We start from the raw sequence: 72,089 nt of genomic DNA, 5'->3' as shown, positions 1-72,089 counted from the left end.
CTTCAAAATTCATTTCTCCACTTATACAACTCAAAATTCAATGATTCTCGAAGCATTGGATTCTCCCTTCCGCCCTCTATTGTCTCATGCCATAACATGTAGAAATGTGCTCCCATAAATGCCTAAAACAATTTTTGGTGCAAAACCCCATACTTGTGTTCCAAGCCCACAAGTGACCCTTGTGGCGCTTTGCCCTCCAAACCCTAAACCCCAGGGCTTGGAGTACCTCCCAAGATACACAAATCAACATATTGGATCTCATCCGCCCCGTTATGGATATCATTCCCTCCATTATGGATCTCACCCCTTCCTAAGTGGATCTCAACTTCCACTCTTTCCCTATAATACATTCAAAGAGAAATGGGTTGCCTCTTAAACTTTTCAAGGGTGCCATTTTAGACTTCTGAACTATACTTACATGTTTTCCAAATATCCATTCAAGTTATTTTGATTAAAAGGGTTTGGATTGAGGATCATTTCAAGGAGGCTTCCAACATCAAGGCCTAGTTGTAATTCTCCTTTTCTTCATTATTAATACAAATACATGTTTCTTTCCCTTATACATTTGTTATGATGTTTATTGTAAGATTCCTTTATCACTTACATAGTTTATGGTTGAACCATTGATGTGTTATATGATTTGATTACTTGTTTGTCTCTATCTTTGTAGGTCTCTTCTTTGTGCATCAAGAGAGAAAGGTTGAAAGCCACAAAGGACAACAACGAGGATCATCAATATGCATTTCAGAAAAAGGTGTGAGATTTGCATCCTACTTAAATCTGTGATTTAATGATAAATTAGGGAATGTTTTCATGTTTTTGTCTATTTGTTTCTAGACTTGGTTTATGAGTCTAGTGAGATATGTCATGTCCCAGGATAAGATTTGTCTACCAAACATCCCATAAATGGGAATTCGATGGAAGAGCAAGGGTCAATTAACCCTTCCATAATGTCCTCATTATGATTTTTTTTTAATGAATGGTTAATATTCAACCCTTCTATTGGATACCCATCAATAAGAATCCCATCATCAAATAATGGTTAGTTGACCCTTTGTCATGCTCTATGTCCCTAAGAATACTATGTTAGAGGAATTATTTATCAACCATTCCCTAGGATCACCCTTATGTGAAAACTTTTATTGAAGAAGGGTACACTAACCTTTCCAATGGTCGGATACATCTCAACTCCTTCAAGAAGGGTTAGTTAACCCTTCTCCATCTCCCCCTTAACTTAAATACCATGATGGAGGAAGGGTGGACCAAACCTTCCTTGAGACCCTCTAATTTGAAATTTTTTCTTAAGGAAGGGTCAAATGACCCTTCTCAATGATCTCCCTCCATGAGAATACTTTAAAAATGTCAACTGACCCTTCCCTAGGATCCTCCTTACACCAAAACTTGAATTAAGGAATGGTCGCCCAACCCTTCTACTAGACACCCAACGACTTGAATAACATCGTTGAGGAAGGGTCAAGTGACCTTTGTCTATGCTCCCCCTCCATAAAAATGCCATAGTTTATAAAGGATTGTTCATTTCTTATTTACTCTCTCTCTCAATGAGAATACTATAAAGGAGGAAGGGTCATTCAACCCTTCCTTAAGATCCACATTACATGAAAAATATGCTTTAAAAATGGTTGATTGAACATTCTCCATGCTTTCCCTCCATGAGAATACCATCCTTATGAAAGAGTTAGTCAACCTTTCTGAACGCTCTCCCTGCATGAGAATACTATCTTGGATGAAGGGTTGACTAACCTTTCCCCATGATACCACCTTACCTGAAACTATTCTTGAAGAAGGATCAAACAACCCTTCCATTGGATACATAGCCATGACACAAATACCATTGTTGAGGAAAGATTGGCCCTTACAATTCCCCCAAATTAAACTATGTGATATTTTCAACCTTGCACAAAAATGAAATTTGTTGAAAAATGAAAACCAACCTAGATTGAAAAGATGTGAATATAATTGGTCCTTACTATTTTTTTTAACTCCCCTAATGTTTGAATGGAAATAAAATAAGTTAATTGAAAATTCCTTAAGTTTATTTGTTAAAATTGAAGGATTTACACATTTGGGGCGCTTATGCTTGAAACAAGGAGAGATTTCCAAGCCTTTTATGATCCACTAAGATCAACTTATGGATGAAAAGTTAAGAGAATACTAGAGCTATAAATTTATCTCTTCTAATCCCATCTTTGTTTTGCCAAAAGAAATTGATCTATTGGATGGTGCACTCATTGCTTAAGCAAGAATGAGGATGTAGGTTGAAAATCATTTACAAAGTGCATTACGATTACAATGCCCTTAACTAAAGCTAATCAAGAGAAAAAAAAACTAAAAAGGTTGAGATGGATGAATTTGTGCAGGGGTAAAACACTGAGCCTACGTTGCTTGTGCATCTATTCTCTCAATAGGCACACAAATCAACCTGCAGACAAAACTAAGAATTCAGTGAGAAAATAGAGTTAGAAGGCACAATTGGACTGATTTGAGCACCTACACGATGAAAATGATTAGAAGAGAGGAACCTACAACCAATCAAAGGGAGAATTTGTTGAATTTGAATTTAATGGAGCCTCCAATATGTTGGGAGAATTGTTAAGCTAAGATGAACAAAATTCCCTTAAGTAATGGAAAGGTTGAACACTACTAACAACAAAACAATGAGAATAAATATGATTAGAGAGTTAGTATCTTGCGCGATAAATATAAAATAGAAAATTAATGAACAAACATGAAATAAATAAATAAAATAAGCAAGTATACCTTTCTTAAACAAATAAATGTATGGCAAGAGGCCTCGTGAGACACCACGAAGAATAAATATTTCTCCTTAACTTCAAGAGGGTCATTGATGATCTTTTATAAGCTCTCTCTCTCTCTCTGGCACTGATGAATAAAAAAAATGAAATAAATAACATAACAATGCCTACTAAACTCCATTGAACTCTCCTAAAATGCATTCCCATGGCTCCCTTTTATATCCAAATTGAGGAGGTTCATGCACCTTGGACCTACTAATTTTTGGTCACTGAAGGTGGAATGAAATCAAGCCCTCTTGAAATATGAGTTGAAGTGCTCTAAATGAATGGAATATGTTGTTTTTGTTTGATTTTCCTAAATTGCACGACAATCAAAGGACAATTCGTGCAAATTGCATGAGCTATATGAAAGATATCTGCACAAGTGGACCAAAAACTAATAATCCATAATTTTTGGCATGCCTTTGAGGGGCATATTAATGGCATGGTATACCTTTCTATTGATAATGGCTAAATTATTCAATTGCATTATGTTATGAGAAATTTTTAGGTTATTAACACTCCTATTTGGTATGGAAATAAAGATGTTCATGATAGTAACCAATAATAATTCATATTTTTAAAAGTTATTGTAGGAGGTTGTAAAAACTATAGTGCAACCCTTAAAAAGAGGAGAAATAAGGGTTTGTTTCATTTCAACATTTCATGTGAGAGAAGAGGAAGAGGAGGTGGCTTTACAAGAGATGAAATTCAAATAACTATTAACAAAATGAAAGACAAAGAATATTACAACAACCTAACTAGTTTTCTCCCCCCTTCATTATCTATTTTGTCTCCATCTTAATTTATTTACATTATTTTATTATTCTCACTATTGTTCCCAATTCATTTATTAGTTTTACTTTTTATTAGGAAGTTTGAGGGCTGTTCCTCTATTTTATAGGCTCGTGATGGATTTATTTTACGGTTTTACATCAAAATGTATGGCTAGAAAATGAGGGACAATTTCAACCAAGAAAGTGGTACATTTTTGTGATGTATGGGTGCATAGCCACTAGGGCTTTCATCCCCATTTATTTGCAATTTCAAAAGATATATCTATGTGGCACAATTTTTTTCCTCATGGTCTTAGAGATTGATGCCCCTCTTAGGTATGCAAGCAATGATGCTTCTCTTTGGCATGGAAGCATTGATGCTTTTCTTTGGTATGAAAGCACCAATGCTCCTCTTTGGTACACTAGAAGAACTAGTGACCTTTGGTATGGAAGCACCAATGCTCCCACCTCTTTTAATAAGTTGAATAAATACATCATTTTGTTTGATTTTTCAGTGTATTAAGAACCAATTTTCTTAATACATTGAAACATCAAACAAAATGATGTATTTTTTTAACTACTAAAATAGGTGGGAAAAACTATAGTGAGAAGCAAGGGCTTGTTTCATTTCTATTTCATATGAGAGAAAAGGAAGAGGAGGTACACAAAGATGAAATAGAAATACCCTCAAATGTAGAAAAAGGCAAAGAGTAATGTTCTCTCTCTTAATTATTTGTTTGTGCTTGTTACTGATTTTTTTTATATTACTTTCCACTTTTCTCTATTGATTTAGTAATTAGTTTGGTTAAATTTTAAAACTAGTTTGAAGGTTTTTCCTTTACTTTTCAAGATAATTGTGGATTTTTTTTTTTTTTTTTGGGTTTTATGTCAATGAATATGGATAGCAAGTGAAAGGAAAATTCAACCAAGAAAAGTAAACATTCTTTTTTTTTTTTTTGAGCATTTGTGCTCCAATTTTATATCGGAGCATTAGAGCTACTAGTGCTCTTCTTTGGGCCAAGAGAATAAACTCTCCACTTCGAGTTGGGCCAAGAGAATAAACTCTCCACTTCGAGCCTGTTACTTCCAGTGGATGAGTGGTTTTCGATAGTTTTCATTGGGCATTTTTCAGGTAATAATTAAGTTGTTTTGTACTTACACAATAATCGCTAATTAAGTGGATTTTGATTAAAAAGGATGAAAACTAATATTTGAATATTCAAATAAAATTTATGTCAGCACCACATTTTTTTTCCAACCAGAACGGTTGGATTTTATTTATAAAAAAAAGTTGTCCAGAGCCTAACATCACTATTACATAATGCATCAACCATTAATTTCAGGCGACTCAATCTCGACAGAGCCCGAATGGATCCATTGGCCATTCAATGAAGAACCAACTTAAATACTCTGGCATGGTTACAAAGATCCTTGGTCAATGCGCAGAAGCCCACAAAAGAAAAGGGAGACTGCATATCCAGATCCGATTCTCTCTGGTGGGATAAGGCGAGTCCTCTGTTCTTGAGAAATTTCTGAGCATCTTCATTATCTCGTTGATTAGATGAATGTGAGCATTGGGATAATATGCTTTAAGATCTGGTTTAGTTGCTAGAGCAGAGAAGTCTGAGTGCTACTTAAGATCTGGTTTAGTTGCTAGAGCAGAGAAGTCTGAGTGCTGCTTTTGTTGTTGGAGCAGAGAAGTCTGAGCGCTGCCATCATGAGAAACTGCAAGTTTTCTGAGCATCTTCAATTCTCATTGTTTAGATGAATGCGTGATGGAGTAGCACGAATTAAGGTTCTGTTTTTGAAGCTGGAGCAGAGTCATCACGCACAAATTAAGGTTTTGGTTTTGGAGCTGGAGTAGAGAAGTCTAAGCGCTGCCCTCATGAGTATATGCAAGAAACCACTTTACTGCATGCGATCTACAGGAAATGAGCTCTGTGTCTTAAGAGTTATGCCGCTGTGGTATGATCAAGCCAAACAGGCGATGCCATCTTGTACATTGAAATAAGCCTCTGATTATTAATTCAGTCCATAGCAGCGGTGCTCCGAGCCTCTACAAAAGAGTCAATGGGATAATGCGTTCTCTGCATTATATGTTCTGAGACACCAAAAACGAGATATATATTAAGAAGATGCCAATGTTATAGCATAGATGCCACAGAGTGTAAGCTACAGGAGTATAGAGTGAAGCTTGTGCCAGATTTTGGGCACTCGTGGTAACAGCAGAACCAGGAGTCATTGCCACCAGTGACTGTTCTTGCTCAGGGCGGAATTATATGTTAAGGTATTGGGTGCCATTTTGATGCTTCATTGTTCTTTGACAGGGTACCTTGGGCTAAGAGGCAACCCATGTTTGCCCTTATGTTAGCTTCCTTGTTTAGGCTTCAGAGGATGTGGTAGAATGAAGTGGTAGTGAAGCTCTGCAACACTTTCCTTAGTCTTTCAAGAGTTTTGTTGAGCACTGGGTTATTAAGATGGTCACCTGAGTTGAGGATTTTTATTAGGATTTCTGAATCCCCAAAGACTTGTAGGTTTATTCCTCTGCTCCCCTGGGCTAGCTGGCAAGCTTTGAGCAGTCCCAAAATCTCTGCTTGGTTATTAGTGCTCAGGCCTAAGCCCCAGCTGAAGTTGTCTTTTTTGTGCTTTAATTGATTTTATAAAATTAGAACTGAAACCAAAAGAAGAAAGAACTTGGAGGAGGAAAGAATGCCTTACTCAGTCAAAGGCATTCGCCATGTCCAGCTTAATGAGCATACCTTGCTCTTGACGTTGTTAGCTGGAATGAATGATTTCCTGCACCAGAATCACATTGTCTAGGATATGCGTGCCTTTAACAAACCCACCTTGATTGGGAGAGATGAGTTTTTCCAGTAGCGGCTTTATTCTATTTGCAAGTAACTTGGTGAGGATTTTGTAGGACACATTGCATAGTGATATTGGCTTGAAGTGGTCAAACGCCACCGGGTTCGCTTCTTTAGGGATTAGTGCTAGGAAAGTGGAGTTTGTGCTTCCTCCCACGTTGGCTTTTTGAAGGAAACCTTTAATTATTCGAAATAGATCGGCCTTGATGATGTCCCAACATATTCTATAAAAATGAATGGAGAACCCATCGGGTCCTGGAGTTTTGTCTAGTTCCATCTTCCAGATGACATTGTTGATTTCGTCTTGAGTGAAGAGCTTTAGGAGTCTTGAGTTATCCTCCTCGTTAACCAGTCTTGGGACATGAGAGAGGAAGTCTTGAGATTCCTCATCAATGTCCGCACCTTCTTCCTTGTACAACTGTTGGAAATGAGAGGTTGCAGCCTTTTTTAACAGAGTTGTGCCTTCAAGGACAACCCCATCCGATGAGGTGATTTCAGCAATGTGGTCGGATTTGCTTGTGGAAGAAGGCTGAGTTTTTGTCTCCAAACGTAGAGTGCTGATTTGGAGTTCTTTCTCATTCTAAATTTCTGAGCTGGTGATGTCCTACTGCTCCATGTCCATTTGCAAGTCATGCAGCGACTTGATGTTCTACTTTCTATGTGTAGTGGGGGATTTAGAGGGCTTTTTTATCCATTCTTTCAAGGATATTTTGGTGGCCTTTAACTTTTGTTCCCACACATAGCTAGGCGAACCAAGAATAGGTGTGGACCATTCCTTCTTGACTATGTCCATAAACCCTTCCCTGTCTGACCAGAGAGGGCTGAACCGGAAGGGGATGGGCCCCAATTTTTATTCTTCTTCAAACAACAAAAGAATAGGCTTATGATCTGAAGTCAACTTTGTCAGAATTTTGGTGGAGATGATCATCTCTTCGGAGAGGAAGGAGCTCTGGAGTAGAAATCTGTCCAACCGGGCTGATATGTGCTCCGCCCCAGTTCTGTTATTTGACCAAGTATATAGCCCTGTTTTTGGCTTAAAGTCCAATAAATCCCATTGTTGAATCATATCTTCCACTAAGGGAAGGAAATGGTCCCTGCTATTGGTACCTCCTCTTTTTTCCTTTGGATTGAGGATGAGATTGAAGTCTCCATCTAGGATTATATTCTTGGGGGAATAAGCGTCAAGGAAATCAAACAGGGTTTGCCAGCAGTGTTTCTTTTCTGCGTAGAGGACAGGGACATAAAGGTTGAAGAGGGCAAAGGTAATCTTGCTGGCAAGGTGCTGGAGTTCAGTGTAGATCCAGTGCTACATTTGGAAGGAGCTCTCAAGTTGGAATTTGTCTTCCTCCCAGAGGGTGGCAAGCCCACCGCATGTACCCCTTGCACTTACTGCTTTGCCGAATTTTGTTTTCCATTTTACTTTGTTGAGATCAAGAAGGGCATCCCCTTCTATTTTAGTCTCTTGGAGCATGAGGATCTCTAGAAATTCTGATTTCAGAAGGTTCTTCACTGCTTCAGCTTTTAAGGGATTCCCCAGACCTCTGTAGTTCCAAGAGACTAATCACATTATTTACTAGCAGAGGGGGGGGGGGGCGTCCCTCCCTTGGGAGGCCTGGTTCTAGTATTTCTGCCGATGGACATCTCAATCGTGGGCTGGCTGCCTTGCATTTTTTGTCTTTCCGCCTCTTCTTCTCTTGCCTCTATGTGGGATTTCCTCCCAACTCTTTTCGAAGGCCTCTTGGTTGTCTCATCTTCCAAAGATTCATAGATCTATCTTGTCTTCTTCCTTGTCATATCTGCATAGGATGGGGGCCTAGGGCCACCTATTGGGATTATGGTTTGGAGAGGGTCTGTTTCCTCCTGTCTTTTATCTTCTTCCATAGTGGTGGCCTATTGTTCGTCCTCTTCATCTGCTGGATCTGGGATTTTTTCTGGTGTACTGAGTATTTCAAAGGGATTGGTGGAAATGTCTGCTCTTGGAGGGACTAAGCTCCCCTCCCCTTGTGTTGAGGGTGGGGCACCACTCCCTATGGACACTCCTTTCCCTTTGGTTCTATTGTTTTGTTTAGCTGATGCTGGTTTCTGAACCTGTGTCCATTGTTCTCCTTTCAAGTTCTCTGCCTCCTCCTCTGATTTCTTTTTACAATGCCTGGCAAAGTGCCCATATCCATGGCAATGCTGACATTTAAATGGGAGTTGCTCGTAATCTAATACTTGAATATGAGACCAATCAGCCACCATGAGCTTTATAGCTTCAGGGAGGCCTTCCTCCAAGTCAACTTCTACATAGATTCTCGCACAGGAGTATTGATCCCTCCTTTCTGCTCGATCGATGTATTTGCCGAGTTTATTGCCTATGGTTTCTAGAGATTTGGGATTCCAACAGTGCAATGGTAAATGAGGCAAGCGCACCCAGACGGGAACAACCGAGGGCACATCCTGAGTCAGATCGAAGTCCGGTGTCCATTTATTCAGGTACAAACCCTGAGGGCCCATGAAATATGGGCCATTTTTGAATATGAGATTCCTGTCCTCTATCAATTCAAATACGAAGACAAATAAGCCTTTGCCAACGAAATTTCTTTTGATTCCTTCCTTGACAAGAGGTCGCCAATTCCTTTGCACCCAGACATATACACCTTTAGGTGAGGGCCATAGTCTGGTGAACTGCCCAATAAGCTCTTGTTCTGCTAAGTTCAAGGTCATTCTACAGGGTTCTTCAGTCGAAAGAGCTACTGTGGGGATGTTTCCATTCTTTTGACGAACTTCTGTTGGCTTTCATTTGTTGGCCATTTATTGCTTGCTGCTACTAGTTTCCGGAACATGGATAGATTAAGAGGAGGGGGAGGGACATGATCGGGGCCCCCTCCTAGGGCCATGGCGTTGTTGCTACACACTATGGATCCCTGAGTTGGAAGTTCCTCGCGCGCGCCCTAAAGTCATCCTCCTTCATGCATCTTTTTCTGCAAGAACCACTTGTGCAGTCATCGCCTGCAATAGATCTTTGCCCACATCTCTTGTTGCAACCATAACCCACTTGTCACTAGGGTTTCTTCGCACTTAGGCCATGTCAGCACCACATTATTTTTTTTTAACAGAAACGATTGAATTTTATTTATAAAAAAGAGGTTAGGCATGTCAAACACCTCAAATATAGACAAATGCGAGACTTCTGGCTCAATAGAGTCCTCCTAATATGACTTTTGTATCTGAGATTAGCTGTTGAATTTGACGCACTTGGTAGGCAGAGTGATGCTTGCTTTGTTGTTGTCGACTTAGTGTCCTGTCTTTCTTTCCTCTTTTCCTTGCTACTTTGGTACTTTCCTAGATTAGTTAAAACCCACAAAAACTATGTTCCATGGCCAAATTACAAACCTGCAAATATTAAAATGAATTTATTTAAAGCTTGACTTTTCCACCATACCCAACCCCACTTTAGGGTTAACCTCCATCGTGTTCAAAATGCGATAGCCGTCAGATATTCCCCCACCTAGATCCGACGCATATTGAGTCCAACGCTTTCCGATCCTTATCTCCTCAGGAGAGTGCAATATGGGTGGTTTTATATTGCCATACATCAGCCCTTAAGTGGCATCACGTTTGTTTCATAAAAAACTGCTAAGCAGCTGAGAGCGGTGCGATGAAACCCACTTACCACTCCTAGCGAAATAACTCCCCTCCATTTGCAATGCGCGGTGACCATCAAATCGACCCTGCCCAGATCCGACACTTATCGTGTCCCTCGCTGTCCGAACTTTAACCTGAACCATCTCTGTACCCGGCCCCACGACTGGGATAAGACCCCACCATGAAAAGCACGCGATGATCGTCAGATCTTCCCCCGCTCAAATCCAACGCTGATCGCATCCAATTGTTGTACGGCCTTTATTTCCACTGCCCAACAGCAGAAAGCGGTGCATAAAAACTGCTTACCACTCTCTGCATCTTTAACCCCCCACCTTTTAAGCCTATGCATCTCGTCCATCAAGGCCTTCTTCTATATGAAATCCAATCTGCACCTTGTTATTTCTCTTTCTCGACAGTGAAAGTCTGTTTGTGCCAGCCTTTGTACTGCGGTAATCTGTCCTTGAACGACTCTACTTGCTTGTTTAAGGGATTGGGTGCCTTTCAGCTTCATCCTCATTGTTCACCAGAATACCTTGAGCTAGAAGGCATCCTTTGTTAGCCATTATATCAACTTCCTTGTTTTGAACTCGCGGGACATGGTAGAATGAGAAGGATGTGAATTTTTGAGTCATCTTTCTTATTCTTTCTAGGGTCTTGTTTAGAGTAGAGTTATTGAGTTGGTTGCCCTTATTAAGGGTTTTGATCATGATTTCTGATTCCCCAAAGATTTTAAGGTTTTCCCCTATGTTCCTTTGAGCCATCTAACATGCTTTGAGCAGACCTAGGATCTCGGCCTGGTTGTTGGTGCTCTGTCCTAGACCCCAACTGTAGCTATCCTATTTTTGTCCATTTGTGGAGTAAATTATTCCTCCTACCCCTGAAATCCCCAGGTTTCCTTTGGAGGCTCTGTCAAAGAAGATTGTGACTTTTCCCTGTTTTTTCCACCATTTTTTAAAGTCCGCCTCAAAGATCCGGAGACGCCACTCTGGATTATGATTAGGCAAGTAGATATTCTTCTTCATGCTTGCCCATCTCAGGGAATCACCTAGCCAACTGAGCTCTTCAGGAAGTAGGGGGTTTTATGACTTATGAGGTCTATTTTCAAAAGTTTCCAGCAGCAAGGCTTTGGCCTTGGCAGTTACTGTGTTGGTGGATTGAAGTCTGTTGTTGAAGATGGCTTCATTCCTAGCCAACCAGATTCCCCAACAGATATATTTTGGGATTGCATTCCAAATTTTAGTCCAAGTTGAGTTGCTTTTCAAAGAGTGTGGATATCAATCTTTCCAGGATGCGAAAAGACTAACCACTGAAGACTGATGAGGGATTTGGGCATTGAGCCCCATGATTGCTTGCGACCAGACCTTTTGAGAAAAGGGGCAGTCAATGAACAGGTGATCGATCATTTCCTGATCCTTGTGGCATAAAAGGCATCTGTGAGGACCTACTATACCTCTTTTCTCTAAGTTTTCCCCGGTGAGGGTTCTTCTGTGCATGAGATTCCAACCGAAGAAGTTGATTTTTGGGAGTCCAAATGGGTCCCAAATATGCTGCCAAAGCTTTGCAGTATGGATCTGATGTTGTTGTTCTTGGAGAGCTACAAAACCCAGTCGAGCTGAGTAAGATCCGGTCTTCCCCCAGCCCCACTTGTCCCTCGAATGCAGGTGCACAGGAGCTAGACCAGTGAGTTTTTTTAATAATTGGTGGAGCTGAGGGAGCATCCAATCAGGGGGGCGATGTAGGTCCCAGTTATTCCAGTTCCCTGCTGAATCCCATGTGCAAATGTCAGCAAGTTTGTGGATACCTTTTTGGATGAGCTAGTTACGCAAGTCTGCTATTTCTGGTGCAAGGCTTAGGGGTTGGAGACCCATGATCTTGTCCTCCCACAGTCTAATTCTTTTCCCATTTCCTGGAATTCTGTAGAGTTGTTCTTTGAAGAAATTCCAGCCTTGGCTGCACAACTTCCACAGCGTGGTTCCTTTGTGTGAAGCTCCTTCTTCCATATTCTTTATTGAGAGTCTGTGCAGATATTTTTTAATTAGAACTTGACTTACAGGGTGTCTTTGGTTTGAGAAGATTTTCCAAAGGATCTTCCCTCCCATTGCTAGATTGGCCAACACAAGATCTCTTACCTGAAGTCCACCTTCAGGTATTGGCCTTTTCACTATGTCCCAGCTTACTATATGGAATTTTTTTTGGTTCCCCTTTCCTCCTTGCCATAGAAAATTTCGAATCAGCTTTTCTAACTGATCGGTGATCATTTTTGGTGCTAAAAGGAAAGAGCCCTGGTAGATAGGAAGGGATGAGAGGACTGACTTGACCAGAGTCTGTGGTAAGCCATTGTCCACCCCAAGCAGTCATTTTTGCCTTGATTTTTCTAATAATTTCCATCCAATGAGGGGCCTTAGTAGATCCCAAGGTTAAAGGCAGGCTAAGATACTTGATTTTTTTCCAAGATACATATCCTATGAAGCCTAGGGCTTGGGCAATCCTGAGAATAGATTGCTAGTCTACAACCCAGCTGTACACTGCACTTTTCCTATTATTGACCATAGCTCCAGAGACTCTGCAGAAGCTTTGGATTACTCCATTGAAGGCTCTTGCTATTTTAATAGAGGCTCCACCCAAAAGGATAGAGTCATCTGCGAACAAGGCATGGTTGATAGGGGTTGTTCCGGGTATCACCCTGATGCCAGGAAGAGTCCCTTTGAGCTTCTCATCAGAGAGCTTTCAGCTTAGAGAGTCTGCCATCAAAATGTATAGGAAGGGGGACAGAGGGTAGCCTTGCCTGATTCCCCTAGTAGCTTTGAAGTAGTTTGCAGGTCTACCATTTACTAGAGGGGCTATCCAGGGTTCTCCAATGCATGCTTTAATCAAATTTACAAATTCAGAACTGAAACCAAATGCAGAAAGAACTTGGAGAAGGAAGGAATGTCTTACTCTATCAAAGGCATTCGCCATATCCAGTTTGATGAGCATACCTTGCTCTTTGCGTTGGTGGCTGGAATGGATGATTTCCTGCACCAGTATCACATTGTCCAGGATATGCCTTCCTTTGACAAACCCTCCTTGATTGGGAGAGATGAGTTTGTCCAACATAGGTTTTATTCTATTAGCAAAAAGCTTGTTGAGAATTTTGTAGTACACGTTGCAAAGCGAGATTGGTCTGAATCTGTCAAAACTCTCCGGGTTGGATTCTTTGGGAATTAGGTCTAGGAAGGTGGAGTTTGTGCTTTCTCCCACTTTGGCTTTTCGAAGGAATCCTTTGATCATTCGGTACAAGTCAGCGTTGATGATATCCCAACATAGTCTATAAAAGTGTATTGAGAATCCATCAGGTCCTAGGACTTTGTCTGGTTCCATCTTCCATATGACATTGCTGATTTCTTCTTCAGTGAATGGCTTTAGGAGAGCTACATTATCCTCCTCGTTAACCATCCTTGGAATGTGATTGAGGAAGTCTTGAGCTTCCTCATTATCCTCCACTCCTTCTCTTTGAACAACAGCTGGAAATGAGAGGTTTCCGCCTCTTTTATTAGAGTTGTAACTTTAAGAACAATCCCATTTGGTGAGGTGATTTCAGAAATGTGGTTTCTAGATAGACGGGTACAAATTTGCTTATGGAAGAAGGTTGTATTCTTATCTCCAAATTCAAGCCAGAGATTGTCTAACTTGAGCCTCAAATATTCTTCCTCTTCTCTAAATGTCCAGAGGGTGCCGATTTGGTGTTCTTGCTCCATATGAATTTCTGCTCTAGTTATGTCTTGAGTCTTGAGGCCCATTTGGAGATCCAGCGACTGCTTTGTGCTCTGTTTTCTTTGGGTACTGGGAGAGACTGTGGGATTTTTTATCCATTGCTTTAGGGTTGTTTTGGTGGCTTTTATATTTTTCTCCCAAACATAGCTGGGTGATCCTTGAACATGAATGGACCATGCCTTATTCACTGTATCCAAAAACCCTTCCCTGTTTGCCCATAGTGGGCTGAACCAGAGGGCATTGGTCCCAGGTTTTCTTCTTCCATCAGAAGGAGGATAGGTTTATGGTCTGAGTTCCACTTTGGTAGAATTTTTTTGGAAATGATCATCTTCTCAGAGAGGAAGGAACTCTGAAGAAGGAATATGTCCAGCCTAGCTGAGATATGCTCCTCCCCTATTCTGTTATTTGTCCAAGTGTATAGCCCTTTTTTTGGCTTGAAATCCATTAAATCCCAATGTTGAATCAGGTTTTCCACTAAGGGGAGGAAGCGATTCCCGCTACTAGTTCCTCTTATTTTTTCCTTTGGGTCAAGGATTAGATTATAGTCTCTGGCGATGATTATATTATTGAGGGAGTAAGCTTCCAAAAATTTAGTCAGTGTTTGTCGGCATTGTTCCTTTTCTACATAGAGTACAGGAACATAGAGATTAAAGAGAGCAATGTTTATCTTACTTGGTAGGTGTCGAAGTTCGGTGTAAATCCAATGGTGCTTCTGAAAGGAGCTCTCGAGCTGGAATTTGTCAGCCTCCCAGAGGGTGGCTAACCCGCCGCATGTACCTCTAGCACTTACCACTTTTCCAATTTTTTTTTCCATTTTGCTTTGTTGAGTTCCAGAAGGGCTTCTCCTTCTATTTTAGTCTCTTGGAGCATGAGGATCTTAGGAAGTTCTGACTTTAATAGGTTCTTGACTACTTCAGCTTTTGATGGGTTCCCTAGTCCTCTTCAATTCCAAGAGACTAATCACATTATTTACTGGTAAGGGTTGGGGAAGTACCTCCCTTGGGAGGCCTGGTTCTAGTATTTTTTCCGATAAACATCTCTATAGTGGCTTGACTGCCTTGCATTTTTTGTCTCTCTGCTTCTTCTTCTCTAGCCTCTCTGTGAGATTTCCTCCCCACTATTTTCAAGGGCCTCTCAGATGTTTCATCTTCCGAGGATCCTGATATCTTAGGGGACTTCTTTCTTGTCATATCTTCATAGGTACGGGAGCTAGAGGCATCTTTTGGGGTTTGGACCGGTTCCTCTTGCCTATTGCTTTCTTCCATGTTGTTTGCATGTTGTTCAATCTCTTTATCTGCTGGATCTTGGAGTTATTCTAGTGTGCTGAGTATATCAAAGGGGTTGGTTGATTTGTCTGCTATTGGAGGGATTGAAGTTCCTTTTACTTGGTGTTCGGGAGGAGAAACCCTCCCAGTGGAGACAACTTTCCCTTTGTTCCTGTTGCTCTACTTAGTTGGTCCTGATTTCTGAACCTGAGTCCTTTGTTCTCCCTTCTCTTACTCAACTACATCCTCTGATTTATTTTTACAATGCTTGGCAAAGTTCCCGTAGCCATGGCAGTGTCTGCATTTAAATGGAAGTTGCTTGTAATCTAGCACTTATATGTGTGACCAATGAGCCACCATGAGTTTAATGGCTTTAGGGAGACCTTCCTCTAGGTCTACTTCTACACAAATTCTAGCACAGGAATATTAGTCTCTTCTTTCTGCTCGGTCGATGTATTTTCCTAGCTTGTTGTATATGGTTTCCAAGAATTTAGGGTTCCAACAGTCAAGAGGAAGGTGGAGCAATCTCACCCAGACCAGAACGGCCGAGGGCACATCCTGGGTTGGGTCGAAGTCTGGAGTCCATTGATTCAGATATAGTCCCTGAGGCCCCATGAAATATGGGTCGTTTCTGAATATTAGGTTTCTGTCTTCTGTTGCTTCAAATACAAAAACAAAGAAGCCTTTACCGACGAAATGGCTTTTTATTCCTTCTTTGACTAGTGAACGCCAGTTCCTTTGAACCCATGCTTCTACCGCTTTTGGCGAGGGCCATAAGCTTGTGAATTTACCGATAAGTCCTCTTTTTGCTAGGTTTAAAGCCGCTTTGTAGGGCTCTTCAATGGGCAAAGCAACTGTGGGGATAGTTGCCATTTTTTTATGAACTTATATTGGTTTTTAGATGTTGGCCTTTTATTGCAAGCTACAACCATACCTCGGAATGCAGATATCTCTGGTGGCAAGGGAGTTTCTTTTCTTGGCCCACTCCTGGGGCCATGGCTCTGAAGCTTCGATCAATCTTGAGGTTGGTTGTGTCTTTGCTCATTCCCCTGGCTTCCTTCTGTCGGTCAGGGGCAACACCAGGTTCCTGCTCACTGGTTCCTCTCTTGAAGGTTGCACCAAGCTCCCACTCCGCTCCTCTTCTTGACACTTAGTTACTTCAGAAAAGGTGAGCGGGCTTGGCCCAAGAAATGAGTAACACCCGCAACTAGTCAACGTCGTCGCTCAGGTTTGAGCACAAGACGTGACTGTCTTTATGAGTCCGACTTTTACCAACCAGCCACCTCCGCCAACTTTGAAAGGTGAGCGGGCTTGGCCCAGGAAACAAGTAACACCCACGACTAGTCAATGCCCTCGCTCAGGTTTGAGCACAAGACCTGACCGTCTTTACGAGTCTGACTTTACCAACCAGCCGCCTCCACCAACCTTCAAAAAGGTGAGTGGGCTTGGCCCAAGAAATGAGTAACACCCGCGACTAGTCAACACCCTCGCTCAGGTTTGAGCACAAGACCTGACTGTCTTTACGAGTCCGAATTTACCAACCAGCTGCCTCCATCGACCTTTTTTAGCACCACGTTTTAATAACCATGTATTTATTAAATTAAATTAATCAATATTATGTAGTCACACAAATTATTAAATAAAGACAAATTTGTAAAAATGACAAAAAATATTAATGAAAATAGTAAGCATAAATAGTTTTTTAATGATAAATCATTAAAAAATTAGTGCGTGATTCAAACATTACCTGTGCTCCTCTTTGTTCCCATAGCATTGATATCAATCCTTCACATTGGTATGGAAGCATCAATGCTCCTCTTTGATACATAAACACTAGTGCTCCACTTTGATCTTGGAGCTTTGATGCTCAAATGGCTTTAGAGCAATGATGCTCTTATGTCCTTGGAACGTTAGTACTCTCAAAATATATAATGTGCATTGATGTGAATGAAAAGGTTTAGCACCAGTGTTCCTTGTTGTTTTCAGTGTATTTGAAGAAGAAGAAAAAACCTTCATGAAAAATTATAATTGCACATAATTTTTATTTATAATAAACATTTGTTGAAGCCTTCATTATTAATGGAAAAGGTTGATTTTTTTTTAATTTTTTAATTTTTATTTTATTTTTTTTCGCAATATTACAATACTAAAAGCCTCCACTAATTGGTGGTTTCATTGTACTATGGAAAGAGTGTAATATAAGGTTATTGATGTAAATTTGGCCACACAGGATCCCATTCCTATGGCAATGGGTGACATGGGTGCCAAAAGAAAGGATGTACTAGGGAAACCCTTATGAGAAAGAGTGTTACCATCTAGTGAGTGTATGCATGCATGATGTAGTACTATTTGAATAAGGAAATTAGTATTTACATGATGTGGGACCACCAAAAATGCATGAAAAATGGCACCTTTGATGATATCCTATGAACATACCATAGGACCCATGGCATATGATTGCTCAATAAATGAAATGAAAAAATCAATTAATATAAATGGGTCCTTCATTGAATATGATGAAGGATCATGATATGATTTGAAAGGTATCCAATGATGGTGAGGTATATGGAGTCTCACCCATAAAAGACATGACATAAGTTGAGTGAGTAAGGTCATCGATGGAGAGGGGAGCATTACTTGAGTAGTGTGTAATAGTGGAATTTAGCTTAGTAGAGGTCCAAGAAATATCATAAGTTGATGGGACAAGAAATAGGGTCATAATTCAATGGGTTTATTATAATATAGTAGCATGGAAGGAATGAAGGGCCAACAGGATTAAGCAATTGAGAGTATAATGATGGAATACTCCAAAAATAACACAAGGGTGATTAATCCAAAGTAAGGTGGCATGAGGGTATGAATAATTAGGTGTTCCTACATCGATTGTGGTGGGGTGTATAAAAGGGGAGAGATTAGACAAAATAAGGTAAAAATAACGCATCTAGTGAAGCTTTGAGAACATGGAACAATGATGGGTGTAGTGGCCTAGTAGGTTACAAAGGGCACAAGGATGGGGAGTGCAAGTGTGTATGTATTATTGTTTTAAGAGTGGGGATAACCTATAATCATGAAAGAAGGTGTCACCAACATTATTATAATCTATATTCTATCCACAATTGTTTTGTTTGTGAGTCTTAGTATTCCATTTTGGTGTCTTAGGTGGATCCTAGTTACCAAATGATCAACCACAAAGGGGAAAAGACAAGTGATAAATCCAAGCTAATGGATTGTGTAATAAAAAGAGTTAGGAAATAGGAGAAGATACCAAACAAATATTTTGATGGTTAACCCATGATTGGAGAGGGTATCCATAATGGGGGGGCCAACTACTCTATTTGGTGGAAAAATAAAATGGAACTTATTGTAAAGGATTATAATAATAAATGGTTTCTAAAAAAGCGAGTCCACTTGTGGATTGTACTTCATCACTCAATGATAGTGACAATGATGCAAAAGGAATGAGGGTTCCTCAAGGGGATGAAGGATGACTTCTAAGTTAGGTGAAGGTGTCTCAAACGGAAGGGGTAATTCCATAATCCAGTGGGATGAGGTAGATGGGAGATGATGGGTTTCAAATGATGCACAAAACGTTTTTGAGAATTGGTGGTGGGGTGAATTCATAAGATGTAAGCTTGTCGAGGGTGTTAAATTTCATGCAGTGCAAGAATTGCATGGTTTAAAATATTTATGAGTTGATAACCTTCATGGGATACATGTAAATGCACTTGAGTAAAATGTTTTAGTTGAGGGGATGACCTACAAATTCGATGTTGATCAAGAAAATATTTCTAGTGAGTTCGATGGTTATATTTTGAAAGAGTTGTAGTGGTTGTGAAGGTATTTTTCATAGATATGGACGTTAATGGTGGAGGGTCTTAAATTTTGGGTCCATATCTTCTTTCAAACCAAGGAAGACATAATAAAGGTGGAGACACATTCATCAATAATGAAACAACGAATAATGATTTTTCTAGCAATGATTAGTATTTGGAATGCAAAAGAAGAGGACGCCTAGGCAATGCATTATCCAAATCAAACATTATCAACAAATGTTCCCAAGGATTGATGGGTACAAGGGTAGAAAAAAAGTCCTTTTGTTTGGAAGGGTAGGATAGAATTACCACTAATGATAATATGGTAGATTGAGATTGATCCAAAGAATCTATAGTACTCATAGTTGTGGGAAACCCTTGCATGTGGGTTATGTGTGGTTTGATATACAAGAAATTGGGCCTAGGGAATGTGGAATTGGCATTGGGTTGAGGAATCTACAAGGGGGTTCTAGAAGATTAATGTATGTCATCATTAGTAGTAAATTTGGGGTTCAGAATTCTACTCACATGAGTGTATGCTTGAAGGAACATGTCACTATTCATGTATTGGGAAGTAATGTATCTAGCTTGTGTCAAACTCAATGGAGAAGAACATGTAGGAGAATCTCAAAGGTGACTAGTTGTGGCTGACATATAGATTTTTGAAAGACTACTAGTGGTGGAGAGTTGGAATCACCTTATGGGCATTGAAAATTATAGGGTTGGGAAGTTTTAATTTTTTTACCCTATAAGGCTCACATAAGTTGAAGCTCAAGAAATTTAGGAAAGTGATGTGTGTAATGAGCATACATATCACACATATAATAGGTATGTTTTGTTCATATTTTATTGGTATGACCCTAACATTGTTGGTACTGATGGGATTAATTTGAATTTTGATTAATAGTTCCACTAGCATTATTGATGTTATATTGTTGGTTTCTCCCTTTCCCTTGGTGTTGATATTTTCCCTTCTTACCTCTCCCCTTATTTCATGGGCTTTGGTTGGTTTGTCCTAGTGTATTTTTTTCTCAAAATATGACCAGGGTGGGAAGGATGGTAAATTGAAATGATGTGGGAGATTGAAAAGGGTAGAGATGGGTAAAATTACTCTTGTGGAGTATCTAGCTGGAAAGGGAAACACATATCTAAGTTTGAGAGTCATTGTAAGAAGTCCTAGGCCCATGGGAAGTGGTGAAGCCAATACAAAAGTTATAGGCGCCACACACTAGACCACATCTACCATAAGAGATACTAACCCCACCATAACATGAGTGTATATGACCATAATGCCAAACTATAAAGGCTCACACCTAGGGACATGGACACTAACAAATTCTTATGATGGGCCTGAAGTAATGGACCCAGTGATACCATTAGTAGCATGGGATCCCATTGACATCAAAGGTAGTTCATGTAAAAGGCCTTGAGGGGTATCAAGAATGATGGTGTACAAGAACTGTGATTGCACATAAATAAGGATCAAATTTTGGGGGTTTTAAGATCACTATTTTTTTTAATTTTTGGGGCATGATGGTGGAAAATATTTGGAAATAGGTATTTTCAAAAACCAATTCATGAGGAGGGGTTTTAAAGTTCAATCTTACAATTGTTGCATTGTTGATGCCACTCATTGATATGGTCTATGATGTAGGTGGTGATGGTTTTCCAACACGTTGTAAGGATCATCTAAAATTCACTATTGTGCTTTATTGATAATTAAAAAAGGTCAAGTGATTGGTATGGATGCAAGTGTATCATGGGTAGTTGAATGAAATTCAATATACCATCTAATGTCAATCCTAATAAGGGTTAGATGAAAAAAACTAATTTGAAAGGAATATTCATAACCCTAATAGAGAAATATCATAAATGAAAGGTCTTCACATGGCTAGATGGATCCTATCTAGCTCAACCTTCAAACTTGGGGATACTTGAAGGAAACTTGGTGGGAATGATTGGCTATGTGTCATCATGGTGGATATGGTCATTAGTGAGATGTGACAATTTTGACAGTTAAAAATGGCCAGGAATGACATGGTTTTGGTTCCTACCATGGTTGCAGATATGAAACCAACATAACATGTTTATATAAATGGGTTTCCAAAGTGATGCCTACCAAGAGAAAAAGTGTGTAAGGTGGTGTTAAGTGTGGTTTATGTGTGTTTCCAATGAAGAAAAAATATGGTTTTGGTGGCAGGTTTTCTTGATGAAAGAAAGAAACAAATTCCTAAGATACTCTAAATAAACAGAAGCAATCCACAATTGTTGAAAGGGCCTTCTAAATGTCTCAACTGATAAAGTTGGAATCTACTAAGTATTAAGGCATGAAAATATGAATGAGTAAATATAAAAACACACTCCGGGTAGTGAAATTTAAGGGGATAATTATTGATGGTGTTAGGTGCCCATACAATCCCATGAGAACCACTTGGTTGTAAACCTATGCTTGTTCACTAGGACGCCTCTTCATAAGCTATGGGAAAGGGTTTTCCAACCTAAGTGGTCAAGCAACACATAGATTTGAACAATTTGGGAGATTCATGCAAATATGTTGGCTTGACCTCAACATTGACATTAAAAAGATGGTGCGTTCTTATACTATTAAAGCATAATAGCAAGGGAACACTTCAACATCCCTTGCACAATGTCTATGTTTCAGCGAGAAACAAACATGGAATGTTGCTTGGATGCCTAACTCCACAACCCTAACCTAGACTATATATCATTTTGGTTCCTCAAGTGAAATTTTATTCAATTATATTAGCTTGTTGTTTTTAAAAGTTCCGGCTTGGTTTCATGACCCAAGCTCATTTTCCTTTTCAGTGTTGGAGGTAAATTATATTAGCTGATTGATTTTAAAATCCCAAGCTTGGTGGCATGAACCATGCTCAATTTATTTTCAGTATTAAAGGAGGTAGGACACTCTCCAAACCATTTTTGAATCATGCTCTTCATCTTACGACCATAGTGATTGGTGAATATATGCATAATTAATGTGAACAACTTTATGTTTTGTGTCCCTCATATTGTGCATAATTAATGTGATAAACCGAGTTTAATGTGCAAATGTCATGAAATAATAATATCTTGAAATAGTTGAAAAAGAAATAACTAAAAGAAGAAAAAATAATTGAAATGAATTATTTTTTTCTTTGTTAATATGAATTCCTTAAGTTTGAGAAAATTAATGAAAACAACAATGATAAAGCAAGCAATAAATCATGGGAAAAAATAGCAAGCTAAGAATCCATTGTCATGTGATCAAGAGGCAAGAGGCATGAACATTATTCTCCTCAATGCTTTCTTTAGGCAAGCATCATGCAACTATGAAAAAATCAAGAAAATAACATTGAAATTTCTTAGGAATGAAGAAAATATTTTTTTTTTTTTAAAACAAGGTTGACCTCATAATTGTGTGTTGTTGTAAAGGTGGCATCCTCCCATAACCTATAACATAACGTAAAGTTAAAAACATCTCTATGAACAATTGAGAATTATATTTTCGGTTCATATTATCCAACATGATCACCATTTTGTTGGGTTGTTGTTGTTCTTGTTTTTTTTTACCAAACACTTTTCGATGGTTTTTTGAGGTAGATAAATCTAATTGAAAAATACAATCATGTTATCAATGCTAAAACCTTGTGCATGTCATAAAGAATCCATTCACGACGTGAATTTAAAAAATATTCACACAACATATTGAGTGGGACATAAAAAAATTCTTTATCAATGGATGTAAAGTTAATAAAATTAATTAATTCCACTTGGAGAGAAGTTTGAAGATGTGGTATCCATATTTTATATGGGGTTCTCCTTTGTATCCCTCAACAACAATTTTCCTTATACAATCAATGCTTTTGATAGGAATTTGACTAGCACGAGGCCAGGGCACAAGAAGGATGTGAGGGAAGTCTTATGAGATTCTCATTCAATGATAACATGACCTTATCTGAAAGAGCTCTCTCTAAATGCATGGAGGAGATAAAAAAAAATGGGCTTGAGGTTGAACCAATTAATGTGAATGCATGATCCAGATTTAAGTAGGAACACAAAAAATTATAGATATAACCATAAATACAAAGATGCAGTATAAATAACACTTCATTTCATTGATATCAAATACTGAAATATGCTTACAAATAGAATGGAAATAAGACTACCTCGGGTGATGGTAGCTTATCTCTGAGAAGAGATGTGGTAGCTACATGCCTCTGAATTGTGTTACAGTGAGGCTCAAAGGCCTATTTATTATTAAGAAACAATGGAAAACACTAAACATACAAAAACCAAACCCTACGAGATGAAGCGCCAAACTATGGGCCCTGTTTGGGTAAATTGGTACATCAAATTCCCGGGGTTGTAACTTTGGCATATTATCTTTGTTTGACGCACACAATACCTTGTTAGAAATATCTATCCAAGAAATACAATTTTTGAATAAACAACATTGAAAAATTTCCCATGTCGATCCTAGTTTTCCCAAAAAAACGTCGTTGAGGGCCTCAAAACGGCTCCGGAAGTTCAGGACGTGAAAAACTGCCAAAAATAGTAAATTGTGCTACAAATAAGGAAACTAAAAAACTGAAAGAAACAATGGTGGGGGTACACATGGAATAGGTGAGTGGCCACCTTGGATCATTTCTCTCCCCTTAGAAGCAATGGTCCCCATTGCGTTGAGTTCCTCCATGCGATGAGGAAACCTTTGCTGAACTTGGTCCCTGATGATCCACTTGCCCTGGTAGTTGGATTGCTTTGACAACTCGATATAGTTGGATCCTTTGTTGTCGGGTGTTCTTGATCTGCATGTCCATGATCCAATCAATTGTGGATTGTTCCATGCAATCCGAATTTAACTCTGCAGGTGTGAGTTGTTCTGCAATGTATGATGTGTCTAACAATTGTGGGAAGTATGGTCGAAGGCGGTCCACATTGAACACTGGGTGTAGGCTGAGGAATGGGGGAATGTTGAGTTCAAATGCATTGTCTCCCACAACCTTGGTAATGGTGTAAGGACCATATCGGAGTGGTATGAGTTTCCAATAGGCTTCAATAAGGCGTTCCTTCTGCAAATGCAACCAGACTTTGTCTCCCACATGAAACTTGTGTGGCACTCGATGTTGATCATGTTGCTGCTTGTACTTGGCATTTGATTTCTCCAGAATGTTGTGGACCTACTGGTAGATATGTTGGATGTGCTTAATGAATTTGTTTTCCTTATCCGCTTCGAACTAGACATGAGTCGAATCTGCCTGAGTAGCTGCAAATAGTATGGCCACATCAATGGGACATAGTGTTTAGAATCCAAAACCCACCTGAAAATGGCTATGGCAAGTTGAGCTGTGGGGAGCCCAAATATAGCTTAGCTAGAAATAGGGGAGGCTCTCATTCCATGTGCATGGATGCTTCGAGTTGTACATGAGAGAAATGTGTACGATCATCCTGTTGGTGACCTCTGTCTGGCCATCAGTTTGGGGATGGAAAGTTGTGGACTTAGTGAGTTTGGTGTCCAGCATCGACCAGAGACTGGACCAAAATGTATTGAGGAACCTGTTGTCCCAATCTGAGATGATATACTGTGAGATCCCAAAGTGTACCCACACTCGCTCAAAGAAGATTTTAGTTGTGGATTTTGCTGTGATATTCTTCTTGCAGGCCGCCATAATGGCCATCTTCGAGAATTTGTCGACGACCAAAAAAACACAGTTGTTTCCATTCTTAGTAGAAGGAAGGCCCGACATGTAATCCATGGAGATGGATTCCCAAGGTTGATTAGGGTTAAGCATCAAAGTATAGAGGTCTTGTTTCTTGATGGTCGGTTTGGCAATGGCACAGGCAGTGTAGGATCTGATGTACTTCCCGACATCTTGTCGAAGATTCGGCCAATAAAAATACTTCTACAATACTGCCACTGTTTTCTGGACCCCGAAATGCCCAGCGGCCTGACTGTAGTGCGCTTCCAAAATCATCTCAGCACACTTGCTTGAAGGAACACAAAGGTGTCCTAAGTGGCATAATAGGGCATCCTAGAGGTGAAAATATGGAACTTGATGACCCTCCAAGAGTTTTTGGTATGTCTTGCCAAATTCTGGGCCGCTTTTGTAGAGAAGTGGCCAATCAGAAGTCTCGTGCCCACAAGAGTTGAGCACGGTGGTTAACACCATGATAGGTGTTCGGCTCAGGGAGTCTGCAACATTGTTGGTGTTTCCCTTCTTATACTTGATATTCAAATGGAACAGTTGCAGGTATGTGGACCATTTCTAATGGAGATCATTCTGCAACTTCCCTTGCGTCTGTATAAACTGTAGGGGTTGATGGTCTGTGTGGATGACTGTTTCCTTCCCCAAAATGTAATGCTTCCATTCACTACAGGCCTGCACAATGGAATACATATATTTTTCATAAGTGGGATACTTTCGGAATATGTCTAAAAGTGTCTCACTATGATATGCCACTTGATGCCCTTATTGAGTAAGGACTGCCCCAATAGCATAGTCAAAGGCATTTGTCTTGATCTCAAATGGTTGTTGCAAGTCTGGAAATGTGAGCACTAGTGTAGAGTAGAGGCGATGTTTCAACTCTGTGAATGCCTTCTATTGAGATTCAGACCAAAATAATTTTTCTTTCTTTCCTCACTTGGTGACTTGACTCAAGGGCCAAACGATATGAAAGAATCCTAACACGAACTTGTTGTAGAAATTGGCAAGACCCAGAAAGCTGCAGAACTCTGTCAGAGTGGTTGGGGCTGGCCAATCCCGAAAGAATTGGATCTTGGTTGGATCCACATGCACCCCCCATTCATAAATAATGTATCCCAGGTACTGAACTTGGGTCATGCAAAAAGTGCATTTCTCCAAATTGGCACACAACTTGTGTTGCCACAATGTCTGGAGAACCTGTCGAATGTGGTGGAGGTGCTCTTCCCAACTCTGGCTGAAGATCAAAATTTCATCCAAGTATACCACTACAAATGAGTTGGTGAATGGCCGCAAGATGTCATCCATCAGCCTCATGAAGGTTGGAGGAGCATTCGTCAACTCAGAAGACATAACCAACCATTCAAAAAGGCCCTCCTTGGCTTCGAAGGCAGTCTTCCACACATCGGAGGGTTCGATTGGTACCTGGTGATATCCGAACTTCAAGTCGATCTTGCTGAAATATTTTCCCCCCTTGAGTTGGTCCAAAAGGTCATCAACTCGTGGGATCGGGTACCTATTCCCAACAGTGATCTTGTTCAACACCCGATAGTCAATACAAAGTCTCTAAGTCCCATCCTTCTTTTGTACAAACACGATCGAGCTCCCACACGACGATGAACTCAGCTCGATGTGACCTTTCTACAACAGCTCCTGAATCTGCCTCTTGATTTCATCGTTCTCCAGGATGGAGTGCCGAAAGATTGGTCCATTCCACAATGACGCACCTAGGGTCAGATCGATGGAGTGTTTGACCTGACAGTGTAGAGGCACCCCTGCAAGGGAGGTGAAGATGTCTTCGTACTCCTCCACGAACTTGTCCATTTGTTGTTGTCGTGCGGAGGGGACCTTTCTGGAGATCGTGGCCATCGTCTTCTTCTTTCCTAAGGGCATATCATCAGGAAAACAAATTTTTCAGTTTTGGAAATGAGCTTACTGCATTGTTTTGCAGTAACCAAAGAGATGGCGGTAGGCGGTGCTACCTCCGGTATCTTGTACAACTTATTTCCCAAAGTAACAATAAAAACACGAGGCCTTGACTCATATACAACATGTCGCTTCCACAAGTATGGTTGGCCTAATAATACATCACAAACATCAAGCGAAACAATGTCAAATAATACCTCAACCGTGAAGGACTTGATGCTGTGTGGAAGGCGACATTGTTGGCTCACGTGAAGATCCCATCCTCATTGAAGCCACTCAATGGTGTACGGTTGTGGGTGTCTTGTGTTCGGTAAGCCCATCCGCCTCACGATCTCTACCGAAATGAGGTTCTTTTGGCTCCCGCTGTCGACAATGAATTGTGGTGGGGAACCCTTTACCCACATCTAGGAGTGGAGGAGGCGCTCCTCCTCCTCTGGATCTTCATGGTGGAAACTGTGGCATTGGGCTCTGCATCGATAATCTGCTTCCCTTTGTCATTCCCCTTGTCGAGTTCTAACTCAAAGTCGAAACATGCATCTGATTCAAAGACTTCAGCTCGACCACCAGTTATTGCTTGGCCTGAAACTCACTTGTGTTGTGAGTGGAGCTCCTATGGAACTCGCACCACCTTATCGTTTCCTTCTTCGGCTTCGTGGTGTTTTTCTTTGCTTACAGCTTCGATAGGTTGTCCTAGGTTGCCTTGCCTTCTCTTTGTCCTTTGTTCTGCGGTTTGGGGGAACCTTTCCCTTACTTCGGATTCACAAATCCAAAGTCTCGCTTCTTCTTTTTAAACTTCTACTTGATCTTGACAGCATATCTGTACATTGTGTCGAGAGAGGAGATGTCCAGGAACTCCATCTCGTCCTGGATGTACCTATGTAGGCAGTCGCAATGCTTTAGTACCAAATGTTTCTGAGAATCCTTGATACCCAACTTCGTGCGAAGGGTATGAAAAACATTGGTAAACTTTGGCACATCTTGGTCCCTTCCCTGCCACAACGTTGTCCACTTTATGTATTTATCCTCATAGCTCCCAATAGGGTAGTACTGCTCCTTGATGGCATCCTGAAATGAATTCCAAGTGGGTGCGGCTGAAAACAGTGAGGTTGTACTTTCATCCTTCTGCTCACAGTAGGTTTCCCACCAGTCCTTGGCATGGGAGGTGACTTTGAGAAGAGAAAAAGTAATATTTTCTCGGCTGGAAAAATCATGAATAGAAAAGTATCCTTCTAGCAGATTTAACCATTTATCTATGACATCTGCATGTATTTGGCCCTAAAATATGGGAATGTCAAAGTTTACTTGTACCTTAAAAGGAGTGGAGCCTCCAGAGTGGCTGATGGATGTGGATGCGCCATCGATGGGCAACCATTGAAGGATCTGGGCAAAGTTATTCATCATCGTGTTCCTTTGTTTCTCTAGGGCCTCCTCGAGCAATATTTTGATATGATCTCCTACCCCTCGTATTTATTTTCTTACCCCATGGGCGGTCGTCAGGGTTTGAGAGGTTGATCTTGCAAAGGTTCAACTAGATCAAGCCCTAACACCTTCTATCCCAACCTCGTTGGGGACATGCAAAGAAAAATAGAGAAATAGCAGACCACTCTGATACCACTGATCCAAATTTAAGCAGGAACACAAGAAATTACATATATAACCATAAATATAAAGATGCAGTAGAAATAACACTTCATTTCATTAATATCAAATACTGAAATATGCTTACAAACATAATGGAAATAAGACTAGCTCAGGTGATGGTAACTTATCTCTGAGAAAAGATGTGGCGGCTAAATGCCTCTAAACTGTGTTACAATGAGGCTCAAAGGCCTATTTATTATTGAGAAACAATAGAAAACCCTAAACATCCAAAAACATAACCTTAGGAGATGAAGTGCCAAACTATGGGCCCCGTTTGGGTAAATTGGTACATCAACTTCCCGGGGTCGTAACTTTGGCATACAATCTCTGTTTGACACGCACAATACCTAGTTAGAAATATATATCCAAGGAGTACAACTTTTGAATGACCAACATTGGTCTATACCCATTGTTGGTCCCGGTTTTACCAAAGAAACGTTGTTTAGGGCCTCAAAACGGCTTCGGAAGTTCAGGACCCGAAAAACTGCCAAAAATAGTAAATTGTGCTACAAATAAGGAAACTGAAAAACCGAAAGAAACAATGGTGGGGGTCCACGTGGAATAGGTGGGCAGCCACCAATATCCACTTGGATCAATGCACAAAATTGCGTATGGCACCCATGTGACTAAATTAACCAAAGGAATGCTTTAAGTACCCTATTGATCTATTGAATGAGGGGGTTTAATGATATGGGCCCATATTCGTCAACCAAGTACTTGAGGTGACCTTGAGATTAATGGGTTATGAAATCACTCACATAATACCATGAGGAATTTTTCACATGGGTCAAATGAGTAGTAAAGGGTGCAAGACCCATTTGATGATCAAATTCATGGTATGTTGTTAGCGTATAATCAGTGTGGTCAATACTCATTTGAAATGTGCCATTTAGATGAAAATAATATGATAACAAAATAAAAATGGGAATGGATGAAAGTTATTTGTAGCAAATGAATTGAAAATTTTAATGCTAGTTTGAAAAGTGTCATGCAGGTGAAACTAATGGGATAGAAAAAGAAAAATTCAAAGAGATGAATATTGTGACTTATATCATATGAATTGAAAAGTTTAAAAAGAAGGCGAAAATAATAATTTACTCCCCAAGAATCCATTATTAATGTGCCATGTAGATGAAATTAGTGTGATAACAAAATAAATTTTGGAAGAGATGAAAGTTGTGACTTTCTAGCATATCAATTGAAAATTTCAAAACAAAGGAGGAGAAAACAATAGTAATGTAAAGAATACCTACAAATTTACTTAAGATTACATGTTTGAATAAAAAGTTAATGGCCAATACCTCGATGGGGGTGGGCGATCAAAGTTCAAGCCTTAGGGCCCGGGGTAGAGGTGACTCGATGACCTTGATGGGGGTGGGCGATCAAAGTACAAGATAGAGGGCCCAATGTAGATGTGACTCATATGGAGGACGCATGTAGCATATGCGACGAATGACTAGGACAATTAACGCCAGAGGCAATGAAGCCTTGAGAAGGCGAGAGTGAATTATAAACCTTAGCTGGGATCCATTCTTCTCCATTGTTGTTTCTTTGGTATGGGAAAGAGTAGGGGTGACATAATTGACAGTGAGTATGAACAAGATTCCAACTTTTGCATGCTCATTCCGCTAGTAAATGATACTTCCATCGTTGTAGGTGCGTGGTGAGTATTACTACGAGTGCTAGCTTTGAAAACTAGTTTCTCAATGTGGGATACTAGTAAAAGGGTAAGGAAGTCTGAGGAGTATATGTTTCGTGCCGATAGGGAGTAGGGCAATGCTAGTCGTGCCTGTGGATCCTGGCATCAACTTATTTCTAGAAAGCTTGGTGACACTTTGGTAGGTTGGTTATTGTGGTATTTGGTTTGGACAAATCTTTTCCTAGTTTCAATCCCTGTAGAGGGTTCCTTGTGTGGTTGTATTTTATGGTATTGGTGTGGCATCCATATGGGGAAAGAATTTAAGCCCAGACACTTTCGCTCTCAGTTTCATGGGTGTTGGGAGGTGGGTAGTTGGTGTCTGGAGTGCTATAGTGGTTTTATAGGGAATTCCATTACATGGTTTCTTGTTTCAGATTCACAATTGGGTGGGGCTTGAATTGGGTTTTAGAGTGTGGAGTTGTTTGGTTGAATTTGATAGGTGGGACAATTCTACTGCATGCGAGCCATAATTTTTGGGTTTGGTGGAGTGGGCATCTTGGTCGTACTATAGCTGAGCCTTGTGTCTGGTGTGTCGCTTCCAATCTAAAGATGTTGATGCAATGAGGTTGTGCCGGAAGAGGTGTGGGGCCTAGCAACCAACTAGCGAGAAGGGAAGGTCAGGAGGTAGTAGTTGAGGAGGAAGGAGTTGCGGGCGTTGAGTTGGGAGGAAGGGGAAACTGGCCCAAGGCCGGGTTTAATCGCTGGGTTGTGTGGAACAACCACCCTCCATGGAGTCTCTTGATATGCAAATGCGAAGGGAAATGGAAAATTTGGAGGAAATGAGGTAACAAAGACATGATGATAGGAATGAAGCCATTGCATTTATGAATGACTTGCAACAAAACTAGTGGGACATCCTAGATCGCTTGGCTTCTCTGCAATGAGGACAAAGACGCACCAATGGAAGACTTGATGATATGGAGGCATGCCTTGCTCATGTGGAATTTCATGCCCATCATGACCCAGGTCCTCCTATTCCTCTTGTTGCTTCAGGTGCTCATCATGCACCTGATTTTCTCCATTAATATGTGATGAATGTTGGTTGTTTGTTGATTCTCTGTGTTTTTTTGGGCTATCTGGTCTTTTTGCTTCTGGTTATTATGTTAAGCATGTTAATTCCTTCTTAGTTGTTATATCACTCTCCTAACCAACAAATTTGGTCAGAGTGAGGTAGGGGGAGAGCAATGGACCTCAGGAATATTAGATGCAATATTTTGATCAAATAATAAAAAGTTTTGGCTGACAAAAAAATAAGTTAATGTACAGTCGTTGCATATAACATATGATGATGTAGTCAATTAGGGTTATCTCAAATGGTTGGGTAAAATGGTTATTATCCAACCTAAGGTTCAAATCCCTGCTAGTGACATGATGAGCTATAATAACTAGATACTTATTGTTGTTATGGCTTTGTGCTTATGAATATAATTTTATAGGATTTAGAAATCTTAAGTGAGTATCTTCTCTATAGCCTTAGGGCTAAGACGGAGACTTGGTACCAACAACCACACTCTAACCCTAGAATATGATAATGTAAACAAACACCAAAAAAGGAAAATATCAAAATTGTGAATGTGTGAAATGAAATTTAAAATTTGAAAAATATTAGTAAAAAAAATAAATGAAAAATATAAAAATAGAAAATATAAGAGATAACAATTCTCACAAGAAAATGGCTTAAAAAATAAAGTTCCTTGGGAGCAATTTACAAAAAAATATAATTTATTATCTTTTATCTTTGCCAACATTGAAGTTGCCCAACAAAATATAAAAAATATTGGAATAGTTAACTCTTACTTATTTTATTGTTTAAAGTGATTCTTCAACATACTATAAAATTGTGATTATTAATATATTAATTATTATAATGCAAAGTTTTATCTTTATCTAAATTAAATTTTTTATTATAATATATGATTGAAATATTATTTTCAATTAATTAGCTAATTTGCATAATAATAATTTTTTTTAAGAAAAATAATTTACTATGATAATATACATAAAATAGATTTCAAAATTATAGTTATAAATTTTATTGAAGCGTGAAGTGGAAATTACAAAAACTCTCAAAAGAGATTAAAACACAAATACGCATCTTGAGATAGTTATTATTAAAAAGGAATTAAATAAAAGAGGTTAAACAAATATAAACGTCTTGACATACTTATTATTTAAAAAAGAATTACCAATGTTATCATTTGTTCTTTATCTTAAAATCGATAATGAAATTTGAAATTAAAAAGTAAGCTGTGAATTATTAAATCTTAAAATAAAAAATGAAAATGGATAATGAGATAGTTGTTATTAAAACAGAGTTAAATCAGGAATATTATTATTGAATTGTTAATTTTAAAATTCATAATGAAATTCGAAAATAAATAGTAATTTTTAAATTATTAAATTTTAAAATTAATCATTGAAGGGATGTTTCTTTTAGTTTTTGTATAATCTGTGGCAATTTAAGGATAAGCGGGCTTTGTAGATGTGATGTATAGGTTTATCTTGTTTCAGATATGGATGATTCGGACTATCTATATCATTTTCTGTATGTATAGGTTTATCTTGTTTCAGATATGGATGATTCGAACTATCTATATCATTTTCTGTAATCATCTGGGGCTTTTCTTCAGCTCAATCTATATCATTTTCTGTAATCATCTGGGGCTTTTCTTCAGCTCAATCTATATCATTTTCTGTAATCATCTGGGGCTTTTCTTCAGCTCAATCTACAGCCTTTTTTTTTTTTTTTTCAGAGTGAAAATCAGATATATTATATTGAGAAAATATAAGGAATACATAAAAACCAATATAGCAGGTGTGCTGTTGCGCCTCAATGACAGGCGATGTCCATCCAAAATCAGAAGATTCCAGAATACATGTACAGGCCGAGAAGAGAAAAGGCCGAATAAGATCAAATGGAGATCCATGTGACAATTCTGCGATATGGAAAAGACAGATAAATACAGAAAAAAGCATGGGGCATACAATAAGATGCAGAGCCCTGCGATCCTGTAGCGGAGAGACTAAGTCCGTTCGGACATAGCACAACGAGGAGGAACCTGTGAAATAACAGCGGCCGAGAACAAAACAGATCCTAAAAAACCCACGGCGATTATAGAGGAAAAACCTGTGCAGAGACATGTTAACATGAAGAAGGAACAGAGACATCAACATGATGAATTTAGCATCAGCTCAATCTACAGCCTTATGTATTGAAGACTTTTATATTTTCTTAATATAAATCTATGTTGGTTTTTTTCTCTGAAAAAAAGGGAAAATTTTCGATGTTGAAATAGTTATTAAATTATCAACAATATTATTAGATTGTTTTATTTTAAAATTGATAATAAAATTTGAAAATAAATAATAATAGTGTAATATGTAGAGTTGGTGTTTAGTTTTTTCTTTACCTATAAAAAATAATTAATAGCTAAATTAAAATAAAAATAATAAAAAAACTAAAATTATATATTAATAAATGGTTTCAACTATAAATATTAAAAATAGAGTTGCTTTATTTGTTGTTTGAATTGATAACATTTTAATTTATTATTATTATTTTTTATTATTTTTTAAAATTATATAATTTAGCTATTAAAATAAAAATAATAAAAAAACTATAATTATATATTAATAAATGATTTCAACCATAAATATTAAAAATAGAGTTGCTTTATTTGTTGTTTGAATTGATAACATTTTAATTTATTATTATTATTTTTAATTAATTTTTAAAATTATATAATTAAGTCTGTACTTACATATATTTTTACTCTTATTTATTAAGGAGTAAAATATAAATAACGGTCGCATTAACCACTCTTGGTAAGTACTATAATTTGTATATAAAGTAATTGATATATTGTTTAAATTAAGACATTTATTATATATTACTGGATGTATATATAAAAATAATATATTATAATTATTTGGATGTGTTTATTTTTATAAAATATATTTTGAAAGTTAATTGATATCAAGATATTGTTTCTATATAGTTGATAAACTCTATATTAGAGATTTATTTTTAAATTTTAATTAAAATAAATAAAATAATATAATGACATAATAATTTTTAACAAACTTCAATAATGATTGCTATTGCACTCTTTGCACATGTTGCCCACCATTTTTTATGCAAATATTTGTTTAAATTATGGTGAACAACTATCAACATTATACAAATCTTAAATTATGGTGAGCAACTATCCAGATTATGCAAATACTTACTTAAATTATGGTGTGCAACTATTTACATTATGTAAATAGTTACTTAAATTATGGTGTACAACTAATTACATGACAAAAGATCCAATAACAATCTTTATTATGACACTCAGCGAGATAATTTTTTTTTTAATATAATTTTTATATTTCATAATTCAATTTAAAACTACATTAAAAAACAATTTACATATTAAAAATAAAAAATAAAAAATATTTTTTAAATTTCCAACTATTTTATTTAATATATTTTTTTCAAAACTTTAATAAATTTCTTAAAATCAATTTAAAAAGGAGTTGTTTTTGGACTTATCAAAAAAATTGAGGTGAAATTTTGATTTGTGTTATTTAAATTGGTTTTTTCCCTCTATTTATGGATTTACTACCGTGCAAAATCCTAGGGCACTTCGATTGTGCAGAGATTACTCATCAAAATTGTGATTTCTATAAATTCCTGCGAGATTTTAGAGAAATTAAACCAGAAAAACTCACCAAAAAAACTTTAAAAAAATATCACTAAATATAACTCGATTTAAAATTTTCAAAACTAATTAAAAATAAAAAAATTTCAGCAAAACAAAAAATAACATACAAAAATAATTTTCGAACATCCACCCTGAACAAAGTTACTTGTAACCATTAGTCAACCTCCGTTCATGTTGATGAATGATGTTGTTATTCGCTGTTCACTGATATGGTTAAAAAAACACACTGGAAAATAAATTTGCTCATCATTGCCAATTTACATATTCGAGAGTTGTTGCTTGAAAAAAATATACTAATCTCACAGAAGCGAAACTATGTCATCATGACCAAATTAATAAACACAATGACAACGAGCGAAAAAGCAAGTAGTACAATAATACAAAAGTCAAAATAGATGAAATCCAATACACTAACGTTTACTTTTGCTTAAAAGATGTGAAAACCGCTATTCAATTTTAGGGGAAAGAAATTTTAGCGGAGAAATTTTGCAAATGGATTAGGCTATATTTTGAATTTTTTTGAAAAAATATTCGTTATTTTTTAAAATTTTGTTTATATAAGTTATCAATAAATTATATATATTTTTTATTAAATATTAATTTATATTTTTATATATATGAATTTTTTTATTAAATATTAATTTATATTTTTATATATATGAATTTTCAAATTAGAATAGTCGTTTATAGTATTAACTATAAGAAAAATAGTAAATTTTTAACAAATTTTATATGTATGAATTTTCAAACCAGAATAGCCACTTACAATATTAAATATAGTAAAAATAGTAAATCTTCAAAAAATAGCAGATCAATCTTAAATGCATGACTAGAACCAAACACTAGAGCCAAATAGCAAATTAGTGTTCTTTCTCGTCATCTTCACCATCGACGTCCCCAGAATCAACACCCACCTCTTCATAGTTCTTCTTCAGAGCAACCAAATCCTCCCACGCCTCAGAGAAACCATCCTCCTCCATGCCCCGTCCGACATACCAATGCACAAACGCTCTTTTAGCATACATGAGATCGATCACGATCGACCTTGTGATCGATTTTGGAGATCACTTCCAAGCCATGCAAACCGCTCTCTGCATCTTGGCAATATCCCCTCCTAGAACAACATGGGGGTTGATAATTTATCCCACACTTGAACTCCGTGGGACACCAATCAACAAACTTGATGGTTCTATTGGTCTTGATGGTGCCCACAACAACATTCACATCTTTGGGCACCACGTCCCCTTTGTACATGAGGCATCATGTCATGTATTTCTCAGCGGAGAAGAAGAAGAAGTTATTTTAACGTCCATGAGGCTAAAGATAGCCTATGGGACATATTGCTTCTCTATCTGGCTCTTGTATTCGGCCCTTTTCCTGTGAAGTTTCACAATAAAGGCTCTGAGCTTCTCAACAAACCCCTCACTAAATAGATCATCCCAAGAGCTAATTGCCAAAATATATGCATAACTTTCCCTGATGTCTTTGAAGGCCTCACATTCTAAAATGAAATGATTTTCTATTTCCACTTTTTCAAAAGAGAAAAAAATACATACTCTTCCTTCCCACACCTCTTTTTGCCTTTTCTAGCGCCCTATTTCACAATAGAGTTGATGAGAATTATTCCTTAATTGAGCAATAAGAATTTTGGTTCTCCAAGAAATATTGGCCCTTATGTATGGAGATCACAGGGAGTAGGAAGAAAGCATGAAGTGTATGCGCAGGTAGGGCACCAAGTTCGTGTGGAACTCTTTTATGTCCACGTTTAGGGCACTGTCGAACTGGAGGGAGGCGGTCAACAAAGAGATTACCTGGGAAACCAATCTATTGAGGTTGGTGTACGTGGGTCTCTCTATGTCCAGAGAACGCATGAAAATATCATAGATTGCCTCGTTGTCAAGCATCACCTCCACGTCAATGTGATCCAGGAGGGAGTGGGTGGACAACACACTATTGTATGGCTCCACCATGGATGTGGAAACCTGAGGTGAAGGGTACACTGTGAAACTTAGCTTTGATTTCTTTCCATAGTCTACTGAAAGCCTCTTGAGAAGAAGGGACCCTAGGCTGGATCCGGTTCCTCCACTGACTACGTTGAATACTAGGAAACCTTGCAGGCTAGTGTAGTTGTTGGCCAACTTTCAGATGCGGTCCAAACAAAGATCCACAATTTCTTTTCCAGCTACAAAATAAAATAAAATAAAAGTAAAAAATAAAAAAATATGTATCAATATAATCAAATTTATTGCAGAAGAGGATTCAAATTGTAAGATAAATTTTTGGAAATATATATCAATTCAATCATATTGGTTTTAGAAAAGGATTTGAATTATAAGATAAAATTTTGGAAAGAATTGGATTTGAGAATTTAGTTTTTACAAAAGAAACTATCCAAGATTACATTCAATGGATCTATGTCCAAATTCTTTGCACAAATAAGAGTAACCATGGAAGTGTTTTGTGTACTTGGTGTATGATTCTCTGTTTGCATGCTTGAGTGAGCTTTTTTGTTTGTTGCACATGTTGTTGATAGGTTTTAATTTTCCTTTTTCTTACATTCTGCTGCAACATGTCCACGTTGATGACATGAAAAACACTTGATACCTTTCAAGGGAGCAACAAATCGCCTTTGTGATCTTCCAAATTTGTTCAACGCATTTTCAAGAGAAAATGATATTCTTGCAGTGAACCCTTTCTTCATCTAATTCTTTGGATTTTGGTATTGCTACTTGTTTTTGTTTTCTTCTTTATTAATCACGGTGCTTGACCCTTCTCCTACAAGTATTTTTAGGAATGCTTCATTATCATCTTTAATGTCTTCCTTTTCTGAGTTATTCATGGAGGAAACCTCCTCTTAAATGTGCTTACATAATCTATTCTTTTCATTTAACTCACTTCTAGCGGAATCAATCTCAACTTCTAATCTTTCACACTGCAGGTCTCTCTCTTTGAATTTACTACTCATCACCTCTTTTATTCTCCTTGCTTCTCCAAGTTGTGTCTTCATACTCACAATTTCCTCTTCATACTTATGCTCTCTCTCATCACATATTTGCACCAGTTTCTCCATATCTTTGTTTTCATTCTTCAATCTTTCTATTTGAGTCAGGGCTATGTCAAGCTTGGCTTGTTCTTCAACTGCCTTTTCTTTTTGGCAATAAGGTCCATTCACACTACTAGAGACCTATTTAACTGAACCCTTTCTTTTTGACAGGAAATTTTCTTCTTCCCCTTTCTCTTATTTTTATGTACTACTCCTACTAGTCTCTCCTTCATGAATAAGCTGAAATCTATCCCACTATACCAAATTTATTTTGCAAGTGTTAAATCTATTATTGTATCAAGATCCTTATTATGAATATTGTTAAACATACCACATTTTTCCTTAGCATTCCACTACTTTTCTTGCACAGAGGGGGAGTTTTTATTGTATCCATCACATACTAGTTTTCATACACCAAGTCCGTAAGTTATTAGTTCAACTTTTACCTTATCTCTATATTCGTGAAAGTTTGTTGAACTCAACAAAGGTACACTTTGATAGTCCATGACTCAAGTAGACCTACCTTCAAGTTGTTAGGTTTATACAGAAGGAACTTGCTATGATACCAAATTGATGAAAACTTGACTAAATTGAGAGGGCGAGGGGCAGGGGGTGTATCAGTTTAGTACATTCATGGACATTAATTTATTTTCTTTAGAACTTATTAGTTGAAACATTAAATGAGAATCTTAACAAACAAGAAGTAATAAGTAAAGAAAAACATTACATAAGCACATAATAACAACACATATTGACACCAAATATAAGTGGAAACCCATAAAGGGAGAAAACCACAATTTTGTTATTGTTGTGATGTGGCAAGCTCCTACTCCCTTATTACATCCGATTTTATGTAGGCTCTAACCTACAAGAGGCTGCTAGTACCTCAATTTTTTGCAAGCTATAACATGCAAGGAAGCTCTGACTCCCATATGTTTTCTATAGGCTACAACCCATAGAAGGCTCTTACCTCAACAGGCTCCAACATGATGTTTATTAAGCCACTGCTTGAAAGGAGACTACAATCCAGGAGACTATAGTCCCCTGATGCAAACAAGAAACAACAATGTGTTGGTTTACTTGGTCATAAATTCTGCATATCTCCATCTTCATTTATGCCTCTTCCTCCCTTCAAATCTGCTTCATATGTGCTAGATAACTAATGCATAACACCTCAAACAAATCTTACACATTCTCCAACTCTCTAACCTCCAAGTGCCTTCCAAAGTCACATTTTTTATAAACATAGTTTGTTGGTTGTTTGTATTTCACATAAGAATATGAAGTGAATAGGCTTGACTCTTTTCCTTCCACTCATTCATTTCCAAACTCTTCATATTTTAAATATAAACACACAAATAAGTGCTCAAATATTATTTCCAACCATGCATAATGATTAAGTACACTAATATCAACATAATGCCAACATATGCAAGCAACACATTATAACATCATAACACATGCACATAATGCAAACACTCTCCAACGCAGGCAATATGCACACAACATATGAAAATAACACATCACTCTCCAAAGCCATATATTTGTTCTACAACATTCTGTATCTCTACTTCTTCATGTCAATGCCTCAACTGCCTTGCCTTGTCTGTCATGGAGTCTTACCTTTGCCTTTGCCTTGCATCAAAACAATGATCATGCTTTTGTCTTGTCTTGCATCTTTGCAGCAGCATCTTCTTCAAAGTTGATCTTTGCAACATTTCTACAAACATTCTCATAGAAGCATCAATATCATCTTGAAGCAACATAATCAAAAACATTTTCCATTTTACTTTGATGCTCCTTTTCCATCACCCTTGCTCTTGTTCATGCATATCAAACATGCCTTGTTGCAACTTCTTTGCTAGAAGACTTATTTTTCCTTTGTTGCTCCCGTTGCCCCTTTGTCTTGCTGCTCCTCCTTTGCCTTTGTTGTTGCTCCTTCGCCATCAATGACAACAATACCATCACTTTGAAATGTGCCATTTAAATGAAAATAGTGTGATAACAAAATAAAATGGGAATGGATGAAGGTCATGACTTTATAGCATATGAATATAAAATTTTATTGTTAATTTGAAAAGTGTAATGCAAATAAAACTAATGTGATAACAAAATAAATTTGGGAAGAGATGAAAGTTATGACTTTGTAGCATATGAATTGAAAAATTCAAAATGAAGAAGGGAACAATAATAATGTAAAGAATACTTACACAATTTAAGAGTGCATGTGATCCCAAAGAATCCATCTTCATTCAAGGTTTGAATTAAAAGTTAATGTACATTGGTTACATTAATGAAATAAGTAGCAAAACACACATCATTATTATTTATGGTATAAAGCAAAGTAGATTAATTAAAAACGAAAAAGAAAAAGATTGTGAATTTCTGAAATGAAATTTAAAATTCACAGATATATTAGTAAAAATAAATAATCGAAAAAACAAATAAACCATAAGAAATAAAAAAAAAAAATCTCACTAGAAAATAGCTTTTGAAAAATTAAATGGGGATTCTCCATATTTTCTTAATAGCAAGTTACAAAAAGATACAACTTACTGTCCATCATCTTTGTCCACATTGAAGTTGCCCAGAAAAATATTTAAAGGTGTTGGTTTCTTAAGATGTGATTCTTCGTCATACCATAAACTTGTTAGTACTAATATATTGATTATTGTAATGGATAGCTTATTTTTATTTAAACTATTTTCTTTTTTAAATGTGTAGTTAAGATATTTTCTTAGTTAATTGGCTAGTAATTTGTTATGATAATAAAAATAATAATTTGAAGTATTTATATATCACATAGTTGATTGAATAATAACATACTCATTTATTCAAGTGAGTGTAGGTTGTATGGTGGGGATGGTATGTTGTCTTCCTCCACACCAGAGTTTGATTCTCAAGCTATGACATGTTTGTGTGGTGGGGACAGTTTGTTGTCTTCCTCCCACTCGAGTTTGATTCTTAAGCTATCCTATGTTCATGTGGCAGGGGATGGTTTGTTTTCTTCCTCCCCCACCTAGGTTTGATTCTCAAGCTATGACATGTTATGTTCGTGTGGTGGGATGGTTTGTTGTCTTCCTCCCCACTCGGGTTTGATTCTCAAGCTATGACATGTTTGTGTGGCAAGGATGGTTTGTTGTCTTCCTCCCCCACTTGGGTTTGATTCTCAAGATAAGACATGTTATGTTTATGTGGTGGGGATAGTTTGTTATCTTCCTCCCCACTCAGGTCTGATTTTCAAGCTATGACATGTTCATGTGGTGGATATGGTCTGTTGTCTTTCTCCCCTACCTATGTATGTTATGTCCGTGTGTTGGGGATGACCTGTTGTCTTCCTCTCACAATTGACTTTGATTCTCAAACTATGATATAAGCTATGACATGTTTGTCTTATGTAACATGATTATCTACCTTGATTCCTTAAAATAGTATCTACCTTGATTCCTTAAAATAGTAGTAGCGTTCAATATTATGTGAAAATTCATGTTTACACCCTCATCTAAAAAAACAAAAAAAATAGAGTAAAACAAACCAACAAACCAATCATAACTGTGATTTTTGTTAAATATAAAAAAGATTAAAAATATTTAATATCTTAAAATAATTATGTTAAATATGCAAAAGATTAAAGACATTTAACATCTTGAAACAATTGAAATAATTATATTAAATATGGAAAAATTAAAAATTTATAACATCTTAAAATAATTATTATTAAAAGAACCAAAACCATTAATCTTATTATCAAATTGTTTTTATTTTAAAATTAAAATTAAAATTAATGAAAAAATTATACATTTAAATCTAAAAATCAATAATGAAAATTCTTATAAAAATGTTACAAGCCGCAAAATTTACTTGTGAACTTTCCTCATACCCATTAAACAGAAAGAAGATTTACAATCAACATAAATTCAGGTTGATGGTGCTGCTCACTGATATGGTTAAAGAAACACCGGAAAATGAATTCAGGTTGATGTTCACTGATATGGTTCAAGAAACACTAGAAAGAAATCATTGCCAATTTATATATTTGAAAGTTGTCGTTAAATATATATTAATTTTATAAAAAGTGAAAGTGGAAAGATATTAAGATTTATTTTAAATATGGATTTAACAATGAATTTAGAGGGATTCAATTTTTTTATTATTAAATGTTATTTAAATGTTTGTTTTGTATAGTTATTTAATTTTTAAATTCAAAAAAAAATATTTTGATCTACATAAAGTTTCAATTTTGATGACCGTTACAGGTCATAATGAGCTGTAGGATGAATCTCTAAACTCAATAATAACAAAAGTCAAAACCAGAAGTTCCTTTCTATTTTGTTGACTGACAAACAAGGTTACAAACAAGGTTACACATCATACTGAACTGTAAAATGAATCTCTAAACTCAATAATAACGAAAGTCAAAACCAGAAATTTCTTTCTAATTTGATCACTGACAAACAAGGTTACACATCATATTGTAAAATGAACCTCTAAACTCAATAATAACGAAAGTCAAAACCAGAAGTTCCTTTCTGCTTTAATGACTGACAAACAAAGTTACACATCATATTGAACTATAGAATGAATCTCTAAACTCAATAATAACAAAAGTCAAAACCAGAAATTCCTTTCCAGCTTTAAAAAAATATAAATGTCAAAATAGATGAAATCCAATACACTGAACTTTACAAAAGTCAAAATAGATGAAATCCAACGCACTAACCTTTACCTTTGCTTCAAAAGATTTGAAAACCGCAATTCAATTCTAATGGTATGGTCAGTCTTGAATGCATGACCAAACAGAAAATCAGTATTCATCCCCGTCATCTTCACCATCAGCGTCCGCAGAATCAGCACCCACCTCTTCATAATCCTTCTCCAGAGCAGCCAGATCCTCTCTCGCCTCAGAAAACTCACCCTCTTCCATGCCCTCGCCAACATACCAGTGCACAAACGCTCTTTTAGCATACATGAGATCGAACTTGTGATCGATTCTGGAGAACACTTCCGCCACGCTAGTCGAGTTCGAAATCATGCAAACTGCCCTCTGTACCTTGGCAAGATCCCCTCCTGGAACAACAGTGGGGGGCTGATAATTTATCCCACATTTGAACCCCGTGGGGCACCAGTCAACAAACTGGATTGTTCTCTTCGTCTTAATAGTGCCCACGGCAGCATTCACATCTTTGGGCACCACGTCACCTCTGTACATAAGACAGCACGCCATGTATTTCCCGTGGCGCGGATCGCACTTCGCCATCATGGACGCCGGCTCGAACGCGCTGTTCGTGATCTCTGAAACCGACAGCTGTTCATGGTAGGCTTTCTCGGCGGAGATGACCGGGGCATAGGAAGAAAGCATGAAGTGTATGCGCGGGTAGGGCACCAGATTCGTCTGGAATTCCGTTATGTCCACGTTCAGGGCACCGTCGAACCGGAGGGAGGCGGTCAACGAAGAGATGACCTGGGAAACCAGTCTGTTGAGGTTGGTGTACGTGGGTCTCTCTATGTCCAGAGAACGCCTGCAGATATCATAGATTGCCTCGTTGTCAAGCATCACTGCCACGTCAGTGTGCTCCAGGAGGGAGTGGGTGGATAGCACGCTGTTGTAGGGCTCCACCACGGACGTAGACACCTGAGGTGAAGGGTATACTGTGAAACCCAGCTTTGATTTCTTGCCATAATCTACTGAAAGCCTCTCGAGGAGAAGGGACCCCAGGCCGGATCCGGTTCCTCCACCCACTGCGTTGAATACCAGGAAACCTTGGAGGCCAGTGCAGTTGTCGGACAGCTTTCGGATGCGGTCCAGGCAGAGATCCACAATTTCTTTTCCAACTGCAGAAAAAAACAAATTTGTCATTCCAATCGAATTTAGTGCAGAAAAGGATTCTAACTGTAAGATAAAGTAATGGAAATATGTATCAATTCAATCAAATTTGCTTGGGATAAATTTTTTGGAAAGAACTGTGTTCCAGAATTTAGTTGGTCAAAAAAAACTATGTTGGCAAATTTAAATATGGAGAAAATTTGCATAAATTTTCAAATATTTTGTTGAATGGGATAAAATTGAAATTTACCAATTCCAATTAAAATTTGCTAATTCGATTCAAATATTATATTATTATTATCTAATTTTAAGGAGACACTAAATTGGTGTATCTGTTTATGGGACAGGAGAGTGTATTATTTGATAAAATTTGATTCAGTTTTCAGGATAAGCAATTAGTTGACTCAAAATCCATGGGTGGTGCAAAATGGATTGTTCATTCGAGGATGCTAATGACAGTACCTACACAAATAGATGTTGTTGGGATGGTGTCTATACACAAGGAAAGAAAATGGAAAATCATGGTGGAAGGAAAATTTATCAATTTGCAATTTTTCTTTCAGAGGCCTAAAATGCAAAGAAAATAGGAAAGGGAAGAATATGTGATAGTGTGCTAATTTGTGTTAATTTGTCAAGTTGTTTGAGTTCTTCAGAGATTACATCATGCTTGACATGTGACTTGAGAAAGCCCACAACCCAGGGGTTTCTAAGCAGTGAAAATCCACACCAACACTTAACATGTCCAGATTTTTTCCAACAGAGTTTTGAACCGGGGTGACCTGCTCAGATCACATAGTGACTTAACAATACAACCCATCACTGCCCACAAAGAAAAGTTTCAATTCACCCAATCACTTAATAAACCCCACAACCACACCAACACTTAACATGTCCAACTTCTCACATAGTGACTTAACAATACACCCCATCATCATGTCCAACTTCTCACTCCAATCAGGGGGATAGCACAAGATTTGAATCCAAGATAGCACAAGATTTGAATCCAAAAGGATAGCACAAGATTTGAACCCAAAACTTTTGGTTCAATGAGACCTTCATTTCTACGAGATTTGAACCCAAAACTTCCCCTTAGGGGGATAACACAAGATTTGAACCCAAAACTTCTGGTTCAATGAGACGACCTTCATTTCCACGAGATTTGAACTCAAAACTTCCCGTTAGGGAGATAATAGAATATTTGAACGGATTTAACCCAAATCTTCTGGTTCAATAAGACACCCAAATTTTCTGCGAATTGAGCTAGCCCAAGAAAACATATATGCACATATTTATTATGAAAATTTTTAAATAAATAAATTTTGAAATTATTTTAAATTTAAATTTCTAAAATATATATATATATATATTTTGGATTTAAATTTCAAAAACACAATAGTGAAAGAAAATGGTGAGTGTGTTTTTTTTTTTAATCTTACTTGTGAAGTTGTTGGAAGTCATTCAACTTTCACAAAATTTCACAATAAATTAAAAAATGAATAGAAAATATTGCTCTCTTCGAAAAGTTTTTTAGATAATTAAAATATTTTTAGTAACCATGCTCTACCTGATATTCTAAAAGTTCATTCTAATTTGAAAAATCATCCACCACCCTATATTTTCACAAAATATCCAAAAATTAGCCCATACCCCCAAAAAAAACAATTCCCTGTAAAAATAAGTACAAACAGCAAGCATAACCTTACCGGTATAATGGCCTCGGGCAAAGTTGTTGGCAGCGTCTTCTTTGCCACTGATAAGCTGCTCGGGATGGAAGAGTTGCCTGTAGATTCCAGTTCTGACTTCGTCGATCACAGTGGGCTCTAAATCCAGAAATATAGCACGAGGGACATGCTTTCCTGCGCCTGTCTCGCTGAAGAACGTGTTGAATGCATCGTCTCCCCCTCCCGCTGATTTGTCACTTGGCATTTGCCCATCAGGCTGCATATAAAAAAAAAATACAAATTAGTATATTTTTTAAAAGAAAAATCATAATTTTGCTATAAAAATAAAATCACATTCGGCAGATAAATGTCTTTTATGTAGATTTCATACATCTGTTTATAATTGGAAAAAAAAAATTATGGAAAAAAGAATATAATTTATTATATAAAACTACTGTAAAAACCCATAATGTCCAAGCTTTTATTAATAAAAAGTTTATCACAAATACAAATTATAATTTCTAATTTATGTGATTTTTTTCAATGAATAAAATATGGGTAGAATTCTTGCAAATCGATTTTAAATATCAAAATTCTAGAAGTCGGAATTAGTGATAGGAACATATTTTCTTATTGCTTGTATTTTCCTACACTAACATATGGGTGAGCTTACAGAAATTTGTTAATCTTGATCTTGTAATAATATGGTAGGAGATCAATTTCATATCACTATTTTTATAAACTTTAAATGAATTAGTATAAGATTAATTTGATATCGCTACCATTATAACCACTAAATGAATTACAGTTCTTCACAGTAAAGCAAAAAAAAAAAATTACAGATTTGAACATAGCACCTTATACTCACATTTTACATTTTCCTCCGCCATGGGCTAATTATAATCTCTAAAATTATATACCATGATGATTTCAAAAAGGATGGCTGAATAGGTGTATAAATGAATAAAATTGACCTGGATACCGTGCTCAAGGCAGTAAAGCTCCCAGCAGGCATTGCCAACCTGAATACCGGCCTGGCCGATGTGAACTGAAATGCATTCCCTCATTTTTTGTGTTTCAGGAACTAATTTTATGACTGAGAAGACGCGTGCAAAGAAGTCCCTGCCACAGAGAGTAGAGTTACTATTATGATAAACACAGGAGGAGGAGATTTAACCTGCGCTTCTTCTTTTATCAGAGTCGCAGATCGTTCGCCTTGATCACCTGAAATTGGGGCTGTTAGCCGTTATAACGGCCTTTCCAATATCATCTTAATTTTCATCAATGCTACTTGGAATAGAATGGATTGGAATGTGAAATGCGCCACGTTGACGAAAATGGGGGGCAATTAATTCGATCAACTTCCTTTCCCCCGGGATAGGGACTAAAAGCAGTCACCGGATCCGCAAATTAGGGTTGACGAGCCTAACCTTCATTGGTTTAAATATAATATGATTTTTTTATTTAATTGATATTCTCCTCAAATCCATCATCCAAAGTGATGCAGTCGGATTGACTTTGAGCAAAAAGATCACCTGAACATGATATTTAATAATTTGTTGAAGTTTCCTTATGAGAGATTATTTGGTTTGTGTGGGGTTTAGTCTTTTAAGGTCACATGTTCAAATCTCATAGGGAGGTATTTGGTTTGTGTGGGGTTTAGTCCTTTAAGGTCACATGTTCAAATCTTATAGGGAGGGGTTAAGGAATAGAAGCAATTTTGGGGAATTACACTTCTCAAAGGGCATGAAAGTAAGTCTCAAATAAAGGAGTCTCATATATGAACCACATTAGTTGGTTTGAAACGTAGACCAAATCCTAACAATGTGATTAATCCAAAAGACTTATATTTAAATGAAAAGTTAGCTTATTATTATTAATAACAAATAAATAGTCAAAGGCATAGAAGCAAGAGTGTAAGTACACTTACAAATTATAGTGACTAATTTTAGGTAGCATGGTTATGGTTTTCTATGAATAATAATGATTAGTCAACCCATATATCCAATGTAATGATAAGTGAGTTATGATACATTTTGCTACCTTTTATACATATATATGAATTATTTAAAACATAAAAACAATATGATAATGATGATAGTTTATATCCACTTAAATCATATTTGGTATCCTAAGAAATGTAAGGATTTTTTTGGTTTGTTTTAAAACTTTATCTATGTGCTCTAAGTAAAACATTTTTAAATCACCATATTTTTTTATGAGCTAAAAGGTTAGAAAGGTCAATTTTGTCATAAATATTTTGAAATTGTATTTTAACATGGATGTATGCTTGGTGTTCTAAGTGTAAAAAAATTTCATCCTTCACCCTCTTAGTGTTGTAAAGATGATAATTTTTTTTGACCCATGACTTTTTAGAAATTGTCCAACTCCTTACTTCACTCTGGAGCTCATGAAAGTTTGTTCTTATTTTGGCAATGTTAATTTTCTTCTTTACCCAAATCAAAATAGAGAGATACTTTTGATTTTCTACATTATAATTGATTACCTCCTTATCTTAATTTTCAAAATAGAGAGATATTTTCTATTTTCTAAACTATAATTGATTACCTCATCTTAATTTTCTTTTATTACGCTATCTTTTATCACATTGTGATTCCTCCTTAGATTTATATGTAATAATATTTTTAATACTATCTTTACTTTTGCAGAGTGACCTATTCCTTTATTCCCCAATGATTTTAGCGAAGATTTGGCATTTTATGCTAACATTGCTTGAGCCACAAGTGGTTTTAACTAGACTTTGAAGCAATATTAGAAGCCTTTTGGCTTCCTTGTGGTTTATCTTGTTCTTATAAATTAGGTACCTAGTTATACCTATGCTCTTAATGAGAGAATGACTTCAATGAGGAGGATAGGATAGGGTATATTGCATTTATTTTTGAGATTACAAGTTACAAAACACTTATGCATTTATTCTATTTTTCTCCATGGATATGTAGAGATGTTATAGCCCCAAACATCACAATCATATAGGATAACAAGAGTGAAGAGAATCTCAAAGAGGAGTTTATTCATACCCCATAGCCAAAGGTCCTCTCAATTACAATAGTTTACAGGTCAGTAATAAGCTTTCCACCCTCCATTTATCCTTCTCTCAATGTTGTGATTCTAGATAACCTTGTGATGAAGATTGAGCATAAGATTTTTCTATCGAGTCGCTTCCTCCAAGTTAACCTTGTGATGAAGATTAATCCTAAGATATTTCTATCAAGTCACTTCCTCAATTTATTGTTGTGTCTTAGAAATTAGCATAAGAAATCTTTTTGGATTTAATCATCACAACCTTCATTTTGTTAATGTTATCAATATTAGAGCAGACATCATTGAGAGTTTTTAGTTGTTTGTTGAAATCATAGGGATTCCTCACATAAGAACAATATTATCAATGTAAAAAATAATGATGATGACTATAGAGTTAGGCCAACACAACCTACTTTTTCTGAACAATTCACTAACTTATCAATGTATATGCCAAAAAGGGTAGGAGAGAGAGGACAAATATGCTTAACTCTTATATTACAATTAATTTCTTTTGACCAACCCTTAGTGTTCTTGAATTTGGTAATAACATACATACTTGTACAAACTTATTACAATATCTCTTAACTCGAAAAGAACATTTAGTTCTTCTAATATATTACAAATGTTAATCATATGTGCTACATCAAAACTTTTCTAAAGTTAATGAAACAACATAGGAGATTCATTTTATTATTGTGACACTCTTCCACAATGATCCTAAGGGAAATAAGGTGGCCCAAAATTGAATGGTAGCTCTTAAATCTAACTTGGCCTTTAGCTCATATTCTATGGATTTCTAACCATGCACTAATCTTCTTCTCTAAATATCCATATAATTTCACTAAAAAGGGGATAACCATAATGATCCTATAATTAAAGGGTTATTTTACCCTCTCTTTTAAAAGAGGTACAATGAGGATTTGAGCCTAGGGTTTAGTGAAGCTCTCCCCATAATTGCTTCATTTCACAATTGCTTCATCCTTGATTCAAGGATTGTTTTTTATTCTGGTATAATTCCATTCATTAACTAAGATCTTGTCACTCGTTAGAAACATGGAAGATTGGATGTACATGTGAAGATGGAGGAAAATTAAATCTATAATTCATATTTCCAACCCTTTTCAACACCTTATAGGGACCATAATAATTGGTGTCCTCTTTTTTTTGCTTGAGGGACAACTATGTGTATGATTGTAGCTTCAAAAATACCTAGTACCTTGCCTCAAATTCCCTTTCACTACGATGTTGATCAAATTGTTTTTTCATCCTATTTTGTGTTATGCCCAAGTTGTTCTTCAATAGTTTGAGAACCTATTATTGGCACTCTATGTGGTCCTCCACTGCTTGAACCTTTGCATTTCCTTTCAAGGGTGATGTAATGGATGGAGAATGATATTATAAAGTGCCATAAATGGGGACACTTTTTATGAAGTATGGAAGGATGTGTTCTACCTCCATTCTTCCAAGGGAGACCACTTAACCCATTGTGTTTGCTTATCATATGCAAAGTAATGAAGATATCAAAATTTTATAGATTTATTCAAAATCTCAATTCACTCATTAAATCGAGGATGGTAAGATGCGTTGTGAGAAATTAAGTACCCAAGCAAGAAAATAATTTAGTCCAAATGTCTTCAGTGAATATTAGATATATATCACTTACAGTGAACTCGGGGATTCCAAGCGACTTCTAAATTGTTTCCATGAATTCTTTGACTTTTATACTTACTTGAAAGGGATGGAAAAGAGTGAAAAGATAGGCATATTTTGTGAGTCCATCCACTAATACCACAATGACATTCTTTCCTTCAAATTTGGTTAGATCTATAATAAAATCCATTCAATCTTCTTCCCAACATTGACCGAATATCACTGAAAATTGTAAAGGAGACATGGGGTCTTGGTTTTCTCCTTTATTCTATTGGTAATCACACATTTAACCATAAACTTTTGAACATCAGTTTTAAGACATTCATAGAAAAAATAATTGTTAATCACATGGTAAGTTTTCAAGAACCATGAATGTAACATCCCCCATGTTGACCATTACTTTTATAAACATTTTACGTGACTCTGACTCCAACGTCGAAAAAATCATAGCTAATGTAAAATGTTGTTAAGAACTTGATAATTTTTAATTAAAGTTTAACCAAACATGTTGAATGAAGGAACAACCAATGGATTAGAGTCTGAGGGAATTTTCTTGTTTTCCTTACACACGTTGAAACCATACCCTGCCAAATTTAATGTTGGAGTTGACCATAACTAAGAAAATCCATTCCCTGACATATTTTTTAAAGTGATGCAATTGAATTTGAACCGGTTTAGCAACATCGCTAATAGTTCATTAATGAGAACATAAATTGGAATGGGTGGGGCCATCCTTGTAGATATAGGGCACAATCGCGGAGAAAAAGGCATAGATGATCCAAGGTAGTGCACTTTCTCTGTTGTGCAAATGGATGCGGTTGGACTTATACATATACACACATCAATAGTGAAATTTCGATTGGCCCACTGGAATTAGTTGGAGGGTGCATTTGGTTGTGCTAATTACTCTGATAATGTTTTGAAGCCACTTAAATCTTTGTGTGAGACTATGTTGCTAGTCTGTTTCTTGAAGGATTGAATTTTAGCCACAAATTTCTTCCCTCGGGCCATCGAACAACTTTTTGCTTGTAATTTTGGCTAATGAACCACTTTTTGATTGTAATTTTGGTTAACGAACCACTTAGTGTTTTCCTCTAGTTGAAAAACCACTAAGAGGTTGTCTAACAGTTAATTATGCCATAGGGTGCTTACAATTAGAATGAAGAATTACTTAGCTCTGCTAAGTGATTGCTAACTAGTTGATGAACTGCCATTATAATGGATTCAATCCTCAAAAGGTAAGCAACATCTGTGTACCTTGATTTAGGTGTTACCCCGAGATTAAATTGTGGAGAGTAAGTGAGTCACTAGTGTGCTTACTGCTAGATAGTAGTTAATGAACCACCTAGATTGTGGATTCCATCTCCTGATATTGTTATCAATCCATTGGTGTGAAATTATACCTATGCAAGCATCCCTCAGGCTTCGGATCTGGAAGGGGGGTGCTCAGTTGTAAAAAAAGACTACAGTGCAACTAACCTATTGTTGATTAGAGAGTGGAAGTCCCATTTGCAGTTGCTAGTTGAATTAACATACTCAGATAAGTATAATGGCTATGTATATTGATATATGAATTATGATTTATGCTTCATGTGATGATGAGCTAGTGCATGTTTCTATGTACTTCATGAATGAATTCTTAAATATCTATATATTCATAATGGGTAGTTTCTTATGATAATTTTGGTTATTTGGAATGTTATGTAATATAAACATTTCTATCAAACCATGTTTACCAATGAAGCATTGATATGGTGGACTATAAACATTTACAAGTATTATTGTAAGTTTTTAAGATTTTCCACTAATTCATGGTTAGGCCTAAAATCCTTCTCATACCCTTGTAAATATTGTGTCTATCCTGATAGTTTTGAGCTAAGAGACAAAACCAACAGCTAATGAGAATAAATCTATCTGTCAGGATCATTAAGCGACGAGACTAGTCGCTGACCACCATTGTTGTTGTTTGAAGTGCCTCCTCTATTGATCCGGATTTAAACAGGAACGCAATAGATTACAGAGATAACCATAAATACAGAGATGTGATAACCATAAATACAGATATGCAGCGGAAATAATACTTCATTTCATTAATGGAAAATACTGAAATATGCTTACAAACAAAAATGGAGAGAAACTAGCTAGGGCGATGGTAGCTATCTCTGAGAAGAGATGTGCGGCTACATGCCTCTGAACTGTTCCGAACTGTATTACAATGAGGCTCGAAGGCCTATTTATTGTTGAGAAACAATGGAAAACCCTTCACATCCCAAAACCTTACCCTAGAAGATGAAACGCCAAATTGTGGGCCCCGTTTGGGTAAATTGGTACATCAATTTCCCGGGGTCGTAACTTTGGCATACGATCTCCGTTTGACGCGCACGATAGCTCGTTAGAAAGATCTATCCGAGTACTACCACTTTGGGAGGCAACATTAGTCCATGGACTCATGTTGCCCCAGATTCCCAAAAAAACGTCGTTTAGGGCCTCAAAACGGCTCCGGAAGTTCAGGACCCGAAAAACTGCTAAAAATAGTAAACTGTGCTACAATTTAGGAAACTGAAAAGACTGAAAGAGACAGTTGTGAGGGTCCAAATGGGTTGGTGGGTGGCCACCAACATCCACCTGGATCATTCCTCCCCCCTTAGGAAGCAATGGTCCCCATTGCGTTGAGTTCCTCCATCTGCTGAACTTGTCCTGCAATCTCTGATGTGTCCAGTGATGGTGGGAAGCATGGTCGACGATGGTCCACATTGAACACTCGGTGCAAGCGAAGGAATGGAGGAATGTTGTGCTCCAAAGCATTGTTCCCCATAGCCTTGGTACTGCTGTAAGGACCATGTCGGAGTGATCTGAGCTTCTGATGGGTTCTGGTAAGGCGCTCTTTCTGTCGATGCAACCAGACTTTGTTGCCCACCTGAAACTTGTGTGGTACCCATGTGGGTGAGGAGAAGTTGTTCCTGTGTTTTGTCATGACCATATCCCTTTGCTGCTGCATGGAGGAACCCTTTGCAGGGGTCATGGATGTAGCAACGATCTTCCCCTTATTTTGGGAGTGAACCAGACAGATGAATTTCCTGGTCTGTGATATGAGCTTGCTGCCTTTCTTGGTAGTGAACAAAGATGTGGCGGTAGGTGGGGCTACCTCCGGTATCCTGTATAATGAATTATTCAAAGAAATAATGACAGCACGAGGCCTGGACTCATACACAGCATGTCGCCTCCACAAGTATGGCTGGCCTAATAATACATCACAAACATCCAGAGGTGTAACATCACACAATACCTCGTCTGTGAAGGGCTTGATGCTGTATGGAAGGCGGCACTGCTGGCGAACTTTCAGATCTCGTCCTTCATGAAGCCACCCGATACTGTACGGCTGCGGGTGCGGTGTAGTCGGTAGGCCCAACCGCTTCACGACCTCTGCTGAAACCAAGTTCTTTTGGCTACCACTGTCGACAATGAATCGTAGCGGTGAACCCTTCACCCACATCTGTGAGTGGAAAAGACGCTCCCCTTCCTCTGGATCTGCAAGTTCATTCTTCTGTATCTTGGCAGTGGCAACAGTGGCGCTGGGATCCGCATCAATGATCTGCTTCCCTTTGCCATTCCCCTTGTCGGGTTCTGGCTCAGGGTCGGAACATGCATCTGATTCGGAAGCCTTCAACTCAGCCACCAGCGACTGCTTGGTCCGACACTCACTGGTGTTATGAGTGGGACTCTTGTGGAACTCACACCACTTCCCTGTGTCCTTCTTCGGCTTCATGGTGTTGTTCTTTTCTTGCGGCTTCGACGGGTTGTCTTGGGTCACCCCGCCTTGGCTTTGTCCTTTGGGCTTCGGATTTGCAGATCCAAAGTCTCGCTTCTTCTGTTTGAACTTTTGCTCGATTTTGACAGCGTATCGGTATGCTGTGCCGAGTGAGGAGATGTTCAAGAACACCATCTCTTCCTGGATGTATTTGTGTAGGCAGCCACGGTATTTGAGTACCAGATGCAGCTCAGAATCTTTGATACCCAACTGTGTGCGAAGGGTGTGAAAAATGTTTGTGAACTCTGGCACATCTTGGTCTCGTCCCTGCCGCAGTGTGGTCCATTTGATGTATTTGTCCTCATAGGTTCCGACAGGGTAATACTGCTCCTTGATGGCATCCCGGAAGTCATTCCAAGTGGGTGCGGCTGAAAATAGAGAGCCTGTACTTTCATCCTTCTGCTCGCAGTAGGTTTCCCACCAGTCCTTGACATGGGGGGCTGCTTTGAGAAGAGCAAAAACAATCTTTTCCCGACTTGAAAATTCGTGAACAGAAAAATACCCATCTAGCAGATTTAACCATTTATCTACGGCATCTGCGTCTATTTGACCCTCGAAGATGGGGATTTCAAAATTAACTTGTACCTTAAACGGTGTGGCATTTCCAGAGTCGCTGTTGGAAGCCGATGCGTCGCCTCTGGGTAGCCGCTGAAGGATCTGCGCAAAGCTATCCATCATCGCATTCCTTTGACGCTCGAGCGCTTCTTCGAGCAAGATTTTGATAGGATCTCCTGCCCCCTCGTCTTTCTTCTCATCCGCCATGGGAGGCCGTCGGGATTTTCGAGGCTGGTCTTGCAAAGGTTCGACCAGTTCAAGCCCTAACTCCTTATATCCCGACCTCGTTGGGGACATGCAAAGAAAAACAGAGAAAAAGCAGACCGCTCTGATACCACTGATCCGGATTTAAACAGGAACGCAATAGATTACAGAGATAACCATAAATACAGAGATGTGATAACCATAAATACAGATATGCAGCGGAAATAATACTTCATTTCATTAATGGAAAATACTGAAATATGCTTACAAACAAAAATGGAGAGAAACTAGCTAGGGCGATGGTAGCTATCTCTGAGAAGAGATGTGCGGCTACATGCCTCTGAACTGTTCCGAACTGTATTACAATGAGGCTCGAAGGCCTATTTATTGTTGAGAAACAATGGAAAACCCTTCACATCCCAAAACCTTACCCTAGAAGATGAAACGCCAAATTGTGGGCCCCGTTTGGGTAAATTGGTACATCAATTTCCCGGGGTCGTAACTTTGGCATACGATCTCCGTTTGACGCGCACGATAGCTCGTTAGAAAGATCTATCCGAGTACTACCACTTTGGGAGGCAACATTAGTCCATGGACTCATGTTGCCCCAGATTCCCAAAAAAACGTCGTTTAGGGCCTCAAAACGGCTCCGGAAGTTCAGGACCCGAAAAACTGCTAAAAATAGTAAACTGTGCTACAATTTAGGAAACTGAAAAGACTGAAAGAGACAGTTGTGAGGGTCCAAATGGGTTGGTGGGTGGCCACCAACATCCACCTGGATCATCTATTGAGCAATGATGATAGGGTAGCGATGTAATTTGACATGAAAGTGGCAATCTATCCACATCGTTAGCTGACGAGACCACCCACCATTGACAAATGGATCTTTGTACTAGTGAGCTTATATCTGATGGCATGATCATGTGTGTGGTGGATCAACATCTCATCATCATTTAGGGGCACCCCAAGTCCACTATCGGTTAATAAGGGGTCAACATGCATTAGATAAATTTTGAGGTCTCAAATGGGTCTCCTAAGGAATATTATAAAATAATAGTGGAAACAATAAAATAATATTATATTACATCATCAAATTGTAGAGGGAAAAAAGAAAAAACTATTTTTTTTCAACTCGTATTTTCAACTTATCTCCCTACAGTTTTACTCAAATTTTGAGTGGGTTCACTCCTTAGATGCAAAATTTAGTTCCTCATCCAAGGAGTACCCATGTTTCATACCTTCCATGTACCCTATTATACGAAAAATGAGAAATACATGAAAAAATGTAATTGCAATCACATTTTTCATGTATTTCTCATTTTTCATGTAGAAAGGTCCATCAAATGTATGCAACTTCAGTACTCCTTGGACGAGGAATTAAATTATGCATCCAATGAGTCATCCCTCTCTAAATTTGAGTAAAACCACAGGGAAATAAGTTGAAAATACGAGTTGAAATTTTTATTTTTATTTTTTAATCTTATTACATTTTTATTCCAAAAATAGTGAATCAACCCCCTTGGTTGACATCATAATCTTGAATCCTATTGGTTCTTGTAAAGTTGATTTTGGTTGTACACTTTTGTTTTGAGGCCCATTTTAACCTCAAAAGTGTAAAATTTATAAAAAATTACATGAATTATTGTAATTGACTATTTTACCAATTAGTAGATGAGAAAATTGCATTTTATTAAAAAAAGAAGAAGATAATTTCCACAAAAGACTTTTACATTCAATTTTATCCTTTAATGCAATTTCCTTCATCAAATTGGTAAAAATATAAGGATCTAAGGTTCAGATGGAGGATAAAAGGTCAAAACTAAATTGGCTAAGGACTTCAAACCTTAAACCTAACATCTCCCTCGGGCTTGTATTTTTGCGTGACCCTTATGCCAAAAAATGAAGTTTTATTTTCATTGTCTCACAAAACCTAGTCAAAATTACACTTTACTACCATACAAAACACGACCAAAATATCACTTTTTTTTTCTTAGACAACTTTTGTTGCTTGAATGAGGAGGTTAAAATTGGTATTTAAAGGTTCATATCCATCTCCCAACTTTTCCTTTAATCCTTTGATTCTCGACATTAAGTGTTTTTTTATTTTGATGTTTTTGATATTTTCATCATATATATTTATATACTTTTGTTTAAGTGACCTACACTTCTCCTTATTCTTTTGGTACCGATCCTTTAGTATTTCATTTTCTTATTTTACTACTTCATTCACTATTTATACCTCACACAATTCCTACTTCATCTTTTTTATCATTTTGTCCATTTTCTTCAATTTGGCTAACAAAGTGTTGATTTTGTGATCCTTAGGGTCCATTCCTTCTTGAGTTTGTTTTCTGTGGCAATTTTTTTCGTAGACTTCATGTTCTTGCTAAAATGGATAGCTTTTTTCACTATAGACCTCTTGTTGAAATGGTTGGATTTGATCAATGTTGACCTTCTTAGTGTAATCCTCTTCAGCATAAATCCCCTGTTCCTTTTGAATTTCCTTAGCTTGTTCAACATGCACCTCTTCTAGTGCTTCCTCATAGAAGATCTGAGCTTTAGTTTTAGGTTTATTAGGGGGTTACTTTGGCTCTATAGTGTTGTAGCTCTCCCCATAGGCTTTTTTCAATCACTATGCCATTCCCTTGGTTAACGTGCTACAAGATGTTGATGCCACTTTAGAATTGGTTTTTCTCTTCTTGCCCAAAGAAGTTGATCCAAAAATATCTAAAGAAGGTGGGGATTATTTTCTTCTTGTAATTATTTCTCTCCCTACTCATCTCATCGATTTTGTTCAATTTGTTGTTGGACTTGAGGACCTTGGTTAGGTTCTCATTTTCTTGCACTTCAGGAGTAGGTTTACTAGAGTTTCAGGGGTGTTTTCTTCAACCTGCTCTTCCTTGTTGCCTAAGTCTACTTCATTAGGGATTTCAAGTACTATTTATTCAATCTTAAGCTCATTTATTTGTAAGAAATCATTCCAAGTTTGGTTCGATTTGTGCAATTCATCTAAAACAAGTAATTTTATCAATCCATGATGATACAATAATATTTCCTTTTTTCCATGACACTTCTAAACCATAGTTGACATTTTCAATATACTTTTATAGAGGAAAAATGGGAAATTATTTTTTTAGCATTTTCTTTAATGTGCTCAAGTAGGTGTATATGGTAAAGGAAAATTATGTTGTACCTTCCCTCACATGTGACATATTCCTGAAGAAAATAAACAATATATGCCCACAGATCCTTAAGCCATTGCCTTGGCATGCATTTTGTCCAATCAACATTTTGGTTTGACCTTTTTAGAATCCTCGTCCATGCTATGCTCTTTGTTGGGCTCTTAATTTGTCATTATTATTACCACTTCTTAACATTCATTTCATCTATTCCCACTATTCTTTTATCACATTATTTACCATAATTTATTATATAATTCCATTTCATAATCATTTATGCTCTTATGGATAAATAATATCTGATCTCATTTATTTTTAATAATTAATGATTATTATGCATGGTTTTGGTTTATTCATTCGTTTTAACCACACTCATGATTTTAGCCTCCAAGTTCTCTTCCAGATTGCAGATTTGATCTTCAACAGATAATTAGATATTCCAACTCAAGAATTCGCTGGCATAAGAAGTGACAGTTTTGTGTTGGACGTTTTTGGCAAATGAAAATGAATCTAGAATATCTGAGACATGGGTTTTGTTTAGAATAGACCAAATTAGTTTCCTAATGTGCAGTTTTCAAAAATTCGGTTTGTATTGGGAGAAAATCAAGGTTCTTCGAAGGACATATTTGCAGATTTGCTATTGCGGCCGTTTTCCAGAATTGCCCAATTGTAATAACAAAATTTGACTTGTTTCAGCTGAATCATGATGGACAGATCTCTCAGATCTCATCTTGAATATTGAAATCAGTTTGTTGCAAGTTTCTTTTAGATGTTTGTATATTTAAAAGACATAATTCAGAGAGAGAGGGAGAGCTAGTTGATGTAAGAACTAAGCCTTGTAATAGTGGAACTCTTGTTAATGAAATTTCCACCATTCTGATATTTTTCTCAAATATGTGAGTTAAGCACAACCCTGACCAGGGAGTTGGGCCCACTCTTCTGATCAGGTGTTGTGCGTGTGTCTTTTATATATATATTGTTTTACTTGTTGTATTTTCTTTATTTTTGTTACAAATTTCCATAGATTGTTGTGAATGTTTTTCTTTCTACAATTTAATTTCCATTACTATTACAACGATACTTTAATTTCTTAGTCACGAACCCTTAGTCAATGTAAGATTGTAACCTTGCTCCTGCATATACCTTACGTGTTACCTTGAAAAGTGTACACACCCGCATTAATGAATTAATGTAGGAAACGAGATTGAATAATTTGTTCATACTCGGACACCAACATTTTGGCGTCGTTGCCGGGGAAGGCTAACAAGGTGCAAGACACAATTTGTATCAACTAGAGGGTCAATCTCTCGTACTGGGGAGGGAATCATACTTTGACACCCTGCTCCAGGTCTTGAGTGTAGTTATTTTTCCTGCATTTTTGCTTTTTTTTATTTTATAGCATCCACTCTCTTGTCCTGGGGAGAGAAAGAGTTCTCTCACCCTGCTCCAGGTCCTGAGCTTAGAATTTTCTTGCATTTTTGTTTGTTTTGATTTTGGAAAAACTAATCTCTTGTCCCGAGGAGGGAATTGTCCTTTGACGCCCTACTCCAAGTCTTGAGCTTTAGATTTCCTTCCAAAAAAATTTTTGAATGACTAGGAAGAAAAAGGTTGAAATTTGAAGAAATCTTATCATTTCACTCAAAGTGGAGACGCAAGCACCACCCATTCCACTAAAAAATTGACAAGAATATTTGAAGGAGGAACCTCAAAGCAGCACATGAAGAAAATATTCTATTATGGTAAGAAATGGTTCACATTGTTACTTTTGAATTCCCTATCAGCGATCTAGGAGGAGTGACACAAATGCACATAATTCCTCCATCTTCTCTACCAAATTTTCATGGTTTGGATAATGAGGACCCATATACATTCTTATTTGAGTTTGAAGTACTTTATGGAGGATATGATTATTGTACTAATGATCAACGGTTGAAAGTGTTTCCTCTTACTCTAAAAGGAGCAGCTCTCCGATGGTTCGCGAGCCTTGGTGAGAACTGCATACCAAAACATGGGAGGACATGAAGAATGTATTCTTGGAGAAGTACCAAGATTATTGCAAGCCCAATGAATATATTTTCAGTATGATATAAGGGGAAAATGAATGCTTGGAGGACTATTTGGAGCGATTTAAATACAACCTTCAAAAATCAAAGCATAAGCGTTTGGAAAAAGAGATCTTAAAAACACTCATTCTTAAAGGAATCAAAGATAAAATTTTAGAAATCTTAAATCTGATAGGAAAATGTGACGTTTTTCAGCTATGATGATGTTTGTGATTTATGCATAAGGTATGCAAGAAGAATATCCAAGGCTGGTAAGAATTCTAGAGAATTTTCTTCTTTCCTTTTCAAATCTGCTACAAGAACATGACATATAAGAGATGAAATGAATGATTTATTCGAACATTTTAAAGTTGATTTTATTAGCTCTCTAAATTCACAATTGCATGTTTTTCAGGTTAAGAAAAGTCAAGCAGAATTTGAAGAAGTGATTTTTCCTCAATGCCAAAAGGAGCATCCCATGGATAGTTTCTCTTTCTTACCTGGGATGAAAACAACATTTCCAAGAGATGGAGAAGCTACAACAATTTTACAACCATTGAAACCTTCGCCTACATGTATGTTTCAAAACACTTCCTATCCATTGTCTTACTTGCATAATCTATTATGGAATACTCATGTGTTAGGGCAGCCATGTCAATCTCAATATAACCCCCATCAATCTTGTCCACAAGTTTGGCATGGTTCATCCTATGATTACATGAATACTCTCCCTCATCTTGTAGCACAAAAATATCATCCATATTTTTTTCTATCTTTTCAAGAACACCTTGCTTGCATATCAAAATCATCCACACATCCCAATCAACTACATCATCAAAATCCTCCATGCCCTACACAATATCTTGCTCAACTCATTCCACACCCTCACCATAATAAACAAATACAACAGTGTTGAATTGCAAAATTTACCTACCCTTCTCACCCAACCTTTCTTGCATACGCAATTGCAGAAAACTTATATCAAGATTGGAAATGTTTCAAATCCAAAAATTGTAGAAGTTATGGAAGAAAAGGAGGTTTCTTCTAGTCTGCATCAACAAGTTGTTTTAGAAACTCAAGAACTTCATGATATGACAACTATGGGAAATCAAGAAAGTAAAGGATATATTGAGATTGGTTTCACTCCATCAGTTGTTCACAACATCACTCCATACTTCAACAATTTTTGACACCACATTTTCAAGGGAAGTTGGTCTCTCATACCCTAGTATTTATTGACAAACATTTCTCAAATTCGGGTATGTATACACTTGAGGCCTTATTTCTAAAATGGCTTCATTGGAAGTACTCTTATACGTAAGTATGCTTTATTTTTCATGGTAGAATAGGTTAGTGTAGAAAATAGAATAAATAAGTATATAATTAATTTTTGTTATATGTAGAACGAGTTGTGTTTGTTGCAACTTGTTGAGTATATCAATATCAATGGTATATATTTGAATTTAATTGTGTATGTATATGTATTATATTGAAAAACAGATTTCTACAAACACTCATCATCATTTTGAAAAAAAAATAAAAAATTATCAAATCTTAGGGCGTGTGAGCTCGATAAAACCACTAAAATCATAGACGGTACAGTTATGTTTTGAGGAAAAAATGGGCATATTTTCAAAACTTGTTTCTATCCTAAGTATCCCTTTATTTCTAATTTCTAATGCAATTTGAATCACTCAATTTGGATTTGAAATGAAAAAAGTTATGACCAAAACATTGACAGTATGTCGAGTAGGAAGCTAAGGAACAGAGTTGGGACAATCTGTTTTTGGAGGCCTAAATGACTAGATTTTTGAAACCTATTTCTATTATATCACCCTATTAATATAGTTTACAATGCAATTTGAATCACCCGATTTCAATATCGTATGAGAAAGTTATGACCAAAATACTGTCTGTCTATCGTAAATCAACACCTTTAAAACATTGTTTTTTCTGATTGTTCCTTCGCACATTTGACCCATCAATTCTTCATGATTTCATAAACTGTTTCTATTGGATATAGTTACATGAATGTACTTTAATATTCAATTTGAATCGGTTCAATCCGTCATCAAAAGAAAAAGTTATGCTTAAAATATCAATTGTTGGTCTAAGTTGGGAAATCAAAAATGACTCTGTTATGCAGGTTGTTCTAAGTAAATTTGAAATATCATATCATGGAATTTTTTAAAACATGTTTCAATTAGAGATATCCCTATTAATTCACTTTCATTTGGATCTGGAATCACGCAAATCAGACAAAAAACAAAGAAGTTATGATTAAAATATTGTTGGTTAGTATGGTTTGCCACTGTTGTCCCGCAGGTAATAAATTAACTCTACTTTGCTGTTTGTTTTCCATGGATTTGTTTTACAAAGTAACTACTTGTTAATTTTTTTCATATTTATTGGATTTATAGAGTCCGATCACCTCTCTTCTTCCATGATGACATGTTTTATTACAGGTAGACGCTCGTTTTTTTGCAAGTCCGAGGAGAATAAAGGAGGTCAATTTGTTTTTGAACAAGTGATTATTGAAAGCAATGATAATGGAATAATTGATTTTCATCCCATAATCTATTAAGAAATCTAATATCATATAATTTTTATTCTTTCGAAGTGCCATGGAAATTGATCATAAGAGTTTGTTACAAATTATTCCTGTTATTTCTCACCAACAACATGAAGACTTTTTCATTACCTAATGGATTTGTAACAGGAGAAATGGAGAATTGATTTCCATTTGAAGATCCAAGTCATTTCTGCCAAAACATTTTTCATTCACTTACCATTGATAAATTGTTGTTTCTAGAAACAAATTGATATTCCCTTAGGAAACAACATTGCTGCAGTCAAAATCATAGCCGTTGCAACTTAAGTTATTTATTTATTTATTATTTTTCAATAAAATTGTTTTCTTTTCTAATTCCTCTTATGTTTTTTTCATGTGTTCAAAGTCACAAATTTTGTTCCTTCATCAAAATAAAATGAAGTTCTCAAGTTTCATGATGTTGTTCCATATTTACCCATTTGTTCCTGAGTCTTATCAGTATATGGTTTCCTCAGATCCATTGGGTGTTGTTACTCTACCATTGTTGTTACTCCATTGGTGTTGTTACTCCGTCGGTGTTGTTACTCGCCAGTGTTGTTACTCCGCCAATGTTGTTACTCTGTCAGTGCTGTTACTCCATTGGTGCTGTTACTCCGCCAATGTTGTTACTCCGTCAGTGCTGTTACTCTGCCGGTGTTGTTACTCCATGGGTACTGTTACTCCATCACTGCTGTTACTCTGCCGGTGTTGTTACTCCGCCAATGTTGTTACTCCATTGGTGCTATTACTCCGTTAGTGTTGTTACTCCATCGGTGTTGTTACTCCGTCACTCTTATTACTCTGCCAGTGTTGTTACTGTGTCAATGCTGTTACTCCATCACTGATGTTACTTCGCCAGTGCTATTACTCTGTCGGTGCTATTACTCCCCCAGTGTTATTACTCCACCAGTGTTGTTACTCTGCTGGCACTATTACTCCGTCGGTGTTGTTACTCCATCACTGTTATTACTCCGTCGCTGTTGTTACTTTGCCAGTGTTGTTACTCCGCTGGTGTTGTTACTCTGTGGGTGTTGTTACTCAGACGGTGCTGTTACTCCACCGATGTTGTTACTTCGCCGATGCTGTTACTCAACCAGTGATGTTGCTCTGCCGCTACTATTACTCTACCAATGTCGTTACTCCCATAATTTTTCTAAATACCCAATGTTGTTATTCCTTCGGTGTTGTTACTCTGTCAATGATGTTACTCCTCCGGTGTTGCTACTCCGTGGTGAAAATTTTTCTAAGTACCTAGTGTTGTTACTCTACACATGTTGATACTCTGCCAAGGTAAGTCTTCAAGTATGTCCCTAATCAACTCCGTGTATTTGATTGATGTTTCAATTATGACCGAGGACGTCCATATCTTAGTTGGGGGGAGGTGTTGCATTTGATAGAAAATGTATTATATTTAATATCAATGATGTCATGTCATCATTGTTACTAAAATTTCACGTCAACTCATACATCTCATGATTATTACCACCATAATCCATAACAATCCATAACCCCCACTTATCCACACACATTGGAACTTGAATCAGCACGACGACATTAACTTGGTGAATGGGGAAATATATTTAATTTCCTGGGTCCTCTTTGACATAATGATTGGGTAGTCACTTTATCTTTGTTTATCTATAAACATAATTTTATTTTTTAAGGAATAATTATGAAAAGATGATTTCATCATGGCAACTTTCAACTTTCCTAATTTGTCAAGTCCCTGATCTTGTAAAATTTATGATGATGACCACAAAATTGTACTTAAATCTTTCCATCACTATCTAATGAATTATTCCTCAAACCCTAATCTTAACAAAGCAAAATATATTTATCAACAGTCATTTGAAGGTTATTAGTATTTGAGAAGTAAAATTACCCGAATTGAAAATAGTTACTACAAAAAAATTTACGCCATCCTTAGCTCTTAAGGAGTTGGCTTGCCACCCCATCTATTAAGTGATCTTTTGTTGATTAACGATAGCCATAGTTAAATTTTAAACATAAATAGTCCACTGGAGGATAGTAGGTCTCATCACAAGCCAACCTACCATGATCATAGGTCCTAATAGAGTGACATTACCACTACTGATCACCAAGCCGGGGTAATGGCCTGCGACCATAACACTGAAGGACAAGAGGTCTCATCACAAGCCGACTTGTTCACATTTGTTAGTTCCCATGAATGACATTGTTATTAACTGGTTACCAAGCTAGAACAATGATCTTCAGTAGACATATAAGTAAATTGAAATGCTTTTGTAACTATGTACTTATTTCTAATAGATGGAACATTGGCATCTCAATGGGTTAAAAAGGCATCCCTGTAGAGGCTATGGACACCTGTTGGCAGCAATGGTCATGCCTATGGTATAGAAGTTAATTCAATACTATGATCTACTTGGTTACCTTGTTTTCTCAAAACTAACTGCCGATAAAGTCACTGTTGCATATATAAGGTTTGCTAGAACTCATGGTTCATGGGGTAATATTTAATCAGTTCTTAGATAATGGTAGTTATGGTTTATATCTATTATTGAGTTATAAATATTTAATTTACATGTTAGGGATGAAACTTTTAGGATATTTGATATTTGACATTTTGTATCATCTAATCTATCATTCCTTTATTCTACAAGTTTCATATCTTTAACCAAAGATAGTTGCTTTACCCAATCAATCTCTATTTAATCCTAGCTTAACAACACTACCATTATTTTGGGGAAGGATGAAGAAGCCTAATTCTGATTTTGAATCTTGATGAATCACTGATTGAGGATACTCATGAGATGTGCTATAGAAATCTTGATGACAGGGAAACTAACCAGTTTGGGGAAAGGAAATCCTACTACACTTTTTGATTACTTTCTTTGAACTTACATGGCTTCCACCTTTCACATCACTTACACAAGCTCAACCTAGATTAGCTTCAAACAATGTAAACTTTGAAACGGGAACTATAAACTCAAAACGGAAACTTTGGCCAAAAAACCCCGAAAAAACATCAAATACAGTGCTAAAAACGAAAAGTGTTGATGCTGGAATAACACCTTTTTCTTTCTTGGGTAAATTTTCAACATGTTTTAAAAATGCCGTGAAAACCAATTTTTTGCACAAAAATTGTCCAAAAAACACCCTCAAAACGAAAAGTGTTAACGCTGGGAAAACACCTTTTTTTTTTTTCAAAAGTAAAATTTCAACATTTCGAAATAATGGCGTAAAATATTTTATCATGACCCCGAAAAACATTAAAATTTAAAAAAAAATAATGAAAACATAAAATAAAATAAAAAATAAAAAATTTTAAAACAATGAAAAAACACAAAACAAAAAAAAGCTTAAAAATAATAATAATAATAATAAAATAAAAATCAATCATAAAAATGTAAAAAAAAACAAAAACAAAATAAATATTAAAAAAAAAAACAAAATTAATGATAAGAGTTAAAAAACTTAAGAAGAAGAAGAACTAGAAGTTATAAACAAATAAATAGTAAAAAAAAAAATTAAAAAATTGGAAAAATAAATAAATAAAATAAAATTTATCTTGTAAACCATTAAAAATAAATAAATAAAAATTGGCAAAAGAAAACTAAAAACAAATAAATTAAAAATTAAGTAGGTAAAAATAGAAAAATTAACAAAAAATTAAAAATTAAAAACAAACTAGATTTTCAAAAATAGAAAATTAACAAAAAAAAATTAAAAACTACTAAAATTAAAAACAAAAATAAAAAAAAAAATGTTAAAAAAGGATTATCTCATAAACCATAAAAGAATTTGAAAAAAAAAAAAACAAAATTAATATATATATATATATATATATATATATATAAGTAAGTAAAGAAAAAAAAAAAAAAAAAAACAACATTAGGAAAAAAATTAAAAACAAACTAGTTAAAAAAATAAATAAAAAATAAAAAAACTAGTAAAATTAATATAAAAAAAAAAAAAAAAAAACAAAAAAAAACTCAAAAATAATAATAATAATAATATATTATGAAAATGGCGTAAAAGATGTCTTTTCAAATGAAAAAAATAAATAAAAAAACATTTACAGTTTATAAAGAAATGTGTGTTTTTGATTTAAAAATAAATAAATAAATCAAATAAAATTTTATTAAACCTACATTTTTTATTTAAAAACAAAAAAAAATAAATTAAAATTTGAATTTTGTTTTTAAACCGTTTTTTTTATTAAAAAAAAAATTATTATTATTATTATTTTTTTAAATTTATTTAAAAATAAAATAAAAAATTAAACAAATTTAATTTTCTAATTTAAAATTTAAAAAATTATTTAATAAATAAATAAATTATAATAGTTTTTTAACGTTTTTTAAAATTGGGTGTGGCCCCTCCACTCCCCCGCTGCCCGTGGTGGTGCAACCATGGGCAGAGGGGCCACGCCAAATTTAAAAAATAATAATAATAATAAAATCGTTAAAAAACTATTATTAAATTTTAATTTTTTTAAATAATTTTTTAAATTTTAAATTAAAAAATTAAATTTGTTGAAAAAAAATAAAAAAAAAATTAATGATTTGTTTAAAAAAATAATATTTTTTTTTTTTGTTAAATAAAAAATGCAGGTTTAATATATATATATATATATATATATATATATATATATATATGATTTTCTTTAAAACAAAAAATGCGTATTTCTTTATAAACTGTAATTTTTTTTTTATTTTTTTTTTTTTTTTCGAAAAGACATATTTTACGCCATTTTCATTTTTTTGGGCTTTTTTTTTAGTTTTTTTTAATATTAATTTTTTGAGTTTTTAAATTTTTTTCCGTTAATTTTCTTCTTCTTTTTTTAAACTAGTTTGTTTTTAATTTTTTTTCCTAGTTTTTGCTAATGTTTTTTTTTTAATTTCTCTATTTTTACCGATATATATATATATATATATATATATATATATATATATATATATATATATCTATATTCAAATTCTTTTATGGTTTATGAGATAATTTTTTTTAACATTTTTTTATTTTTTATTTCTGTCTTTTTATATATATATTTATATTTGTCTTTTAAAGACAGTTATTTCATATGGATTGAAAAATTAATTAACGATGTATAAATATGTAGAATATTGAAAATACAAAATATCTACCTTCTTCTTTAAATATGCAAAACAATAAAAATCTCACTACAAAAAAGAATAAAAATAAAAATAAAAACAAGAAAATATGAAGAAAAATACCACTTAAAAAATTATTAAATTTACAAAATAATTATTTACATTTCATACATTAAAAGAGAAGAAGAAGAAGAACATTAGCAAAAACTAGGAAAAAATAAATAAATAAGTAACTAGTAAAATTAATATTAAAAAAAAAACAAAAAAAACTCAAAATAAATAAAATAATAATAAATTATGAAAATGGCGTAAAAGATGTCTTTTCAAATGAAAAAAATAAATAAAAAAACATTTACAGTTTATAAAGAAATGCATGTTTTTGACTTAAAAATAAATAAATAAATAAATCAAATAAAATTTTATTAAACCTACTTTTTTATTTAAAAACAAAAATATTTAAAATTTGAATTTTGTTTTTAAACAAATTTTTTTATTAAAAAAAAATAAATTATTATTAAGTTTTTTTTTAAACAATTTTTTTTTTTTTAAAATCATTAAAAAAAAAAAAAAATTCAACAAATTTAATTTTCTAATTTAAAATTTAAAAAATTATTTTAAATAAATAATTATAATAGTTTTTTAGAATTGGGCGTGGCCCCTCCACTCCCCCGCTGCCCGTGGTGGCGTAGCCGTGGGCAGAGGGGCCACGCCCAATTTAAATAATAATAATAATAATAATAATTAAAAACCTATTATAAATTTTTAATTTTTCTTTTTAAATAATTTTTTAAATTTTAAATTAAAAAATTAAATTTGTTTAAAAAAAAAATTAAAATATTTTATTTTTTTTGTTTTTAAATAAAAAATGTAGGTTTAATAATATATATATATATATATATATATATATATATATATATATATATATATATTATTTTTTTTTTAAATCGAAAATGTGTATTTCTTTATAAACTGTAAATGTTTTTTTTACTTTTTCATTTGAAAAGACATATTTTATGCCATTTTCATAAAAAAAAAAAAATTAAATATTAATTTTATTAGTTTTAAATTTTATTTTTTTTTCCGTTAATTTTCTTCTTCTTTTTTTAAACTAGTTTGTTTTTAATTTTTTTTTCTTAGTTTTTGCTAATGTTTTTTTTTTTTTTTTTTTTTATTTCTTTATTTTTACTTTTATATATATATATATATATATATTCCAAATTCTTTTATGGTTTATGATATAATTTTTTTAACTTTTTTTTATTTGTCTTTCTATATATATTTTTATATTTGTTTTTTACAGACAATTATTTCATGTGGATTGAAAAATTAATTAGCGATGTATAAATATGTAGAATATTGAAAATACAAAATATCGACCTTCTTCTTTAAATATGCAAAACAATAAAAACCTCATTACAGAAAAGATAAAAATAAAAATAAAAACAAGAAAATATGAAGAAGAAGACCACTTAAAAAATTATTAAATTTACAAAATAATTATTTACATTTCATACATTAAAAAAAAAAAAAAAAGGGCATGGTGTAGAATTAGCACTTTTTTAAATCAACATCAAAATCACTACCATTCTAAACTGCAATGTATATAAAAAAATTTATAGTGCCAAAAACTATGCTCTAAAAAAAACATGTGTGTTCTGCATCACCCATTTTCAAAATCGGGTCACTTTTTTGCTATCTCTAGAAAACAGGTAACAGTATTAGTTCTCGTTTCAAAGTTTACGTTGTTTTCAACAAATGTTAATCCATAGATGTCATTCCACGTTATTTTATTGAAAATAACAATTGAAGTGAAATAACATGAGTGTTTGATTTATTAAAAGTTTAGGAGAATGTCAAAAAAAAAAACCACTGAGCATTATTCACTCATATTTTTCAAACTATTATTTCCCCTACTTTATACAAAAACATTGGGTTGCACATGGGCATGCAACATATTCAGTGTGGGAGAATGTTGGGCTCTTAATTTGTCATTATTATTACTACTTCTTAACATTCATTTCATATATTTCCATTATTTCTTTATCACATTATTTACCATAATTTATTATATAATTCCATTTCATAATTTTATTTATGCTCTTGTGGATAAATAATATCTGATCTCATTTATTTTTAATAATTAATTATTATTATGCATGATTTCGGTTTATTCATTCATTATAACCTCACTCATAATTTTATCCTCCAAGATCTCTTCCACATTGCAGATTTGGTCTTCAACAGATAATTAGATATTCTAACTCAGGAATTCATTGGCATAAGAAGTGACAGTTTTGCATTACGTTTTGGGAAAATGAAAGCGAATCTAGAAAATCCGAGACATGGGTTTTGTTCAGAACGGACCAAATCAGTTTCCCATTGTGTAGTTTTTAGAAATTCGGTTTGTATTGGGAGAAAATCAAGGTTCTTCGAAGGACATATTTGCAAATTTGTTGTTGCAACCATTTTCTAGAATTGCCCAATTGTAATAACCAAATTCAACTTGTTCCGACTGAATCATGATGGACAGATCTCTCAAATCTCATCTTGAATATTGAGATCAATTTGTTGCAAGTTTCCTTTGGATGTTTGTATATTTAAAAGACACAATTCAGAGAGAAAGGGGGAGCTAGCTGGTGTAAGAATTAAGCCTTGTAATAGTGGAACTCTTGTTAATGAAATTTTCAGCCTTCTAATATTTTTCTCAAATATGTGAGTTAAGCACAACCCTGACCAGGGAGTTGGGCCCACTCTTTTGATCAGGTGTTGTGCGTGTGTCTTTTTTATGTATATTGTTTTACTTGTTGTATTTTCTTTATTGTTGTTATAGATTTCCATAGATTGTTGTGAATGCTTTTCTTTTTGCAATTTAATTTCCATTGCTGTTACAGCGATGCTTTAATTTCTTAGTCACGAACCCTTGGTCAATATAAGATTGTAACCTTGCTCCTACATATACCTTGTGTGTTACCTTAAAAAGTGTACGCACCCGGATTGATGAATTAATGTAGGAAACGGGATTGAATAATTTGTTTATACTTGGACACCAACACTCTTAATTCACTGTTCTTTAAACCATTTTTTACCATCTTGTTCTAATCTTGTAACCTTAGCTAGGGTTTCCTCTGAAACTATAATTGTCATGTTGCCAGTTTTTGCAATTTCTCTGTTGAGTGTATTGGCAAATGCTTATGTCACTGTTGCATTATGTCCCTAGAATTTTTTAAAGAAGAGGAGTAAACCTACCCTATGGAAATGTATTATGCATACATGGAACCTCTCTAAAATTGATATAATATAGGGTTCAATTCGTACCATACCACCCCTGCGGTAGCCATGTTAACTCCTTTGTCAAAATATGAAAGAAAGCTCACTTCAATTATGGTAGGCAATGTAGGAAATAGAGTAGAAGAACTTGACTTACAAGATTTAGGATGATGGTAACATATAAAATGAAACAATTCAAAATAACATTGGTTTAAACGATAGTGATATTTGTAATTATAGTACAAATATCACATCATAATTATCAAATTGTATGGTGGAATTCAGAATAATGAGAGACAATGAGGTTAAAATTATGACTTTGAAATGCCTATATCATTAGTATTAGACACTACAATGTAATGCTTTTGCAGAAGAACATGTGACATAATAGGTATGATCACATAGAATAATGATGAAAAAGACAACATAGGACATTTTTTAGGTAAAATTAATTATTTTTTAAAAATGTTTTCAATTTAATAAATAAATATAAACAAACCATTTTACTACTTTACCTTTTTCTGAAGAGTGTTGAATATAAACTTGTCTGGTACTATCATTCTTGGTATGCAAAAATGGAGTAAAATACTTCTTGTTGAGGCTTCTTGTTCTATTGAAGCTTATATTATAGGAAATAATTCTTCAATTGCAAGATTATAACACTTTATTACAAGAAATTGTTCTTCAATTACAGGAATTTGAAAGAGTGTCCTATTTGCTGACACTAATTGAAATTTATGTTGTTGATGTTGATTCTAATTTCTCTTTGATGTAATCAATGACAAGAGTGATCGATTATTAAAAATAACCTTGCTTATACAAAGAATTTAATATATTCAGGTTAAAAAAATTCTATAATTGATGGAATTTATAGGAAACTTTGTTCTAAAATTTGAAATTACAGGAATTGAAAATATGCATGTTCAGAAATTCATGTAATTACAAGAATTTTACAGAAAATTTTGTTTTAAATTCAGGATTTACAAGAATCAATCCACACACTTTATTGTGAAATAAAGGCACCTTTATTGAATGAGATCACTTCCTTGCTACTATTTACTATCAAGCCATATTATTTACACTTTTATGACACTACCTTGTGTATTTTTATCCAGCCTAGGACAATTAATGCTCATCGATATTTTTAATTTTAATGAGTCTGAAAAAACTTAAAGAAAAATCAACTACTATCTTGTGGATTTTTCTTAAGCCCATGATGGTTGATGCTCACCAGTGTTTTCAATTTTAGAGAGTTAGGAAAACTTAAAGAAAACTCTAAGGGGGTTCATTTTCCATTAATAATATACCAAGACCAAATAGAGGGATAAACCTATATTGGGTAGATGTTTTTCTCATAATTTAATAAGCATAAGAAAGAACAAAATTAGCTCATTACTTTTGAAAGCTGTAAATTTAGGATGAAAGTGGATGAGAGGAATTATCCCCTTTATCCACAATGTCCATCTCTGCTTCCTGAAATAAATTGGAAATGAAATAATCTTTGGGAACTTGTTGATGGTACAACTTTAATCTATGACCATTGA

The 72,089-nt window shown here is 35.7% G+C and overlaps 2 protein-coding genes across 2 annotated transcripts; both read right to left on the bottom strand.

Annotated features, from left to right (window-relative positions):
* Positions 1–35,444: 35,444 nt before the first annotated feature.
* On the bottom strand, positions 35,445–36,758 carry LOC149205530 (uncharacterized). The gene is made up of 2 exons (XM_089393485.1): positions 36,156–36,758; positions 35,445–35,859 (listed from the first exon to the last, which is right to left on the bottom strand). Exon 2 carries the CDS (start codon positions 35,607–35,609, stop codon positions 35,445–35,447), a length of 165 nt encoding a protein of 54 aa, XP_089249611.1. The 5' UTR covers positions 35,610–35,859; positions 36,156–36,758.
* A 5,407-nt stretch (positions 36,759–42,165) lies between these two features.
* On the bottom strand, positions 42,166–46,179 carry LOC149205529 (tubulin alpha chain-like). The gene is made up of 3 exons (XM_089393484.1): positions 46,087–46,179; positions 45,155–45,389; positions 42,166–43,459 (listed from the first exon to the last, which is right to left on the bottom strand). Exons 1-3 carry the CDS (start codon positions 46,177–46,179, stop codon positions 42,432–42,434), a joined length of 1,356 nt encoding a protein of 451 aa, XP_089249610.1. The 3' UTR covers positions 42,166–42,431.
* Positions 46,180–72,089: the final 25,910 nt, after the last annotated feature.

Source organism: Pinus tabuliformis, chromosome 1_2, assembly GCF_031772625.1.
Source record: "Pinus tabuliformis cultivar Carrire ecotype Pingquan chromosome 1_2, CPIR1, whole genome shotgun sequence".
NCBI classification, from domain to species: Eukaryota; Viridiplantae; Streptophyta; class Pinopsida; order Pinales; family Pinaceae; genus Pinus; species Pinus tabuliformis.
This window is presented reverse-complemented; position numbering and strand designations above follow the sequence as displayed.

What these genes read in the sequence shown, in the direction of transcription:
- LOC149205529 (XM_089393484.1), bottom strand. Translation starts at nt 46,179, where the DNA reads ATGAGGGAATGCATTTCAGTTCACATCGGCCAGGCCGGTATTCAGGTT. An exon ending in GCCTTGAGCACGGTATCCAG is followed by an intron (nt 45,390 to 46,086) that starts GTCAATTTTATT and finishes TTTTATATGCAG; the next exon opens with CCTGATGGGCAAATGCCAAG. An exon ending in TGCCCGAGGCCATTATACCG is followed by an intron (nt 43,460 to 45,154) that starts GTAAGGTTATGC and finishes TTTTTTCTGCAG; the next exon opens with TTGGAAAAGAAATTGTGGAT.
- LOC149205530 (XM_089393485.1), bottom strand. Translation starts at nt 35,609, where the DNA reads ATGTATGCTAAAAGAGCGTTTGTGCATTGGTATGTCGGACGGGGCATG.